Here is a 71,900-nt window from a genome sequence, read left to right on the forward strand (position 1 = left end):
CGGTTAATTTCAGCCAACTACATTCTTTCTCATTTTAGTAAGTATGCATCCATCCAATTCATTCTATTTTCTGAAAAATATTTATCATTTTCTGCCAAAAAATTTTTAGGTAAATTTTTCAACGAAATATTTGGAGAGAACGGAAAACTTTGATGAGAAAAAAATTGAAAGATAAGATCTTGAGAAAAAATAAAAAACTTTGAAGGAAAAGGTTTTGCATCTAATATAAAAAAAGTTTCGGAAAAAAGTTTTATAAAAGAATGCTCAGTGAAACTTTTACAGAAAAATAATACAAAAAACTTTTGCAAAATGTTTTGTAAAAAGCTTTTCTCGCCAAAATAGAAAAATCTTTTACAAATATTTCGTGAAAAACTTTTGTATAAAAAGATAAAATAAAAAAAATCCAAAACGCTGCTGGGGCTGCCGTTGCTCCACCTTGGGGATGGAGCCACTGCCGCCGGCGGGAGCTCACCCATCGCTGCTCCCTTGAGGAGCGCACCGTCGCCGTCGCCGAGCTCGTCCGGAGGAGGGCCGCCACCGCTCCTCCTAGAGAGAGCGCTGCCGCTACTGCGGGCGAGCGCGCTGCCATCGCCAGGAAGCTCTCCCCCTGCTCCGCTGCATCCATAGGCTCGGGCGAACACCTCCAGAAAAAGAAAAAAGGAAAGACAATGGGCTCTGCCACTCTGGATCTAGGAGACCGAGAATGGGAGAACCAGTTGGTGGGTAGTGGACCCTACCATGTGACACGGGGTTCGGTGAATTGACTGCTGGGAAGGAAGGTTACAGGCGATGGTAGAATTAGCATCGGGTACAAGCTTCGTTGATCGCAACGGAGAGTACACCAAGGTCAAAATCATCTTGGCTTCGCCACTGCTCGGGGCAAGATATGGAAGAAAAATCAACCAATTCCTCATTGCACTGGTCCACAAATTCCTCATTCTCCTCCAATGAGAGTCACCAACAGTACAATAGACTGCACGTTTAGTCCAGGATTATTGCGACTAGTCTTTCGCTAGAAAACTCCCATGTATATCATGCCTAATCCCGCCGGGTAAACGGCCGGCCGGCGTCGCCGTTGAGTTCGTTCTGGCCTAACTTACCTCCACCGGCCTGTTACCTGCCGTTTTAACTCGCAGGAGAGGGGATCGGATCGATCTCTGGCCGCTCCAGAAGATTGATGATTCCAGCTTGGCGCCGTTAATTCAGTGCAGAGACGTGAAGCAACGACGGGTCGACGGCCGGTGGTCTCTCCCCCAGTCCCGGTGTTCCTTGGCGAGGACCACCACCGGGCCGGGTTTTCAAATAACTCCGCGCGCTACGGAACTTCCTGCCGGACGAAGCTCGATCGCTCGACGACTTTGACCGCGCCACGCACACAGCGTCTGCTTGTTCCTCGCCAGTCGCCTCCTCTGTCCGCCTGCCCAGCTACCGACACGCGGCTCCCCCGTCGCCACAGCCACGGCCACGGCGGCCGGGTTGAAGTTTTCTCGCCCCGGCCGGACGGTCACTCCGTGCCGGCACGAAACGACGAAATTGTAATGTGTATACCACATGCGTCGACGACAGATTGGGTAGCCTCCCACGGCACGGGCTGCGCGTCGCTGTATGGCTGCAGAATTTCGCGGCAGTGTCGCCACGGCCACGCGGTTCAGCGCTCGCGGGCGCCGACGGCGACCGCCCTCGGCGCGGCGCTCGGGGCACCGCAAGTCCTCGTCAGTGAAACGGCAGGCCCCGTGCCCCAGGGGGCAGCTACTAGTCGGCAGTCGCCTGTCTACTGGTACGGCGCTTTCTCCTTTAGGCTTTAGCCATCGTCAGTGAATCGAGCAAGGGGCCCCCATGAAAGCTGGAGCGGCTCATCACCAGCTGGTACTGGTAGCGGGTGCCCGCTCGTCGTCGTCCGGTCGGGCCGCGGCACTCCCTCCGTCTCGGCTTCTCCTCGCCGTCCTCCTCGTCTGCCTCGCCGGGGCCGAGCGGGGCGAGGGGCAGGCGGCGGGGGAGAGCGGCAGGCGGGCGGTGGACGTCGGGGTGATCCTGGACCGGACGACATGGCTGGGGAACGTCAGCTGGGCGTGCATGGAGCTGGCGCTCGAGGACTTCTACGCCGACGCGGCGCGCGCGAGCTACCGCACAAGGCTCAGGCTGCACCTCAGGGACACCGGCCCCAGCGCCGTCGACGCCGCGTCGGCAGGCAAGTCCGGCGACCCAGCTCACTTGCGCGATCACACACACACACACATCTTGTTGTTACCATACTCATTTCGTCCCTTGTGCCAACCTCTCCACGGCACGCTTGGCAATTTATTAAGCGCGTGCGTCCCGAACTTGCATGTGTTTGTTGGCAATGCGAGCGATTCACGGATCGAGAGTAGTTTTTTTTTTCTTTTTTGCTCCGATATACTATGAAGTATGAACCCTCTAAACCGCATGGATCTGACCTATATCGGTTCTGCTTCTTCAACACAGCAGGGCGAATCCGAGGTCGGTTCGGCTAGTAAAGCGAGCAGAGCAAGCTTGAGCCTGATCTGGAGCTTGTAGAACTTTTTTCTTTTTGCAAGTATAAAGAGAGAGACCTTTATTAGTTACTTCTGCAATCTTGAGCAACCAAGTGCTCCACACACCTGCACGGCTGCACGTGCTCTCGCAATCTCGCCATACAGCACACTGAACCAAGTGTTTGACTAGGTTTTCTTGGGCAATTCACGAGAGCTTACATGGATATGGCAGCAGGGTTATAGTCTTTGGCGTATGCGTCCTCCATTAGGCCAGTCTCAGTGGGAGTGTCATCGACACAGTTACCAAGACTGGAAACTTGAGAACTATGCCAGTGAAGTGCCATGGTGATGACACTTCTCTCATATTTCATGACACTCCTCTCTCTTCTCTCCTCATACTATTAGTAAATGTTAGCATATTTAATATGCATGACACTTCTATGACACTCCCACTGAGATTGACCTTAGTTGAGCAAGCTTATGCATGTTTGATTACTACAGTCTCCAAGGCCTCGCTGGCCATGAAACCTGGTGAGGACCTTGTTGACCACTTGACCTTCACCAGCTGAGCCTGAGGACAGTCTTGTCAGGCTGTATTGGGTTTGGACGTATGTTTAGTGTCATTTATAGTGCGGCCCATTGGACACAATCCATTTAGCCATCTATAGCTGTTATATATATATATATATATATATATATATATATATATATATATTAAGAGGTTTTTTTTTGAGATTACTCAGTACCTTTATGAATACATGTATGCAAACCCTACCTCTATGAGCATTTTCGAAGACTGAACTGGCAAATCCTCGAAATTGACGAAGTCACCATAGGCGCCTCATGTCGACGGGACGTCGTCTACCACTAAAAGCACAATACCGTTAAATCCTAGAATATTCGCTCTCACAGAGAGTCGAACCTAGGACATGAAGTGTCCTAAGGCCATTTTGAATGAGGGCATTTCATATTGAGTTTCCAAAATTACATATATAAATAAGAAAAAACATTTGATTCTTAGTTGAAATAGTTTCGAACAATGTAGTGTTTCAGTTTTTATTGTTTCCTAAACTATGTAAAAAAACCAACTATCTTGGTGACATGGTAACAGTGTATACAGAATTTCACCCATGCAACTTATTTCACATTTCTCTTCATTGATTCTTTACCACGTTATAAATATAAAAACGCTAACATGACCCTCTATTGAATTGAAACTTTGTAAGTGAAAATATCCTAACGACACCCGAAGAATAAAAAAAAAAATCTTGTGGTGCGAGCCCAAGGCGGGAAGCCCCAAAAGGGGCACCAGCTCGGCCCAATCCGACGGCCCAGCAATTTGAGCCCATATCGCAGCAACATGCCAGCATCGCACCACGGCGTCTGCGTTCCCACTTCTCCCTTTCCCTTCCGGATTCCTGAACCCTGCGTGCAGCGGCGGACCTCTCCTCCGGTGGCTGCATTTCCGCAGTCTCCTGCGCCGTTGGGGCCCTACAGACCGCTGCCTTCCTCGCCGGTTCCTTTCCTCCCGGTTGCCGCGGCACCAAGCTCCTCTCCGCTGTATAAGGAGAAGGTACCCCGTGTCCCCGGTTGTGTTTGTAACTTTGTATATAGCGATAAATGAATCACCGAAACCTTGCAATGCCAAATCCATCCATGTCGCGAAGATGTCACGAGTGTAATATGCAAGTTATAGCTTTCCAATGGTTCCGTGGACGCCTGAAACCTACAATGGCCAATACATAGGGTCCGAACCCTGTTCGTCCCTGCTTTCAATTAGGATAAGACCGAAGTTGTGTGCTTTGAACCTTGTTTTTCTGCCCCCAAAACAAGAACCCACTTGGTATTTTGTTTTATATGAAGTTTCACTTTTGCTTCCTAGTCTCAGAATCCCTGGATCTGCTGCTGGATTGAAACCAAATTTTGTGCCTGTGAACGTAGAATGAATGAGGGCCACCGAACTATTCAGTACTGTTTACTTACATATATTTGGTAAACACTGCAGGTGTTGATCTACTAAAAAATGTTCGTGTGCAAGCAATTGTGGGGCCACAGACATCAACTCAAGCCAAATTTCTTGCAGAGCTTGGGAACAAGGCATCGGTTCCAATCATATCATTTTCTGCAAATAGCCCATGCAGTTCGTCTAGTCAGACCCCATACTTCATCCGGACAGCATGGAATGATTTTTCTCAAGCAAAAGCTATCGCCTCACTTGTCCAGAAATTCAACTGGAGGGAAGTCGTACCTGTCATTGAGAATGATGATTCCAACACTAGATTCATCCCTGATCTTGTTGATGCCCTGGGACATGTTGGTACTCGTGTTTCGCACAAGTGCAAGATCCATTCTTCGGCTGGAGATGATGAGATAAAGAGTGCTATCTCAAGTTTAAAAGGCAATTGGACCAGTGTATTTGTTGTGCGCATGTCATACCAGTTAGCCCTTAAGTTTTTCCGGCTTGCCAAGGATGAGGGGATGATGGGCCAGGGCTTTGTATGGATTACGGCATATGGTTTGACAGATATTTTTGATGTAGTTGGTTCTCCTGCACTTGATGTGATGAATGGTGTTGTTGGGGTTGAACCTTATGTTGAAGACACTGAGAGACTACAAGATTTTAAACAGAGATGGCAGGAGAAATACAAAAGGGAAAATCCAGGCACGCAACTGAATGGGCCCATACTTTCTGGTCTGTATGCATATGATACTGTATGGGCATTAGCATTAGCTGCAGAGAAGGCCGGATATGTGAATTCAGACTTTATGCCATCTGAAACAAACAATGGATCCACTGACTTTGACAAAATTAATACTTCCAAGGCTACCAAGAAACTGCATGATGCATTCTTGAAAACTAGTTTCTATGGCATGACTGGGAAATTCCACATTCAGGACTGGAAATTGGTATCAACAACTTACAAGATAATAAATGTAGTTGGCCAGGACAGAAAAGTAGTTGGTTTTTGGACTCCAGGGTTCAACATATCCAGAAATCTAAACAACAAGGCTGATCTTTACACCATTGTATGGCCAGGTGGCAGTGACAAGGCACCTAGAGGATGGCTATTGCCTGCTAATAAAATACTCAAAATAGGAGTACCTTTTAAACCTGGGTTTAGCAATTTTATTCAATTTGAAAATGGAAATGCCACAGGGTTCTGTGCCCGCGTATTTGAGGAAATTATTGATGCATTACCTTACGAAGTACCCATTCACTATGAGGAGTTTGGAGATGGCAAAGGAGAAAGCAATGGAACCTACGACTCACTTATCTACAAAGTTTATCTTAATGTATGTTTGGACTTTGCTTTGTTCCATTTTGCTATTTGTCATGTGTAAGAGAGAGGATATGAGAGAATAATGGCTTGTATTCCTTCAAACCCTAGAAGAGTGGGATATATAGATCCTATACATGGGCCTCTAGATGGGCCTCTATACATGTGCTCACATATACACCAACACCCCCCGTAGTCTGAACTACCGGCGCAGCGGTGTTCAAGACTGGACAACAAGAAAGCCAACACCTCCCCGCAGTCTGAACTACCGGCGCAACGGTATTCAAGACTGGACAAGAAGAGAGTACAAATAGAGTACAAAGGGAAAATACCCCCCCGCAGCCACAACTAGCCACCGGCTACGTTGAGACTGGAGCGAAACTCCGAGAAGGTCGAGGAGGGCAATCCCTTGGTGAAGATGTCAGCAAACTGGGAGGTAGTCGGGACATGGAGTACCCGAACATCGCCGATGGCGACTCTATTGCGCACGAAGTGTAGGTCGATCTCCACATGCCTCGTCCACTGATGCTGGACGGGGTTGGTGGAGAGATACACAGCGCTGACGTTGTCGCAGTAGACGAGCGTGCTCTTGGCGAGCGGGCTGTGGAGCTCCGCCACGCCGTTAGCGACAGCCCGGTACTCCGCCTCAGCACTGGAGCAGGAGACAACCGGCTGCCGCTTGGACGACCAGGAGACTAGGTTGCTGCCTAGGAAGACGGCGTAGCCGGAAGTGGAGCGACGAGTGTCCGGGCAGCCAGCCCAGTCAGCGTCGGTGTAGACCACCAGCTCAGCAGAGGACGAGCGGTGAAGCACCAGGCCGAGGTCTACAGTGCCACGGACGTAGCGGAGGAGACGCTTCAGCGCAGCAAGGTGTGACTCCCGGGGATCATGCATATGGAGACAGACCTGCTGAACAGCGTAGGTGAGGTCCGGCCTGGTAAAGGTGAGGTACTGCAAAGCGCCAGCCAGACTCCGGTAGGCAGTAGGATCAGCCACCGGATCACCCAGATCAGCAGACAGCTTCGCCTGAGTGTCGACAGGAGTGGAGCAGGGCTTGCAATCAGTCATCCCAGCCCGCTCCAGAATATCGAGTACGTACTGCCGCTGGTGAAGGAGAAGACCAGACGAGCGAGGCTCAATAGTGACGCCCAAGAAGTGGTGGAGCTGACCCAGATCCTTTATAGCAAACTCCTGCTGCAGAGAGGAGATGACACTCTGAAGTAACTGCTGATTGGAGGCTGTGAGCACAATGTCATCGATATAGAGCAGCAGATATGCAGTCTCATCCCCATGGCGGTAGATGAAGAGAGACGTGTCAGAGTTGGCCTCGGTGAACCCCAATGTCAGCAAGAACGTGGCGAACCGAGAGTACTAAGCCCGAGGAGCCTGTTTCAGACCATAGAGAGATTTGTTGAGCCGGCAGACCATATCCGGACGACTCGAGTCCACAAATCCCGCCGGCTGAGAGCAGTAGACAGTCTTCGACAGAGTGCCGTGAAGAAACGCATTCTTCACGTCCAGCTGGTGCACAGGCCAAGAGCGCGAGAGCGCCAGCGGGAGGACCGTGCGCACAGTAGTAGGCTTCACCACTGGACTGAAGGTTTCATCATAGTCCACACCAGGCCGCTGTGTGAACCCTCGGAGAACCCATCGAGCCTTGTAGCGCTCCAGTGTGCCGTCAGTCCGATGCTTATGCGTCCAGATCCACTTGCTAGTCACCACATTGCAACCAGACGGACGAGGCACGAGGTCCCACGTCTGGTTGGCAAGGAGAGCCGCGTACTCCTCTTCCATCGCGCGACGCCAGTGAGGATCCGCCAGGGCGTCGCAGACAGAGGAGGGTACCGGAGAGACCCGCGGCTCTCTGTCGGTAGCGGAGAGAGCCGCGGCCTGAGACGCCATCCGCCGAGTCACCATGGAATATATGTGCCGAGGATCCCGGTGGACGACTGGCGGGTGGTACACCGCCGGCTCAACTCGAGAGCGAGTCGGCGGAGGCGGTGGCGGCGACGGCTCTGGTGTAGAAGGCGATGGCGACGGCTCCGGTGTAGGTGCCGCAGGAGCCTCCGGCGCCGGTGTCGGCGCCGAACGACGCCGGTACACCTGCACCGGCTGAGCGTACCGCGGCGGTGTCGGTATCGGCGCCGAGCGACGCCGGTACACCTGCACCGGCTGAGCGTATCACGCAGGTGCAGGGAGAGGCACCGGGGCCGCGCGTGGCGCAGCGGGAGACACCGGGTCCGCACGTGGCACGACCAGAGGTTCGGGGGCCGCGCGTGGCGCGACCACAGGCACCGGGGCCGCGCGTGGCGCAGCAGGGATCACCGGAAGCGGCGCCGGTGTGCCGGGATAACTTGCAGGGAAAGGACAGACAGGGAAAGGTGGCTGAACCACCGGGTCTGTCGGAAACAGAGACTCCAACTCGGGGCCAGGAGAAGGTGTGGAGGAGGTGGAGTAGGGGAAATCCGACTCGTCAAAGACGCCGTGTGGGGAGATCAGGACGCGGCGAGAGGTGAGGTCAAAGCATCGGTACCCCTTGTGGTCAGGGGAGTAACCAAGAAACACACAACGAGTCGAGCGGGACGCCAGCTTGAGAGGAGCAGTGGCGGAGGTGTTAGGGTAACACGCACACCCGAAGACCCGAAGGTGGTCGTAGTTAGGAGGGGTACCGAAAAGAGCGTGGTGTGGAGTGGGAGCAGGAGAAGCAGTGGACGGAAGACGGTTGAGCAAGTAGGTGGCGGTGTGGAGGCTCTCAGCCCAGAAGCGCAGGGGCAGAGAGGCCTGGATCAGAAGGGTGCGCACGACGTCGTTCGTCGTGCGAATCATCCGCTCAGCCTTGCTGTTCTGAGGAGAGGTATACGGACAAGACATACGCAGCTGAACACTCCGAGAGACGAAGAAAGAACGGGAGGTGGAGTTGTCGAACTCCCGCCCGTGTCACACTGGACGGCCTTAACGGTGAGGCCGAACTGAGTGGACACCCAGGCAAAGAAGTGGAGGAGGGTGGGGAAGGTCTCAAACTTGGCGCGCAAAGGAAACGTCCAAGAGTAGTGCGAGAAATCATCGACCACCACCAGATAGCACTTATAGCCAGAAAGGCTAAGAACATGAGAGGTCCACAGGTCACAGTAAACGAGATCAAATGCATGCGTCGCATGCGAAGAAGAAAAAGAGAGCCGAACATGACGACCGAGCTGGCATGCATGGTAGAGGGGCTCAGCAGGAGCCTTAGTACCAGGAACATCGGTACTATGACTGAGCCGAGCCAGAACGTCGCGGCCAGGGTGACCAAGACGGCGGTGCCAGGTGGTGGAAGACGGCGTCGCGGCAAAAGTGGCAGACCAAGACGGCCAGAGCGAAGAAGAAGGCGAGAGTGGTGCAGCGGAAGAAGGAAGGCGAATGGTGTAAAGGGGCCCCGTGCTGTCACACCGGAGTAGCGGACGCCGGGAGGCCGAATCCTTTACAGTGAGGCCAGAAGAATCAAACTCGATGGAACAAGAATTGTCAGCTGTAAACTGGCGAATGGAAAGAAGGTTATGAACTATCTGAGGAGCAACAAACACATTGGGAAGACGAAAAGAGTTAGGAGCAGAACCCACGGCGGTGACAGGAAGGCAAGACCCATTACCAACCATGATGGAAGAAGGACAAGAAGGGTGTGGGGGTCGGACAGAAGAGAGGATACCGGCATCTGGGGTTGTGTGGAAGGAGGCACCCGAGTCGGCAATCCACTCAGTGCTGACCGGCGGCGTCCGCCCCAGGGCGCTGAAGGACTGCGCCAGTGCGGTCTGGTCCCACCCCCCAGGCCAGGTCGGCTGCTGGCTGGGTGGAGCTGGCGGGGTCCAGAACGGCGCGAACATGAGAGCAGCAGCGACGAGCATGGCCGCCGGCTGGGGCTGAGGACGAGGGCCCCCTCCCTGACCCTGAAACGGCCACATCGGGATGCGCCCTGGCCATGGGGCGCTGAAGGATGGCCAGGGCGTACCTCCAGGGCCAGGAGCAGGAGTGGGAGCCGGAGCCATGTTCGGTGAAGGGGACGACGGGCGGGACAAGGAAGTAGGGCGTCTCTGTGGCGACCCGATGAGTGAGAGTGTCGTCCGCGGAGCGCTCGCGCTCCCAAGCGAGGGTAGCTGCGCGGGCCCGCTCCTGAGCCGCCGAAGCCTCGGACTTGGCAGCTAGGAGGGCCGCGGCGAGAGCGGCGTCGGCCGTAGCAGCGTCGGCGGCGGCCTGCTGCTTGCGGAAGGCGGCGGCGGCAAACGACGCGTCCGCGGGGGGCATACGGAACGCCATGGCCAGCGCGGCCGTCGCGAGCGCGGGCAGGGGCGCGGCCGTCGCGGGAAGAGGCGCCGCGGGCGCGGCCACGGGCGCAGGGGGCATCGCCAGTCTGCGCCAAGGAGGAGGTGGGCTGCGCAGCTACTGCTGGAGTGCGCGCGCGGCGCGCGCGACAGCAATCGCGCGCGACAGCTCGGCGGCGACCGCACCTGCGGGGGTAGCAGCAGCTGCGTCAATGGCAGCAGAGGCAGCAGCGGCTCCAGCAGTGGCAGCCTGGCCCGCGCCGGCCGCGGCAACAAGGGCTGCGGGGGCAGCAGGGCAGGCCGCGGGGGGCGCGCTCGTGTCCGCAAGCCCAGGGGCGGCTGCGGCGGCCCAGGGGGAGGGGGCAGCGGCCCAGGAGGCGGCCCTGGCGGCGGCAGAGGACGCGGGCACAGGCAAGGGCGCGTGCAGGGCACATGCCGCGGCTGCAGGGGCGACAGCCAGCGCGTGCAGCAGCTCCGAGTCGGAGCCGCGCCCAGGATGGCCGCGCCCGGGCCTGCGCCGGCCGCGCCCGCGGCGGGGCGGCGACAGCAGCGGCGGGGGTTGGCGGATCGGGCAGCACGCGAGCAGGGGCGTCTGCGCCCGGGATGGCCGCGCGCGGGCCCGCGCCGGCCATGCCCGCGGGGGGTGGGGGGGAGGGGTGGCGGCAGCGTTGGAGGCGGGCGGATCGGGCAAGGCGGCGCGAGCAGGGGACGCGGCACCCGCTGCGGCGGCTGCAGAACCGAGCGGCCGAGGCCACACGCCCGCGGCCGGAACAGAGGAGCTGGGGAAGGAAGAAAGGGGAGGGAAGGAGGAGAAGGAAGGGAAGGGCGGCGGCGGCGGCCATGGAGGCGGCGGCGGCGGCAGCCATGAGCTAGGCTGATACCATGTAAGAGAGAGGATAGGAGAGAATAATGGCTTGTATTCCTCCAAACCATAGAAGGGTGGGATATATAGATCCTATACATGAGCCTCTATACATGGGCTCACATATACACCAACATCATGATCAAGCTAGAGGAGTTAAACTTAGTGTCCAAACTAGCTAATGCAACAAATCTATTACTTTATTAGAACTGATTCGGACTTATCTTCTTGAGTACATAAAACTGGTAATATGTTATTATTTTTTACTGATCATCAGTCATGCAAACGTGTAAGATTATGAACTTAATTAATGTCTATGCACCTTTTCATTCTATATTTCTGTACTATGAATATGCATAGTCCACACAAAAGATCAGTATTCATTGGCACTTACAATGTTTGTTTTGCGCTGGGTCGTATTCCTGCTTTTGTGCAATTATCTGGTTTTTAAGTTTTCTACATGCATATTTTATATTTAGGAATGCAGTGGTGATTTATCTGAATACTCCAACTGGAAGGCAGTATCTCTATTATTAATCAAATCAACTTTAGTAACTTGTTTACAGAGACTCCTGTCATCAAAATAACAGAATTCCTCCTTTATTCAATTCCCAAAAAGAATTGTTACCCCCTCTTAAGTCAGTCAAATTCTTTTGTGTAACTATTATTCCTAGTAGCCTGTTCAACTTGTAGAAATATGTGGTAAACATTCTGTAGCCTCTACTCTTAAGTTTCTCAACCAGATTTATGTGATTTGCTGGCAGGAATTCGATGCAGTAGTAGGTGATGTGACAATTCTGGCCAACCGTTCTTTATATGTGGATTTCACACTTCCTTATACCGAGTCAGGGGTACGCATGCTAGTTCCTGTTAGGGACAAGAGACAGAAGACTGCATGGACATTCCTAAAGCCTTTGTCAGCTGATCTATGGTTAGGAACAGGAGCCTTCTTTGTCTTCACAGGTTTTATAGTTTGGTTTATAGAGCACAGAACAAATCAGGAATTCAGAGGACCGCCAGCCAGTCAAATTGGATCTATCTTCTATTTCTCTTTCTCAACCCTTGTATTTGCTCATAGGGAGAAGATTGTGAACAACTTGTCAAGAATTGCAGTAGTAGTTTGGCTTTTTGTGGTGCTAATATTGCAGCAGAGTTATACTGCAAGCTTAAGCTCAATTCTCACGGTAGAACAGCTTCAGCCAACAGTCACCAATTTAGATGAAGTTATCAGGCGAGGGGATTATGTTGGCTACCTCAATGATTCTTTCTTGCCTGGGCTTCTGAAACGGTTGAAAATTAATGAATCAAAAATGATCCCATTCAACTCTCCTGAGGAGTACAATGATGCCTTATCAACTGGAAGAGTTGCTGTCATTGTTGATGAAATACCATACCTCAAATTGTTCCTTTCCAAGTATTGCCACAACTACACTATGGTTGGGCCAACTTACAAATTCGATGGATTTGGTTATGTAAGTGATTTCTATAGTTTTTTTTCCAGTACAGCTATATGATTAATCAACATTTGCATCTACTTTGTTGCAGAACCTGCTCTATTACTATATAATTTTTTTTGTAAATTTGGTGCCATGAGCAATTATTTGGTCTTTAGATTCCTGTATCTTTTTAGATGTAAAAATAAAAATGCCCAAGGACGCATGGTCAGATTTATCTTCTGGTGGACTGAAAAAACTCAAGAACATGTTTATGGATAGGTGGTTCCATATTATTGGTTCACAGTTTAGAGTTTAGACACAAAAGATCTAATGCTTCTATAAGTATTAAATAACACAAATAAATTTAGTTTAACAAATTAAATAACTCTGCATTTGTTGTTTCCGCATAGCCTCCCAAGCCCAGATAAAGGAGGGGTCCCTTCCCCATGATGGGGATGGTTGTGATTGGCTTGGCGAACCAACGTAAAAAAGATTGTCATGCAGTTAGCTCGTAATTTTGTGCAATGTTCATTCAACACGATTATAGTTGGATTTCTAACCATTGCGATGTGAAAATTATGGTCAACATAATTTTTCCCACTTCATCATGCATGGTTTGCGCAAATGGTCACTATAACTAGCTCACTGTCACACAGGGCTTCGGCAAATGATTAATAAGTTACTCTGTTTTTTGTAGCACTTGTGCTCTAATTAATTGACATGTTTTACGTTTCTTGTTTCTGTACTATTCTGCAGGCATTCCCTCGAGGTTCTCCACTCACAACTGAAATTTCAAGGGGAATACTGGAATTGGCATCCAACGGCAGAATGGCGGAACTGGAGAAAGAGTTTTTATATGTTGATACAATGTGCCCGGACAAAGATTCCCAGACTTCAAGTAGCCTTACATTGCACAGCTTCATTGGGCTGTTCATGATCACAGGGGCATCTTCATTGCTGGCTCTGGTTCTGCATGTTGGCATAACCCTTTATAATAATTGGACTCATTTCATTAGTGCCTGCAGTCAGGGTCCATGGCGTGGACCGGTGGTCATTCTCTTCAAGATTTTTCACGAGCATGATGATAGCTCCAATACTCCAGATAAAGATGAGACCGGAGTTGCTAATGTCGATCCTACAGTTGAGAGCCCATGGAGCAGGTCTAATCACATCATCGAGAATTTTGATTCAGACACTGAGACAGCAGGAGAAGGAACCCCAGGTAGGGAAGTTTCGAATCAGGATCCTGGTCCACCATCATTTGCGTACATGCATTCTGAGAGGTAGTGGAGTAGCATTCTTTTATCTCTTGCCGCTGCGAAGCACCAAATACTCTATGGTCATCGCATACTGTTCAGTATAATTGATTCATTTGATGTACAGATGTAGTCTGCTTTTAGTTTCATCATTAATACATGTGTGTCAACCTGTAGTGCTGATTGCTTTTGCGACTAGTCCTGTAGTGCTGATTGTTTTTACGACTAGTTAACTATAAATTTCAGCATAGCAAAATCTTTGGAAAGAGGAGCATGTGCATCTCAGCATCTGAGAGAATCCTGTCTGATCAGTTATTCTGAAAAAAAAACAGTAAATTCGTCTTACTTTTTTTTTCTGATCTCCTGAACTCCCTACCAAAATTCCTAATTACTTCCAAGTGCGAACTACCATTTACTGCTGCTGTTTCCAAGTGCTGTTAGTCTGTTACAAATCATCAATCATGGAAATTACCTGAACAATAGATTCAGCACCCATCGATATTCCAGATGGTTAATAAGATGCATCTGATAAATGCCTAACCAAACATAGCTTTCATATACAAGTAGACAACCAGGTTTTTGTTCACTGCAGAACTACTGCATACAAAGTTGATCACTTGATCCTGAATTTGTGGTTGAAATCAGTGTATGCCCTTAGCCAGATTCATATATATATGTATCACACCAGCACTGCAACATACATATTTTGATATTTTAAATATTCCGAAAAGAAAACTATTGAACTGTACGTAACATACATATTCACATACCCGAATGATGCACCAGATATGTATTCAGACTGAAACTATCTACTCGCAATACCATATCACACTCACACGTTCACAAAACTAAGCATTTCATCAATCTACTAATAAATCTATCACGTGCTACTACCGTACCGCCTGTCTGCAAGGTTTCTAGCACTGGTTGTTGTACCCTTGCACGTAGTCATGGAACACTGAATCCACTCCAGGAGTCGAGCAGGAGCTCCAAGAACCAACGCTGCCGTCCAACGCCTCATGATCCATTGCTCTGAAGCATCCGCCTATGCCGCCCACCGCCTCGTCGCCGATTTGGCCGCTCTCCCCGAAGCACTGAATCTGCCGGAGCAGCATGTCGATCTCATCGTCCATACTGCCAAATGTTGCTGAGGCGAAGCTTGCTGTGGGTGTCGAGCTCGAGCTGTCCACGCCCGCCGCCGTGCTCGTCGACAGCGGCGGCATGCAGGTGCCGTCCATGTTCTCTTGCACTCCAGCGCATGCATAACTGAAACTGCTCGGCATGTGAGACCAGAGGCCGGAGTAACCGGTGGAAGTTGCACCGGGGAGCTGCCGCGGCCGCATCTCCGAGCCCTCACTCGCCGTCGGTGAAGGAGAAGGCGACGGGGACGGGCTCGGCCACAGCGGCGCACTGATGTTGCCGTAGTTGTACAAGGTGAAGGCCGCTGGGCTGTCGAGGCGAGGGCGCCGGAGCAGACGCATGCTCGCCTGCATCCTCTCGAGCGCCGACGAGGCGAAGGAGTTGTACTGCCAGGTTGGGCTCGTGAGGAGCTGGAGGCGCGTTTCCGCCCTCGGGCGCCGGCCGCCGCCGAGCAGGCGCCGCTTGAGCTTGGTGTTCCAGTGGTTCTTGACGTCGTTGTCCGTCCTCCCCGGAAGCTGCGCGGCGATGGTTGCCCACCTGCCGAGAGCCCAAATCATGAGGATCAATGGAAGGCCGGATCCCTCAGCTAGCTGGCTAGGCAGCTGATTATTGACGATCTACTAACTCTGAGTTGCAGTTGTTGAAAAGGAGCTTGAATAGTTGATGTCTGAATTCTACGCATACACTTACTGACTCACCTGCTCCCGATGCTGATGTAGAGGCTGCAGATCAGCTTGTCCTCGTCCTCCGTGAAGCCGCCGTGCCGGATGTTGGGCCGAAGGTAGTTGAGCCACCGGAGCCGGCAGCTCTTGCCGCACCTGTTCAGCCCTACAAACCAGCAAAAGGGTTAACGATCCCATCCAGCGTTCATAACCTGATGATCGAGTCTCTTCTGCAGCTAACGTTAGGCAGATGATGATCGATGTACAGGTGTTTGCACCTACCGATCTTGTGGGGGAGCTGTATCCAGTTGCCACCGGCGCCGTGCTCATCGATGTAGGCCTTGAGCACGGCGTCCTCCTCCGGCGCCCACGGCCCCTTCTTCACCGTCTCCTTGTCGCAGCACGGCGCCCTGCCCATCTCCTTCGCCGCTCTCCCTTTGCTGCTCGCGCCTCCCGGCGGTCGAGTCTGTTGAGCTCTCTGGAGTGGCTCGGCCGCTCTCGGAGATGGCGAGTGCCGTGGCGCAGCACTGGAGGCTAGCTTGCGCCAGGCGGCGTGACTGATGCCTTGAGGTTGAGGCCAGGGCTGGCTGGATTCGTTTAATTTATATGAAGGGAGCTTGATGTACAACGACTTAGTTTTTTTCTCTCGCAATGAACAGTCGGTCGACACGACATATATTTCTACTTATTTTTTGTTGAATTAATTAGCCTTTGCAGCAGTTTAAAATTTCTAGGCTGTGCTTGTGCATATAGGAGTATGAAATACGGTAAACTAGAGGGTATTGTAATTTTATATATACCACAGGGTCTACTTAATTTTGTACCACTTGCATAAGTACGTCGACTAGATATTTTAATTTTAAATGATTGGAGCTAGTTTATAGCTAAAGTCCTTACATCACACACTAACGCACTGTTCTAGGTTGCCTCAGTTTAATTCTTAGTCTTCTTTTTTCCTCTTGAGACATAGTAGTAACGTAATACAGACATTCAATAAACATAGGAATGCATACTTAATCCTATATACAATTGTAACCAACCAGATTGGCATAAATATCTGATTATCGGCAAACATATTGTAAACCGCTAAAAAAATAATTAGCAATAATGTTAACACTATAGGATGGTAACGGATGAGGACCCTAATGCTCACTTCATAATTCAACTTGGTCCATATATTTTTAATTTAAAATTGTATATGATACTGCTCTTAAATTATCTAGAATAAAATATGAGGCTCTTTACCACCCCTAATGAGGGACCGAAACTGGCGACCAGATGGGGGTGAATGGAGCCGATCAAAATTTCTCTCGAAATCGATTCGTCGGCCTATATCCCAAAATCACCGCAACCCCTCGCACCTAAGAAAAGAGAAAACAGCTATGGACTAGCTATCTCCAAGCGAAAAGCCCTAGGAAGCGAAGCGGAAGCTATACAAGAAAACTCCACAAACTGCAGCTCTGCAGAGTCAGACCGGTCTGATCGCTTGCTCAGACCGGTCTTGCTGGAATTCGAAAATTCAGACCGGTCAGACCGGTTGCGCCCAGACAGATCGCAAATAAAGCTTCAAATGACGAATCTTGAGCAAACGAAGTCCAAATCCAACGAAACTTGGAGGATAGCTTCGCATCTACCCCGTGAACATATCCCCAAAAGAACTTTCCCAAAAGATTAACAGATCGTGAGTAATCAAGGGAATATCAAAGAGGATTGGGGTTTTCTCAAGAACCCAAAAACTCCAATTCGTGAGAACTCTCGATTCCAATAGATTTAGCACTAAGCTAGAAGGTTTAGAATCATCAGAAAGAGTCCATCAAACCACGAATTCAAAGGTTTGTCTCCTCCGAACACAAAACACACCAAAAGAGGAGAATTGAACCCAAAACGCAAGAGAGTAGGGAGAGGACGAGGAATCAGCACACAAAGGTGAATCTCAAACGAATTTCATTCCTTAATCTCAGAGGAATTCACCTATACAAAGGCTAGAGCCATCCGCCCATCATCCACCCTCTAGATTTGAGTGATTAGCTATAACCTAACCCTCTTTTGCGTTGGAGACCTTGGCCCTGACCTAGAGCACGAGGAAGGAGAAGGAGTAAACAGAAAAGGACTCAAGAGACTCAACCCCCACGAACAGGTGAGGGGGACTTAAATACACAGCTGCTGCGGCTAGACCGGTCAGACCGGTCCAAGGGACCGGTCAGACCGGTCGGGTCTGCAGCAGCCCTGTACATGTCCTCAATCAACGGTGGAGTTTCTTTCTTGGACCCGAAGTCTTCCCTGCGATGCCTCCACGTTGACGAAGATCCGGTCCGCGGTTTTGGAGGGTCCGCGAAACCCGGGTAGGTAGCCGGTTTTGAGAAAACCGCCAAAACTTCAAGCGCGGGAAGATTCCCGCCTCCACGCCGTGGCCCTAGATGCCGTTCCTGCCTCGGCCTTTGACGGCCCTAGACGCCGCCCGACGCCCGTCACCTCCTCTCCCGCAGCGAGGCCCTAGATGCCGTCGACGCCCATTGCCTCCGTCAGTCCCGAGACCGACGCCCGTGCCTCCACGACTTGGCGTCTTCAACCGCCGTCCGCCTCCTTGGTTTTGTGGCGCAAACCAAGAAACCCGCCTTCCGTCGCCGCTTGCGCTCTCGATCCAGGAATGGACGCCACAGCTGCCGCTCGGCCTGAGCTCCTCCACGGCAACTCTCCGTCGACACTCGACGTCCGTGTACCTGCAATCCAAAGACCAAGCGCACGATCACACCGCATGGTTGACAATTCACTCATCACAGGCAGGATAGAGTACTCTCGTTCCTCAATCTCCCCCTTGATGAGTGCATTGTCAACACACCACCTTAAACCAGAGAAGTGATAAAATAGAAGCAAGAAAGAGAAGAACTCAAGCAAGTGACAAAAGCTCAGAAAGGCAAGACCAGTCACTTACTCAAGCACAGATCGATCCCCTAAGACAAGGGCAACGGCTCGACGCAATCGATCAAAAGCCAAAACATGACTCCTCAAAGACAGAGGTAATGCTCGACGCAGTCATGCAAGAAGCAGAGGGAAAACGAGGAAACCAGGAGCCACAACCAAAACAGAAACTCCCCCTGAAATGCATTTCCCCTCACACGTGCAATTCTCCCAAAATGATGCACTCTCAAAGCCAAAATCAAACAAGTCTCCCCGAAATGCATTCCCCCTCACACGTGCAATTCTCCCAAAATGATGCACTCTCAAAGGCAAAATCAAACAAGTCTCCCCCTTGTTCGATCACTTCTCCAAAAAATTCTCCCCCTTGTTGGCACATGCACACATCAAGCCTAAACAAACCTAAAGCTCCCCCTGAAGCTGAGACTCCCCCTGAACAGATGCTATGCAATGAATGCAATGCAGGAGGTGTAAGTGAAAGCATTCAGGGATACAAGGATATGAGCAACATCTAGTCACAAGCACGTGTGCATCCATAAACAAGACCTGCATCTAGCTCAACATGGTATATCAAATCAGTCTAGAGCTAGGCAAGATCAGTTTAGGAAAAATAAAAGCATCACCCAAGATCTAGCACTAACAAGTAGGGAATGGAAAGCAGTGCTAATCATACTCATACAGGTGAGCCAAACCAGCCAAAAGCATGTTGTAAACATTCATTTTTCGATCACATTTATATCAAGCAATTCTTAATGCCAGGGGTTGAAAGCTTGTCATGCTTTACTTAGCAACGAGGCCAAGCCTATGCCAAAGACAATCAGAAGCTTAAGGCACTCGTTTCAGTCATGCACAGCCTTGCCCAGGTTCTCACAAGTGCAAAGTAAACCGTCCCGAAAGCTTGATTAGTGCGACAGGCAATCCCACCTAGATCTTTTCAATCCATTTCAAGAACAGTTCAAGCAAATTTATCAGATTTAGATCATTTCAAGTATGAATTGCTGAACGAAAAGCTACATTAGCATGAATAAGATAGCAAAGCATATCAACACGCCCTAACATGCTAGTAGCCAAGACAGGGTGATCATGTTTTTAGATTTTCAAATCAAAATAGTTTAACTCAGATGATGTCATATACATAGTGGAGCAAGCTATACATGATCAAATTTATCAACTCACACTAGCAGGCACTAGAAGATCATAGCAATGTATACAAGAATGCTAGTGCAAGTGAGGCAATGCAAAATGCAAACATGTACAATGCATATGCACAATGCAACTACCAAACCTAGAAAACAAAAGAAGAGCAAACAAGACCTACAAAGCTAACCAAAGAAAAGTCAGCGATCAAAAGGGGTAACAAACCCCAAGCTCCCCTCGCAAGCGAGCAAAGGTGTACTGCTCAAGCGGTTTGGTTAGGATATCTGCGGTTTGCCTCTCTGAAGGGACATGGATCAAGTCTATGTGGCCTCTCTCATGATTGTCTCGCAGGAAATGGAATCTGATATCTATGTGTTTGGTTCTGGAGTGTAGGACAGGGTTCTTTGCAATGCTAATGGCTGACATGTTGTCTACAAAGATGGGAACCCTACCGAAACTCAAACCATAATCCTGCAAGGTTTGCTTCATCCAAAGGATCTGGGAGCAGCAGCTAGCAGCGGCAACATACTCAGCTTCTGTGGAAGAAAGCGCTACGCTAACCTGCTTGCGAGAGGACCAAAACACCAAAGATGTACCGAGAAATTGACAAGTGCCGGATGTCAACTTGCGATCCAACCGACACCCACCGAAATCGGCATCAGAAAATCCCACCAAAACCAGAGAAGAATTCGCAGAGTACCAAAGACCAAATTCAGGGGTGAATTTCAGATACCTGAAGATGCGTTTCACCACCTGCCTGTTGGAAGTACGTGGAGAAGTCTGGTACCGCGCACAAAGGCCGACGCCGAACGGAATGTCCAGCCGCGTCGCCGTCAGGTACAGGAGAGAGCCGATCATGCTCCTGTACTCCTTCTGGTCCACCGCCTCACCGTCCAAGTCCTCATCAAGCGCCGTCGAAGTGCTGATCGGAGTCGGATGAGGTGACAAGTCACTCATGTCGAACTTCCGCAGCAAGTCCCTGGTGTACTTGGCTTGATGGACGAACGTGCCCTGAGGAGTTTGCTTGATCTGCAGCCCGAGGAAGAACTGCAGCTCACCCATCATGCTCATCTCGAACTCCCTGGACATCTGCTCAGAAAACATGGAGACAAGAGCGTGAGAAGAGCCACCAAAGATAATATCATCCACGTATATCTGAACTAATACAAAGTCATTGCCAGACCGCATGAGGAACAAAGTTTTATCCACACATCCCATTTTAAAGCCCTGAGCTAGCAAAAATATTTTCAATCTATCATACCAAGCTCTGGGTGCCTGTTTCAAACTGTAAAGAGCTTTTCGAAGTTTATAAACACGGTTTGGAAACTTGGGATTTTCGAAACCAGGGGGTTGTTTCACATAAACCTCTAATTCGATAAAACCATTTAAGAAGGCAGATTTAACATTCATTTGGAAAACTTTAAAACCCTTGGAAGCAGCAAATGCAAGAAAGATTCGAATAGCTTCCAAACGAGCAAAAGGGGCAAAAGTTTCCTCAAAATCAATCCCTTCCTTCTGGCAAAACCCCTGGGCAACAAGTCGAGCTTTGTTTCGAACAACCAACCAATCCTCTCCCTGCTTGTTTTTGAAAACCCACTTCGTTCCGATGGGATTACAAGCAGGCGGAGGCTCGACTAAAACCCAAACTTGGTTTCTCTCAAAATTTTCAAGTTCCTCATGCATGGCATTGACCCAATTAGAATCAGAAAGAGCGTGTCCAATATCCTTGGGCTCAAAAGAGGCAACAAACGCTGAATGAGCAAAGCCAGCAATACTCGTTACCTTGGACCTGGTGACTCGCTCGTTGAGATCACCTAGCATCTGTTAAGGTGGATGGCGACGCTGAATGTGTCGAGGTGCTTCCCGCGTCGAAGTCGCCTCCTCCTCAACCAAGTCTAGTGTCTCCTCAGGTGCAGCTGGTGAAGCCTGAGTCACCTCCTCGACCGGCCCCCGTGAAGTAGACGTAGTTGGATCGGGGCCGTCATCATCGTCCGAGCTCGTGGCGGAGGCAACTGGGTCCACAACACGCGTGGTAGCCTCAGCCTCGCCCTTCGCAGCTTCTTCCTCCTCATCTTCAAAGATGGAAGTGCCAAGCTCATCATCTCCTGCAACTTCAAAGACAGAAGAATTGCACGGTGCAGTCTCGTCGAAAGTGACTTCACAAGTCTCTCTGACGATGTTAGTATCAATAATTAGCACACGGTACGCTCTAGAGTGAGAAGCATAACCGAGAAAAATACCGTCAGACAAACGAGACTCAAACTTATTAAGATTTCCATCTTTCAGCACAAAGCACCGGCAACCAAAAACTCTGAGATGGTCAACACGGGGCTGGAGTCCAAATCGCAACTCATAAGAAGTCCTGTGCATGAAAGCACGCAAGAAAATACGGTTGGACACGTAACAAGTGGTGTTAACCGCCTCAGCCCAGTATTTGCGAGCAGTCCTGTGCTCATCGAGCATCGTCCTCGCCATCTCAACCAGCGTCCGATTCTTTCGCTCTACAACTCCATTCTGCTGTGGAGTGTAGGGTGAAGAATACTAGTGTTTAAGCCCTTGATCACTGCAAAAGGCGTCAAAATGAGCATTTTTGAATTCTGTGCCATTATCACTGCGAATCGCTCGCATGGCCTGGGGTAGCTCATTTTTCAACCTCAAGATCAAGTCTTGAACAACCTCGAAAGCCTCATCCTTGGTTCTCATGAAAAAGACCCAAGAATAGCGAGAAAAATCGTCCACGATCACAAGAACGTACCACTTCCCACAAACAGACATCACCCTAGAAGGACCAACTGTGTCCATGTGTAGCAACTCTCCAGGGTGAGCGGTCATCACCTAATTAACAGGCAGATGAGAAGCGGCAATCATCTTCCCGTGGCGACATGGATGGCAAACAAGGTCCTTTTCAAACTTCAATTTGGGCAATCCTCGGCTTAGGCCAAGTGAGCTAAGTCTCGACAACAAATCGAAGCTCAAATGTCCAAGTCTCCTATGCCACTTCCACAAATCAGAAGAAGGACCAGCCAACAAGCAACGAGAAGGGCCAAGAGGAGTTCCAGAAAAGTCAACCAAGAAAACCCGATCGCGAGGTGTAATCCGGCAAACCAACTCTCCTCTGGAATCCAAAACACGCGAACAGCCCTCCTTGAAGCGAACCTCAAACCCCTCATCAAGAAGTTGCGAAACAGAGAGCAAATTAAAGCCAAGATTCGAAACCAAAGCAACTTCTCTCAGGGTAAAGCGATCAGAAACTCAAACAGCGCCAAGTCCACGTACCTTTCCTCTTCCATTATCCCCGAACACAATGTACTCCTTTGAGCGCATCGGGGTGAGGCTGGAGAACCATTTGTCATTCCCGGTCATATGACGCGAACAACCGGAGTCCATGATCCACCTGTTCTCCAAACCTCCGACCTGCACATCAGTAGTGAGACAAAGGGTGAGCAAATGTCTCAACACTGGGTTAGCAAAGTGAGAAGCAAACCAGTGTCGAGCCATTTGCTCTACAGAAGGGTTAGCAAAACCAGGCAAAGCGTATCCCCCGTCCCGTCTATCGCGTGACTGATGAACACCACCGCGAGGAAAGCGTGGTGCCTCGAAACCTCCTCCAAAGCCTCGGTCCCGTGGTCCATAGCCATACTGAAAACGACCAGGAGCACGACCGGCAAAACGACCACCCGCTGGAGCACGGTAACCACCACCGTCTCTCTGACCTCCACCTACACGGCGCGCCCTAGCATCTTGCCTACCACCACGCTGAGAAGGACCATGCACCCGAGCAGAGTACAGGTCCGCGTTCCATCTCTCCTGCTCTCGCCTCACAGCCCGCTTCCTCCTGAAGCAAAATTCCTCTAGGTGACCTTCCCTGTCACAGAACTTGCAGTGGTACCTCACCTCACGCTTGGGAGGTGGAGGCCTAGCCTGCGGACGGGGAGGAGCAGCCCCCTTCTTCTAGGCAACCTGGGCTGCGGCAGCAGGGAGCGTGTCGAGGGGATTCCTCAGCTCATTGGGTTTTGGAACCCGAACCTACTTCTGTGGAGGTGCTTTCAGTGGTTCTTTAAGTACACCATCCGCGGGGTCAACAAGCGAAGGCTGCGTGCTCGTACTAGCAGTGTTTCCAGCAGCCTTGCCAATCTTACCATACAACCTGTCAAAGTCTGACTTCGTGTATGTGTAACCGACCCCAAACCCATCACCACGCTTGAACTGCTTAATCATCATGCCCAACTGCGGCTCACTGCTAGAAACCCAACTCAGAATCGCCCTAAGATAGGTATTCTCATTCTCCAAGTTGGCTTTCTCTACCGCAAGACTATCCAGATCAGCAATCAAACTAGGGCAAACAGAGCAGTCAATAGGTGGGCTAGACTCTACGACCTTAGTCTTCCCAAAAGACTTGATCAAAGCATTTTTCTCATCTAGCTCCGACCTAAGCGTGGGACAAAGCTTACAAGCACCAAGCAAAACTGGCCTAGACTTCATCTCCTCTAGCTCGCACACAACAGTAGCAAACTTGGACTGCAACGAAGCTAGATCGGACTTAAAGATAGGACACTCATCGCATTCAAGCACATCACTAACAATTGGAGCGTCCTTAACCAGTTCTAGTTCATGCTTGGCCTTAGCGAGCTCATGAGACACGTCTGAAAGCGAAGTCTTAGCAACATCTAAGTTCGCAACGTTCTCATCATGCTTGGCACGAAGAGCAACAAGATCGTTCATGTGAGATATGAAGCCAGTGCACTCATCCTCACTAGATTTCTTCCTAGCACAAGCCAGCTCAGCCCTAAACTTTCTACGCTCTCTAGCTGCTTCCTTAAGCAGCCTTTTCTGGTTGTCGAGAGCGGCGTACAACTCCCTAACCTCTGTATCTAGCAGGTCAATCATGGAGTTTACCTCTGAACCACTCTCGGATCCAGGAGAAGAGTCGATGTGCGTCGGTGTAGCATGTCCACCCGAAGATGCACGAGCACCATCGGCTTCACCCGCCATGGTGCAGAAGCCCTTGCGCCGACCGGCCACCAAGCAAAGGCCGATGAAGCCGGTGGCTTCCTTGTCCCACTTCTTCTTCTTCTTGTCGTCATCGTCGGAGGTCGGTGAAGAAGAGCAGTCGGTGTCAGAGCTCTTGTCGAGGTCGCTGAGCTGCGCCAGTAAGGCCTTCTCCCATTTCTTGGCCTTGTACTGAAAGCGCTTCTTGAGCGACTCCCTGTCGAAGCGTCCTCCCCGGTCACGACTGTGGTGCTTGTGGCGCCGATGCTCCTTGTTGGAGCCTCCCTCGTCGCGGTTGCGGTGGCGGTAGTAGTCGAAGTGGTTGTTCTGGCCACCGCCGGACTTCTTGGGGCAATCGGCGATGAAGTGGTTCAAATCGCCGCAGTTGTAGCACCCGGGGTTCTTCTTCCTCTGCCTATTGTGGTAGACGCACTGGAACTTGCTGATGAGGAGGCACAAGTCATCGTCGCCCAGCGTCTCCAGCTGCTCATCTGTAACAGAAGGCAAAGAGGCAAGAGAAAAGCCAAGAGCAGAGTTAGCGTTAGAGCTCGATCCACCAGGGCCAGTCACAAGAGCAATGCTCTTGGAAGGAGGGGCACCATTGAGCTTGGCTCGTGTCTGGTTATCCACCTTTGTGGCCTTGGGCTTGCTGAAAAGCTCGTTCACCGTCGGAGTCTCATAGCCAGCAGACTCAATGATGGTGTTCACCTTGAGATCCCACACAGAGCGATCAAGTGCGTAGAGCAACTTGAGAGCCTTCTTGTGCTCTGTGTACTCAAGGGCATCAGCAGATCTGTTCGCATTGACTATGTTCACAATCGACTGAAAACGACTGAACATCAAGTCAATGCACTCACCCGGCTCCTGTGTGAAGTTCTCATATTCACGCCGGTGAGTCTCAAACTGTCTGGCCTTCACCTGAGGTGTGCCCTCATGGTAGTTCTCAAGGCACGTCCAAATCTTGTGGGCTACCTGAAAACCCTGGACGCGTGAGAACTCCGCACGAGAAACGTCAGCGAACAAGGCATTGACAGCCTTGGCGTTAGCCTCGTGCTCAGTCACTTGAAGAGGATTTACCCGAGCGGTAAGCACCGCGTAAGCCTGGTTCTTAGTAATATCCCAGACCTCGGCTCCCATGCTCTGCAAGAAGGCTCTCATGCGAACCTTCCAGTAGGCATAGTCCTCGCCGGAAAACACCAGGATCTTCCCAAGACTCGCCATGGTCGCCAAGTGGTTTTCGAACTGGTTAAGGTACTGAAAACCTCAACCAGGCTCTGATACCAATTGAGGGACCGAAACTGGCGACCAGAAGGGGGGGGGGGGTGAACGGGAGCCGATCAAAATTTCTCTCGAAATTGATCCGTCGGCCTATATCCCAAAATCACCGCAACCCCTCGCACCTAAGAAAAGAGAAAACAGCTATGGACTAGCTATCTCCAAGCGAAAAGCCCTAGGAAGCGAAGCGGAAGCTATACAAGAAAACTCCACAAACTGCAGCACTGCAGAATCAGACCGGTCTGACCGCTTGCTCAGACCGGTCAGACCGGTCTTGCTGGAATTCGAAAATTCAGACCGGTCAGACCGGTTTTAGAGACCGGTCAGACCGGTTGCGCCCAGACAGATCGCAAACAAAGCTTCAAATGACGAATCTTGAGCAAACGAAGTCCAAATCCAACGAAACTTGGAGGATAGCTTCGCATCTACCCCGTGAACATATCCCCAAAAGAACTTTCCCAAAAGATTAACAGATCGTGAGTAATCAAGGGAATATCAAAGAGGATTGGGGTTTTCTCAAGAACCCAAAAACTCCAATTCGTGAGAACTCTCGATTCCAGTAGACTTAGCACTAGGCTAGAAGGTTTAGAATCATCACAAAGAGTCCATCAAACCACGAATTCAAAGGTTTGTCTCCTCCGAACACAAAACACACCAAAAGAGGAGAATTGAACCCAAAACGCAAGAGAGGAGGGAGAGGACGAGGAATCAGCACACAAAGGTGAATCTCAAACGAATTTTATTCCTTAATCTCAGAGGAATTCACCTATACAAAGGCTAGAGCCATCCGCCCATCATCCACCCTCTAGATTTGAGTGATTAGCTATAACCTAACCCTCTTTTGCGTTGGAGACCTTGGCCCTGACCTAGAGCACGAGGAAGGAGAAGGAGTAAATAGAAAAGGACTCAAGAGACTCAACCCTCACGAACAGGTGAGGGGGACTTAAATACCCAGCTGCTGCGGCTAGACCGGTCAGACCGGTCCAAGGGACCGGTCAGACCGGCCGGTTCTGCAGCAGCCCTGTACATGTCCTCAATCAACGGTGGAGTTTCTTTCTTCGACCCGAAGTCTTCCCTGCGATGCCTCCACATTGACGAAGATCCGGTTCGCGGTTTTGGAGGGTCCGCGAAACCCGGGTAGGTGGCCGGTTTTGAGAAAATCGCCAAAACTTCACGCGCGGGAAGATTCCCGCCTCCACGCCGTGGCCCTAGACGCCGTTCCCGCCTTGGCCTTCTGACGGCCCTAGACGCCGCCTGACGCCCGTCACCTCCTCGCCCGTAGCGAGGCCCTAGACGCCATCGACGCCCGTCACCTCCGTCAGTACCGAGACCGACGCCCGTGCCTCCACGACTTGGCGTCTTCAACCGCCGTCTGCCTCCTTGGTTTTGTGGCGCAAACTAAGAAACCCGCCTTCCGTCGCCGCTTGCGCCCTCGATCCAGGAATGGACGCCACAGCTGCCGCTCGGCCTGAGCTTCTCCACGGCAACTCTTCGTCGACACTCGACGCCCGTGTACCTGCAATCCAAAGACCAAGCGCACGATCACACCGCACGGTTGACAATTCACTCATCACAGGCAGGATAGAGTACTCTCGTTCCTCACCTAACACTACTGGAAAATCAGCCAAAGGTCTAGGCCAAAAGTACCAGCTCATATTGTAACCGGTACTGATACTAGGCATTGGTACCAGTTGCAACAACAGCCGGTACTCTTGGCCTGCGCCAAGCACCGGAAAATTGCGCCGCGTTAGAAACCGGTACCAATTGAATATCAAAGACACCGATTAAAATCATGAGCCGGTTCCGATTGGCCCATGCATTAATGGCACCAGATAATGGCACGACCCGATGCCTTTGGAGCAGACATCTTCATCGGGTCATACCACAACCCGAGGCCAATAAAGATGACAAGCCTTAGGTACCGGTTCAAACAACCACCCGGTACCAATCAACTCGCGATATTTTAAAGATATTTTAAAGTCCGGCCCTCGACACCTGAGCTCTCATCTCTCTACCCCTCATTTCTCTCCCTCTCATCTCTCTCTACCTTATCCTCAGCGCCCAACTCGTCGCTGCTCCAGCAGGCTGGCCTGATGATGGGCTGCACCAGCAAGCGGCGGCGGCAGCCGTGCAGCAGCTGGACCAGAGCGGGGAGAACAACTGCGGCGAGGCTGCGGGGAGCAGCGGTGGCAGTGGTACTGTCAAGGAGAAGGCGCGCATCAGCGGCGCCGGGAGGTCGTCGTCATCGTCGGGGAGGAAGAAGGTGAGCAGGCCGCGGTTCGCGTTCCAGACGTGGAGCGCCAACGACATCCTGGACGACGGCTACTGGTGGAGGAAGTACAGCGCCCACCCCAGGTTCGTCGTTCGGTTTCTCGATCCATCTCTTAATTACTACTTAGTTTCGCATCACTCGTTTTCATCCGAAGCGCGGGGACTAATGGGGTTGCAGTACTTGCTTGCTCTGCTCTCTCTCGTGCAACACTAATTGATTTGTGGCTGCAAGGGGCACCGGCCGCCGCCGTGAAGCGCGGGGACTGCCGGGCGCGCAGGTAGCTGCCCGCTTGCCGCCGCTGGTGGAGCGCACGGGCCGCCGACGGCCGCCGTGGGAGCCGTGGAGCGCGTGGGCCGCCGCCGAGGAGCACGGGAGCCAGCCGTGGTGATTTTTTCTTTTTGTCTTTGTTTTCATATGCATGTGGGATTGTATAGCTTGTATCTATCTTGTGATTGATTCTTTGAATGATTTGTGGGATCTATGGATTTCGCATCAATCGATTCATATACTTTCGTTGATTCTTCGAATGATTTGGCATTACTGGTGAGCGATGCGAGGGGAACGAGAGGGGATGGGAGGGAACGGGCTTATTTTTTTTTGTTTGCCGAAAATGCTTTGGTACCGGTTGGTCTTTCCAACCGGTACCAATAGATACTTAAGGCACCGGGTGAAAAACCCGGTGTCCTAGACTGAGGCCAATGGTCTCGGTTTGGGGGTACCGGTTGTAAAACCGGTGCCTAAGCTCATCTTCAACCGGTTCTGAAGGCTCATTTTCTAGTAGTGTAATTAACACGGCATGGGTTTTCCATGTATATATGTTCTCAGTGTATAATTACAAGAATTTATAAAGAATAACCTTGAGCATGTCTACTATATGACTGGCCCTTGCAACTTGCCAGACTCTTGACACGCATTTGTGGGTGCTTCTCTCAAAGTATTATCAAGTTGCGCTCAAATACCTCTAAGAAAACATATATAAAGAATATCAAGACATTTATGGTCTGTGATCTCATGAGAGGGAAGACCCTTTTTTTTCATTGGTAGACTTAACTAAAGCGACTATTCACTAGTCAACTACTAGCAGTGTTACGGTTCAAAAATTCCAGGGTTTTTTTTAGGGAAACAAATTGCAAATTCAAATGTACATTTAAAATGATTAGTTAGAGAAGTCATGCTGAAGCAATAATTATATATGGGATGACGCCACACTAATAAACTAATATATGTTTAGAAAGTGTATTTTTCATTGAGTATAATACCTAGTATAACCATTATAAATTTTACTCTTCTTTTATGTTTGTTATGTTGACGTGCTAAGGACTTCAATTCCGCTAACCAGCATGGGCATATCAACCATCATTTGTTATGGCAATTCAACTAGCAAAGTTAGTTGCATATATATATATATATATATATATATATATATATATATATATATATATATATATATATGCATAGTACAACCCGGCCAGTAGAAATTCTAGTTCCGACCAGGGGTTTCCAAAATCTTCTTATCTTGGTTAGCAACTGATGGTAGTAGCAACTGATGGTAACAAGCACTGCCAATACACATATTACTTCTTAAAAACATTTTATTAGTTTTTTTTACTTTCACCACTGGAACTAAGGCTGAATTTGTATTGGTACAAAATGAGTTCTTAACGACTGGTACATATTTACTGAGCCAGGCTGGTTACCACCGGTTGACAGTGTATTCCCTTCGTTCCAAAAAACAAGTCATCCTAGGATTCAAAATTTGTCCCAAAAAACAAGTCATCCTACTCTATTTAGAAAGTGCATGCGCATGCAAGAATCACTTATTGCCAAATATGGATAATATATAGGGGCAAACGTGGTCATTTTACCTTCTTGTTAAGTTGTCCTAGAATTCTTAGGATGACTTGTTTTCTTGGGACGGAGGGAGTACTACCTTAGTTTTCTGGCAAAATCATTTAGGAGAGAATACTAACCCAATTCATGATAAACAAGGTGTAATGAGTATAGGAAAATTAATAAAAAGCTAAATTTATTCTAGGATTATTCACAACATTACGATTCCCTTGATCCGAGTGTAAAGTAGACATCAGTAACATCTCAACAACAAATTCAGACACGATTATGAAACCAACTTTGTTAGATGACAACTAACGTAGAGGGTACCAAAAAAAAATCAAAATTTAAGTGCACAAATTGCATTGTTTAACTTCGAGACGTATACAAATAGAATCTCAGTATAAAAATCAGTTCCAGTTGTCATACATTATGTTTGATCACTACTACAGAATACATCATCGCAAACACCCCATCACCGCCGGTTTGTTTCGAACCGGCGGTGATAGTCTATCACCGCCGGTTCCAAATGGACCCGGCGGTGATGCTAATATATCACCGCCGGTTCGTAATACGACCCGCCGTTCCCCGCCGACCCTTCCCCTTCCCTCTCTGCTCCTTTCCCCTGCTAGCTCCAACACTGGCTCCCCTTTGTCCCTTCCCGCTGCTTCCCCAAGCTCTCTTACCCTACGGATCCGCAGCGGCAGCGGGAACGGCAAGCTCGCGGAGAGCACGGCGGCATCGGGAGCGGCGAGCACGGCGACGGCGGGAGCGGCGAGATCCGGCGCGGTGCCATGCGAATCGACCTCTGTGAGGTGCGGTGCCCCTTCCCTCCCCTGCTCACGACTACCCCTAACCTCGCCGCCCCTCTCTTCCCCTGCAGGTAGGGACTAGCCGCGGCCGCCCTGGCCTTGCCCTTCTCTGCCGGGGCCGGCTGCAGCAGCGCAGGAAGTGGCGAGCGCGCAGCGGCGGCGGCAGCGGCGAGCTCGCAGCGAGGGCGGTGGCGACGGGAGCGGCAAGCGCGGTGCTGCGACGGCGGCAGCAGCAGCATGGCGAGCAGCGAGCGGCGAGCGGCAGCGACGCGGCGGGGCGAGCGGCAGCAGTAGCAGCAACAGCGCAGCCTATTTTTTTTTGTTTCCAAACGGGGCAACACCGTCGGGTCTCAAACCGGCGGTGATGGTTCGGACTATCACCGTCGGGTCTGAAATCGGCGGTGATAGCTATTTTGAACCGGCGGTGATGGGGGCGCTGGAGTAGTGGATGACGGCCTACGTATAGGTACCAAGCAAAAAAAAAGTCAGCTGTGTGTTTGTACACCAATACCACATCGACAACAGTAGTATTAAGTTATACTGTCAGTTTCACATGTATGTAACCAGATCCTTATCATTTGGAAACATGATGACCACATATAGAAACACATACACTGATAGCTGCAGCAAGTTAACAAACTGTACATGTAAAGTCGGCAACCGTACGACAGCGTGCACTGATCATTATTTGGCCATAGGCTGGATATTTTGATTACCATGCAGGTTGTATGTAGGAAATGTTGCGACTCTGCAAGCACAAATTAAAATTTAGGGGTGCAAATTAGTGAATCTTAGGTGCACCTTCATTTCTCTTTATAGTTTAAAATTTTGTGCTACTTCTCCAAAATAAGATATTATTTTAAAGGAGTAGTATAAAATTTTGAACTAAAGATGATTGGAAGGGCATCTTAGGGTCACCAACTGACACTGCTGAATTAAATAGATGGTGAATCATTTACAGCGAAGATTTCTTTTTGGCAGCAATGAATGGCATATTCTATTTCTATCTATGGTCATTTTTCCCATTTTCATTTTGCGCAATTTGTTTTACCACTTATCTGTGTTAGATATAGTGTGCCTTTGGCCCATTTAATAAATCTAATAAAACTCTATGGTCCAATATTGCACATTAAATGGCTTAAATGTGGGCATAGATATGCATGGTGCCGCTGGGTGCTCTATGGTCCAATATTGCACATTAAATGGCTTAAATATGGGCATGGATGTGCATGGTGCCGCTGGGTGGACAGCCAGCGAGCGGACCGACGGGCGTGGCTTAACTTTTGTCACTTACTCAACTTGAAGTAGGAGTTACCAAAATTATTGGCAATCAAAGGCTTGATTACGGGAGTTTCTGTTTTCTCCACTCCCGTTCCTTCTCGTAGCGCGACCAGAGGCTCGCGGCCTTCCGTCTCCCGCAGCGAGACTCCTCCTTTCCTCCTTTCTTTGATATAAGTCGAAGAGGGCACCTTCAGTCAAATCTCTTGCAATCATCACAATCCAGCAGCACTGTGAGTTCTTCCCGTTTCATCTCCTGCGCGCACACGGGATGGATGAGTAGGCCTTCGAAACGTCTCCGTCCGCTGGGTTCACCTGCTTGGGTGAGGGCAACAATCATGTTTTTGGGGAGTGCGGCTCGGCACGACTACTCGCCTCTCCTTCTCCCTGTTCCCGGCGGAGGCGCGGCACGGGGTTGGCGCTAGGCGACGTCTTCACTACAACATTCCTGCACTGCATCGAGCGGGACGACTGCATCAACAAAGCACCATGTCTCTTTCGGGTGCTTCCGGCTCTGCCGCTGGGTATGCTAATCTTATTGTCAAAATTGCAATCTTTGTGGTTAGTCTAAACAGTATGATCAACATGTGTTATTTGAGAAATTTCACATATCATACTTTGCTGTTTAGCACTAGATTTATATTCACGATAACTTTGATGGTGTATCCTTTTGATAAGCGCATATATGATATCATGTTTTTCTTACTTACATCAATTTTATGGATTAAATCAAACATGAATTTGCCTAAATTTCTAACAATCTGTTGCGTGCATAGTTCTTTTTTTCTCTTTTGCGATCAGTTATGTTAATTGATGCTTGAAGGCAGGTGGCTATTTTATCTATTTTAGTCCCATCTCACCAACCATGCTGTTCTCTTCTGTCCAACAAGTAATCCTCCAGTACATGAAGCAATTGAAGAACTATATATATGCTGCAACCATGATGCTTCCCTTGTCCCTTAGTCTCTAAGAATCTTGGCAAGAAGATTTTGATATACAAGACATGTACCTTTAATTTATCTACATGACATGCATGTACCTTAATTACAATTTACAATCTTGGTTAAACAAATTGTAGTATACCAAAACCGTACCCTATCATAGGCATCTCAAGAAACAACCATTATATTGGTTCACTGTTACTTCACGATAATTAAATATATACTTGATCGCAATCACACGCTTGAAAACCTGCATAATTGCAGTTGGTCGTCCATTCGAAGTTTCTTTCAACACACAAGTGCCCGTCATTTGTGAAAGCGGAAACATTCTTCACCCCTAGTCGCCACTTGTGTTACTGTGAAAAGGAAAGGTCTGCCGAAGCTTTTCAGACCAGGGATTAGCTACAGCCTTTACCAGTAGTCGCTGCGGCCAGCGCGTAAAGTTGCTGCGGCGTCCATTTCTGTCGTGTTTTGACCGTTTTGGAGGAGATGCCACACGGAAATGTCGCAAAGCTTGTGCATAGTGGAGCCGGCCACTAGCGACTTCGCCTGCACGCTATACACCAGTAGCTAGCTTTGATCTTTCCCCTGCTGCATTCTTAATCTGATGGTTCAGATATCACAGGATTCACAGCTATCGAGCTATATTCCGCCGAACCGTGTGTGTTCACACACCCAAACCGTACAACTCACTTTGCTGGTACGGATTTGATACCATTGTTAGTCGATCTGTTCTTGGTCCAACATGTGTCATGTATGAGATTGGTGTGACTCACACACAAGTACATGGCGACTTACGGTAATTTTTGTGAAATGCATACTTGATAAGTAAAATTCTTTGATATATAAAACCAACAAGATCAAATTCTGGATATTTTTTGACTGGCTCCTTTGTTCCTTAACTATTAATTGAACTGTAGTGCTGAGTGACAATATGATGAATTATTCCTTGTCCTATTTGAGGAACTTTTCCAATGGAGCTGAGGTGCAAAAGCTATGTGAAAAGTATTGCTTCTAAATCCACTTTCCAGTGAAGCAAAAACCTTTCACCAGCCAGAAGCAAATCAGCACGACCATTTTGCTTCCACTAGCCTATATCAACCCATGCTTCCGCACGAGCTAATTAGAATTAATATAAAAATAAAATTTATAGCTAATACTAATAATTATTATTTATCTCATACCCTCTTTCATCTATTAAATATTCTGACACATACTCTAAAATACATATTTAGCATTATCTACTTGCAATAGATTTCATTTGGCATCACTGTCATACCCGGGGCAGCGGGACTGCTTATAGGCATAAAATGTTCTAGAGTAAGGGATAGCTCATGGATGTGCCTTACTCCTCTCTTGTAACTACCCGAATAGGTGTAGAACTATATGCAGTACGAAAGAAACTACCCGATCATGTTGTAATAGGACTCCAACTGTACTCAGCTAAGACTTTCCATGTAACCCTATCCCTCCGGATATATAAGGGCGGGCAGGGATCCCCTCGAAGGATCAACACATAAGGCAATACAAACAACCACACAGGACGTAGGGTATTACGCAACTCGCGGCCCGAACCTGTCTAAATCTTTGTGTTCCTTGCACCATCGAGTTCCAGAGCAGTCGATCCCTACCTACAAATCTTACTGCTAAGGGTATCCTAAGCAGGCTTGGCGGTAAACACCGACAGCTGGCGCGCCAGGTAGGGGGCTTGGCGAGTTCATCGGCGAGTTTGATGGCCACTTTCGCTTTCAGCACCATGACGCTTCCTCAAGGCGCCACCTTCGTCTTCGGCTCGTGGGTCTGCATCGCCAATGGTTCGGGCGGCTTTAACAGCCACCTAACCAATCCCCCCATGCTGAAGGCAACCACGTCGGAAAGCTCCAACAAGTTCGCCGGATCAGATGATCATGGCATCATGCTGCTTCCAGACCTCGCCAAGGAGATCGAGATGAAACTCGAAGACAACTCGAGTTCCACTCGGACTCAGATCAATCTCGAACCGAATTCTACTCGGATTGATATTCCTCTTGCGCAACCCATCCTCGGGTTGCGCAACGCATCATCTACTTACAAATAGATGATCGGATCCACCTATGAAAATAGTTTGGATCATCTTCTCTATGTCGAAAACCACTCAGTCACTGCTGACCGAGAGGCACCCTTTTTGACGTATACCCAGATCCAGTCGAGTCATCTCACGACAGCCTGGATTTTATCACCAATGCGCTGGCAAAAATTCAACTCAAGTCCTGCCAGGATCAAACACTCGCAAAACTACTCGATAACCTTCGAGAAGTTGCCAGCATTGATGATCTCCTGTTTCAACACGGTACCCCCTCACAACTGAGAGGGAAACTGGGTCTGGGGAAACTGTACTAGCTGATAGCTAATTATGAATCAGATCTAGAAAGCTTCTCCCCCAAACGCCTGGTTTCAGTGATCAACCAACAAGGTGGAGGTGCTCCTAGTCATCACGACCCTAACGAGGCCTTGGATCAGATTTCAGAAGACAATTTGACCCAAGACGCTCCACAAGATGAGGATGAAGCTATTCACACGGCTCACAGGGCAAGAAATCAACGTAAAGGAGAACGCAGGGCTCGAGCTGTTGAGCGTGCTCTCCTTCCCCCGTGCAACCTCAACAACGAATTCAACAACATCACGGATCCAGTCTTCACTACTCCTATCGCCACGATGACAAAAGCAACCCTGCGACTCATGCAGATGCCTCAAAAACCGGAGATGGAACGTGTCATACACCTCGCAAAAAATGATGTTGAACAACTTGAGAGACAAAACCCGTTGTCTTCGCTTCATGGCACCCGGTCGAGGGCCACTAAAACAGTCATACCTCAAGCAAGCCGTACCCCCGAAGGCCATCACCGTCAACAACAGCTGAGCAACAAAATCAAAGAAACCAAGATGATCAGGAAGTCGCAAGCTTCCATCGCCCCAGGGGCGGCCAACCACCAGCAAACCAAGCTCCTGGGCCTCAACCGAATCGCAACAACAACCACGGCCACAACAGGGTGGAAGTAGCCGATTCCATAGTGGACGCACGGGACATCATCAACACAAGACGCAGATCGCAGCTTGCAGATAATTCCGATCGTTTCCAAGCCCTCAGCAGAGTTTTTGACAACATCGAGTACTTGAAGGATTTCAAGCCAACGAACATCCAGAAGTACGATGGTAAGCAAGATCATGCTCAATGGTTATGTTTATACTCGACCGCTGTTAGTGTTGCAGGAGGAGACACCAACACCATAGTCCTCTACTTCCCGATGGCACTGGAACCCGCACCCCTCACATGGCTCGAGAGTTTAGCGCGCGAGTCCATACACTCGTGGGAGGATCTCAAGAAGGCCTTCATCGACAACTTCCAAGGCTCGCTACATCGAGTAGCTACTCGACACGCCTTGTCTATGTGCAAGCAGGAGCAAGGCGAATCAATCAGATCCTATGTCAAGTGCTTCTTCGACACAAGAGCCACCATCCCCAATGTCGCGGATGATGATGTCATCGACTACTTCCAGAGTGACATTACTGTCCAGTCTCTATACCGTGAATTCGGGCGAAATCGTCCCAAAATGGTAGTAGAGCTGCGCGACATGATGCAGTACTGGGCTGACGAAGAAGAGCAAGAGCGCAGCCACTTCCCATGTCGCAACAACGATAACAATGGGAAGCGTCACAACGACCATGGAGGGCCCAGCAACCAGCGGGATTCTGCGCGCAAGCACAAGCCTGACGATACTGTCGGGACTATGGATCGCACCCCGCGTGGTAAGAAGAATGAAAAGCCGCAGGATCAATTTGACAAGATCCTTCACAACAAGAGGTTCCCAATCCACCCCAAGAGCAACCACTCGATGTGGGAGTGCACGATCCTGCGCAAATCCTTCCAGTCAACACCGCCAGATGCTCCCAAGAAAAAGCAGAACAAGGATGATGAAGATGACAAGAAAGACCCCGATGGGTTCCAACAACAACAAAACGTCGTCAACGTTATATTTGGAGGAGATCCCAGCTTCTCCAAGCGGGCCCAGAAGCTACTACTCAGAGAAATTCTTTCAGTTGAGCCAGCAATTCAGAGACCACTAAAATACAGCGAGGTCCCCATCATCTTCTCCAGGGAGGATCAATGGACCAGTTTCTCCAAACCAGGAAAGTTTCCGCTAGTACTCGATCCAGTTGTCCAAGGATCTAAGCTTACTCGAGAACTCATCGATGGCGGAAGCGGGCTCAACTTGATCTTTGCAAGTAAATTAGCTAAGATGGGTCTCAACTACATGAGTATGCTCACTCCAAACAAGGCCCCTTTCTACGGCATTGTTCCCAGAAACTCTTCTACATCAATTGACTCGGTTACCCTTCCGGTCACATTTGGTACAGAACAAAACTTCCGGACGGAATACATCAAGTTCGAAGTAGCCGACTTCGAATCTTCCTACCACGCTATACTGGGAAGATCTGCGCTGGCTAAGTTCATGGCAATGCCACAATATGTGTACCTGCTCCTCAAGATGCCAGGCAATACAGGAGTACTTTCCCTGCGAGGAGACCTCCTCAAGTCCTTCGAGTGTGACAAGGAAGCAATAGATCATGCTGCCACAATTCGAGTTCCTAGCTCTGTCATCGAAATACTTGCTGCCGCTAAGGAACTCTCACTCAACAAGGACTCAATGCCATCCAAGAAAACAAGCCAGTCGTCGGTTAAGCCAACTGGCGACGTGGGCACCAAGACTATTCAGCTACAAGAAGGGGACGACTCCAAAACCGCCATCATCGGAGCTGGCTTGGTCGACAAATAGGAACTCGAGCTCGTCAACTTCCTTAGGGCCAACCGAGACGTATTTGCGTGGAAACCAGCGGATATGCCAAGGGTGCCCAAGGAGTTGATCGAGCATGCCCTTAAGGTCGATTCCAAAACCATACCAAAGAAGCAACAATTATGGCGTTTCTCCCCGGACAAGCGAGAAGCCATCAAGAAGGAGCTGGCGAAACTACTCGCAGCAGGGTTCATCAAAGAGGTCTACCATCCTGAATGGTTGGCCAACCCTGTACTCGTCCAGAAGAAGAACAACAATGAGTGGAGGATGTGCGTCGACTACACCGATCTAAATAAGCATTGCCCAAAGGATCCTTTCGGGCTACCCCACATTGATCAAGTAATCGACTCCACGGTAGGATACATCCTGTTATCCTTCCTCGACTGCTATTTATGCTATCATCATATCGCCCTGAAAAAATAAGACCAAATCAAGACGGCATTCATCACCCCTTACGGGGCATACGCCTAAAAGACAATGTCCTTTGGGTTGAAGAATGCTGGTGCCACTTACCAGCGAGCGATACAGCTGTGCTTCGCTGATCAGCTACATAGCAATGTTGAAGCCTACGTCGACGATGTGGTCGTCAAAACCAAGACCTAGGATCAATTCATCGCTGACCTGGAAGAAACCTTCAACAGCCTCCGAAAGTTCCACTGGAAACTCAATCCAACTAAGTGTGTCTTCGGCGTACCCTCTGGAAAACTACTCGGACTCATCATCAGCAACCGAGGAACCGAGGCCAATCCAGAGAAAATCAATGCCATTATGGCTATGGACGCCCCAGCTACCATCAAGGACGTCCAGAAGCTTACAGGTTGCATGGCAGCCTTGAACCGGTTCTTGTCCAGGCTTGGCGAATGGGGCCTACCCTTCTTCAAGCTCCTCAAACGACAAGACAAATTTGAGTGGACTACAGAAGCCGCGGAAGCACTCGAGAACCTTAAGCATCATCTCCAGTCACTGCCAATTCTAACAGCACCACTACCAGGCGAGGAACTACTCCTCTACATCGCTGCGACTACTCATGTGGTCAGTACGGCAATAGTAGTCGAACGACCGGAGGTAGGCCACGCTTACGGCGTTCAGAGACCAGTCTATTTCATCAGCGAAGTACTCTCCAAATCAAAGGTTAGATATCCATCAATCCAGAAAGTTCTGTATGGAATTATAATTACCTCTAGGAAGCTTCGACACTATTTCGATGAGTACAAGATCTTAGTAATAACTGATTTCCCATTGGCGGATATACTCCACAATCAGGATGCCACCGGACGAATCTCAAAGTGGGCAGTTGAATTGGGAGCTTTGGAAATCAACTTCAAGCCAAGGACATCAATCAAGTCACAAGCACTAGTCGACTTCTTAGTTGAATGGCGAGAGAATCAAATCCCAGCACCTCACAACGTCCCTGAGCATTGGGTAATGTACTTTGATGGCTCACTCAAGCTCGATGGAGGTGGCGCGAGAGTTCTGTTCATCTCCCCCAAGGAAGAATAGTTGAAGTACGTGTTCCAAATCCTATTTAAAGTCTTCAACAATGAAGCAGAATACGAGGCACTGCTACACGGGCTTCGTCTAGAAGTTTCTCTCGGTATCAAGCGACTACTTGTCTACGGCGATTCTCTACTCGTCGTCCAACAAGTAAATAAAGAATGGGACATCAACAAGGACACAATGGAAGCATACGTTGAAGAAATCAGAAAGCTCGAGAACAAGTTTTTAGGATTGGAAATCCACCACGTAGACCGTGACAATAACGTGGGAGCTAATGTCCTTTCCAAACTTGGATCTACTCGAGCAGCTGTTCCACCTGGAGTCTTTGTTCATGAACTACACCATCCATCAGTCAAGGTACAAAGCCAACAAGCTACTGACGAGGAGGCCCCTGCCACAGTCAGAGAAGTGCTAATGATCGAAGAAGACTGGCGGATTCAGTTCATCGACTTCATCAAGGAGTTCAAGCTTTCATCACATCTTGATGCCAAGAGCGTTGAAGCTGCTCGCATTATCAGGAGAAGCAAGGGTTTCGTTCTCGTTGGCGACAACTGTAACACCTCAGGTGTTAATCACCTGTAGTTAAGGTTAATCATGTCTTTGGTATCGTCATTAACACTAACCGTGCATGCAAAACATTTTTGCTAGCTTGTTAACACATGAAATGATGACTATTTTTCAAATCCAATGAAACATGTTTTAAAAATAACTTTTAAATTCTTGCTTAAATAAACTTTTTCCTAAAAAAACAAACTTGTGGAGTTTGGAGTGATGAAAAATTTTGTGTTTATGTTTTTTTAAGTTTCAGCACAAAATTTGAAGAAAACTTTTAATTTTGCTTTGAATAGAACATTAATGCCTTGGTTTTAACATTTCAAATTTTAAACCATGATTTGATCTTCAAATGAAGTTTTGCCTAAAACAAAAGTTGGAGGAAATCAAATTTTGAACAACTTTTATTCTTGGCATTTTTCGAATTTCTATAGGAAGTTTTGAGTTTTGGACGGTTAAAATTGAGCTGAGTTTCGTTGAACCATTTTTCTCCCTGTGTTACCTGCTCCCGACGCCCATGCCATGACCGGCAGCCCGACAACAACGACCACCACGCGTCGGCAGCTCCGGCGAACCTCGCTCACCACAGTGAGCGCGATCTTATCACTTCACCGGCACCCTATCCTCTCCCGAGCGCCCTCTCTTCTCCTTCCCCTCTTTTCTTCTTCCTCGAGCAGAGCCGACCGAGCTCGAGCAGCTGCGCCTGCCGGCCACATGCGCCCACCACCAGCCACCATCCTCAAATAGCCACTACTCGCGCCTTCCTCGCCTCACCCCGCACCTCCGTTGCTCCTCCCCGAGCCCGGCCGAGCCCTACCCTGATCGGAATCGAAGCCGCACAGCCGGCCACCATGGAAGCTCCGACCGACGCTCTGGGCGCATGTCGATCCCCTCCCTTCGGCCACTTCCCAGGTGATTCGAGCCCGCTGTGAGCTCCGCCGCGTTGCCCTCATCCTCCCCGACCCCTTCCCCGACCTCCCCTGGCCAACCCCTCGCCGGAACAAGCTCGCCATCGCGGCTCGAACTGCTGCACCGCCACCGGCGCCCTACCGACCACCTCCGACACCGGCTCTTGCATCAAACCGGCCCTAGGTGATGCCCTTGTGCTTCCCTACCACTTCCCTACAGCCGGCATGGCCTCCCCTTGCCAAAATCGGGCTCCTGAGCACCTCCTCTGTTCCCAGTTCACGTAAGGGACCTTGTGCAGCAATTCAAACAAGTCCAGGGGCTTTTCTGCATTGTCATAGACTCAGGTGAATAGTTTCTTAGGGACCTAATCGCTTAGAACTTTAAAAATTCATAGAAAATAGTAGAAAAATCTTAAAATAGCAAATGAAGATGTTTTGGAATCCTTACAAATAGATCTATGCAGTAGATGCATAATCTTGTATGATTTAGTAGAAAAATATTGCTTTAGGTATTTATCTATATTTGTTAGAAATAAATTCATATTTGTACTTATGTTGCTCTTTTTGCTATGAAATTTTTATGGTAGGCTATTCTTGTGATGTGTGTGCTGTGGTAAAAATTTCAAGTTCATTGAGTGCAGTATGACCGAGTTATTGATTTAACTTGTTGAATGATAAGTAAATAGTTTATAAATAATATATAAATGCTAAAATAGAAAATATGTTTCCACTACCTTTGTATGATGTTGTGATGTCTTCCCAACATTCAATATGGTCATGTGTTTACAGAAATTGTTGAGTTTTGCTTTTATATTGCTCTCACATGCTTATTTTCAGTAAAAGCTTGTTTTGTTGGCGCTAAATTAATTGTAAATCTAGTCTTTGCATGTGAATTTAATTGTAAAGTTTCATGACCATAAGAGGTGCGCATTCTTGTAGATATTTAATTGGTTAGCTTGTCTTGCTAGTATATGTGTGTTACCAAATCATGGCTGCTTGTCAAGTCTTGCATTTGTTTAGTTTCTAGCTAGAGCTTTTACTTCCAATGGTTGCTAGCTAATGCTTTTCTGCATGTTTAAATGCAGCATCTAACTTTTTGTTCATGTGTGAATAATGTTAACCCTATTAGGACTAGTTGTTATTTACCTTGCCTATGCTTAGTCTCTCTAAACAGGTTAGTGATACTTCTTGTAGGAAACACTTCAGGCTAAAATAAGTTGAACCTGAATTCTCTTATTGCAGCACCAACCCTTTTGCCTTTTGAGTTTGTTTGTTGTGTTTACTCGATAAATGATTGCCCAGTCATGTCTTTCCTTTAATCGCATTGCATTTGCATCGTTGCATATCGTCTAGGTACACTAGATGTGCGACACGTGGAACCGGAGGGCAATGTTGAAGCCGAGCCAGAAGATGGTGCACGGGTGGACCAATCCAGAAGACGGAAGGACCGACTGGAGTGCATGCTTGGACTGGGATGATGTCAAGCCGGTGCAAGACTACAAGCTAACTAACTGACTTTGTGTCAAACCCAGGCAAGCCCCGGAGCATAACCCCTACTTTCAGTATTCAATGTTATTATTAAGTATTGTGCATCAAGTTTTCTAGGAGTTGAATGAAACCCTAGTATGCATGTCTCTCCCTAGGTACCTATGAGTCTCTACTAGTATACAAGTATCGTTAGAAATGTTGTGCTAAGTAGGAACCCGATAGAAGTCGAGTGATTTCTGTCACTCGCGAGATATAGGTCCTTGTTACTTATGAAAGGGTTACTAGAGAATGAATCTTTGGGAAAGAAAGGAAAAATGGAGACCGGGCGGAGATGAATTTAGTTATGGATATGGAAGGTATGGAAAGTGAGTCTCCGCCTGTGTCGATTGAGGACCGTACCGTTGTTGGCACTACTGATCGAGGATTGAACAGTACTAACCACATGCCGAAAGTAGGAGGTAGTCGAAACCGGTAAGCTGTGTACCGCTTTACAACGATACTTTGAATCCCTACCTGCTACGCTGGGTGTGGGAGTTGGCGGGTGTTGGATGGATGCAACCTTCGGGTTCTCTAGGAGTTCACCGTGAGGGGCCCAACACCTGGGTTTTAGCAGGCGCGATTGAGATGTCGTGGTAACGATGGAAACAGTTGATGCGTATGGCCCGACGGGGTTTACATGTGTCATGTTGGTTAGGTCTACCTTGCAAGGTTAAATCGAATCGATTCGCCGTGACTCGCAGATATGAGAACCTTGATCTCTCTGTCACATCGTAGTAAATGATGGATTTGGGAATGAAAAGTTGAGAATATGAGTTATGGCTGTGGTACTCTGAAAGGATAATGTGATCAACCATGCATGCTCTAGATGTTCAGGCAAATCTAGTCGGTATATGTATAATAAACTTGAGCTAAAATACTGAAAGTAAGGATCCACTATTAGTAGTTTTTCAGCAAAATAACTCCAGAGCCAAATAGCTTTGCATGTCTAGGAGTCGGCTAAGTATATACCATAGTCGGGTAAGATTTGCTGACTATTAGTATACTCAGGGTTTGTTGTTACCCTATTTTCAGGTAGCTGCTGCTGGTTGAAGCTAACCAGGATTCAAATCGGTGGGCTCGATGTGACGTTCTCACGACTTCGTAGATAACGTTGTTTTCAAACTAAGCTTTTATCTAAATTCCGTTGCATATTAACTCTGACAATTACTTTAAACTGGTTTTGTGAAGTTCTGTTTTGTAATTTAAATTGGAGAAACTTATGTCTGCTTGTAATCATCTGCGCTCGCCTTCGGGTGAGACTTCCGGTGTTTTCGATCCTTAACCCAACAGGCTGCCGGATTACACCATTTTAAGTGCGTGTTTACTTGATTAACGCTTAAGATGATAGTTAGCGCACTTAAATCGGTTTAATTTAGGCGGTTCTGTGATAGCTGGTATCAGAGCCGAAATGCACTGGGGATGATTACTAGCATGCTTAATTTTGTTTAAAACTAATATTTAACTAGCAAATTTGTGGTTTTGAAAAGTTGACGCTAGTTGCACTAAGGAATAAGATAGATAGCTCGTATGCCCTATCTAGGTTTTATTAGCTATGGTGGCATCTATATATTTATTTTATTCCAGCACTTTACATTCTGTTAAAACTTAATTTCTTGCACAACTGGTATCTAATATTCTGTAACGACGCACCTACACTCAGGTGAGCAAGGTAAGCATTTTTGGTAGTCCTTTAGAATAGCTCACGTGTTTCATACGTGTGCGGGTCCCGTATGATGAGCATACGAGGAGGTGATAAGGTTCAATTCCAACGAGCCTGTCGCTATCTGCCGCCTGATATGGAGTGCGGATTTCCCACCGTGTGATTGTAACCACGGTCATCTCGTAAGGCAATGTTACGAGGTGAAGACCTGTTATGGGGTTAGACATAACCGTGTACCTTGGGACACGTGTACCCTTGGGTGTCCCGTAAGGCGATTTGTACGGGAAGTGAATACGTTGCCCCGGTAACGTATGAAGCGCTGCCCATTCATCGTCGAACGTTTGGGTTCCATCTCTATAGTGGATGGTAATGTATGTGTGAATATGTGAGAAACTGCATATGCGTTACCCGTGTGGCGTAGGACACATGGGGACCGTTCGTGTGTGCTGGCACGAAGGGTCCAGAAATGGAATTGTATATCTCTTTATATCTTGTGTTTGTCTGTAGGTACGCTAACCACGTTACGTAAGCTTTGAACGTAAGAACGACTAGTATATATAGGGAGAGTACGTATTGTGCCACCGGTTGTCCCCGTATGCCTAGTTATTGGCATTTGTTTCGTGAGGAACGATAGAACGTGCATGCATCATAACATATCTTGAGTTTGTGTGAGTGTCATGCTTGTTGCGTCGGTTTACCAAAATGTGTTGCTTGTACCTAATTCTCCACCTAGATTTTGTGTTGTTAGTAGTGAGACATATACAATCTGCTAGCCTGACCTTGGTTGAGAATATCTCCCTCAATGTTACCCTTAAAGAAGGCAAAGACATCCTCAGAGAGATACATGAAGGAGTCTGTAGCAATCACGCCGCATCAAGGACGCTAGTCGGCATGGCTTACAGATCAGGGTTCTTGTGGCCAATAGCTGTATCGGATGCAGAAGACCTTGTTAGACGATGCCCGGACTGCCAATTCTTCGGCAAGAAGACTCACGTCCCAGCACACAATCTGATAACAATCCCTCCGTCATGGCCGTTCGCCTGTTGGAGTCTGGACACGATCGGACCTCTAACCGTAGCTCCAGGAGGATTTAATCATGTGCTGGTAGCAGTCGACAAGTTTACCTAGTGGATCGAGTACAAGCCCATTGTCAAGATCTCATCAGATAGAGCAGTGGATTTCAGCTCCGACATCATACACCGGTTTGGATTTCCTCACACCATCATCACATATCTTGGCTCTAACTTTACATCGCTGTCTTTCTGGGACTTCTGCGATAATTCTTGCATAGAGGTCAAGTATGTTTCAGTGGCTCATCCTTGAGCAAATGGTCAAGTAGAGCATATCAATGGCTTGGTACTCGACGGTTTGAAGAAAAGACTCTACGACACCAACTCCAAGAAAGGTGGCAAGTGGATTCAAGAACTACCCCATGTGGTCTGGGGGCTGTGAACGCAGTCTAGCAAAGCAACTGGATAGTCTCCCTTCTTCCTCACCTATGGGTCAGAGGCTATACTACCTGCAGATATCATGTGGAAATCTCCAAGAGTAGAAGCCTATCAAGAAGGAGAAGCAGATGAAGCTCGACAACTTGAATTGGATTCAGTCGAAGAAGCTAGGATTAATGCTTTGACCCAATCGGCTAGATACCTTCAAGGCGTCAGACGCTACCATGATTGTAATGTCCAGCAAAGATCTTTCAGTATCGGAGATCTAGTCCTACGAAGGATTCAAGATGAAACGGGACTGAACAAGTTAAATTCCAGATGGGAGAGACCTTTTATCGTATCCAAGGTTACAAGACCTGGATCATACAGAATTACTGATGCAGATGGTAATAAAGTACCCAATTCCTGGAACATCGAGCACTTGCATAGATTTAATCCTCGATCCAAGTAACATGGTGGTGTCAGTTGATCTCTTTAATAAATCAAGGGCTTCCATTATCCGATCGACTACATTAGAGGTAGTTTTCAACCTGGCAGCATCATATTGGACTACTATCTAATAGGTTTTTCCAACCAGGGTAATCTCCTCAGATTCATACCGACCTGGATAACCTGATCAGGATAGCTTACACAGTTTTCCATGAGGATAACTATACAAGCCACATCCTCGTCCTCAGTATAAGGACAAAATCTAATCGCTAGCTCGAGAAGGTATATGGATACCTTTACTAGTTTGTCCAACTTGGGTAACTCGACGGAGTTCATCCTAACAAATCAACTATAAATAACTCCAGCCTTGTGTTAACAGCATAACTACTCGCCTGCTCGAGTATGTTTTGGATAGTACTAAAATTAGTTCTACTGGGGTAACTCGACGGGGTTCACCCTAAATGGTCAATCTTGGTAGTTACTCCAGTCTAAATGTAGACACCCTACTCGCTGGCTCGAGTGGGTCTTGGATATTTTTAAGATGGTTTCGTCTTGGATAACCCGACGGGGTTCATCCTAAGAGATCTATCTTAGAAATTACTCCAGTCCTTGGCCAGGACACCCTACTCGCTTGCTCGAGTAGTTAATGAAGATCTCTACAAAGTTTTTCTATCTGGGTAGTCCAACGGGATTCATCCTAACTAATTAACTATGGAGATTACTCCATGTGATCATTCTACTCGACCACTCGAGTAGTTTGTATTTATCCTACGGTATCAGATCATGCTTCCGAAGACACACCAACAGGATAAAACCAATACATACAAAGACAAGTTCTTACAAGATGACAAGAGCTGTTACAAGCAGATTATTCTGCCAAGTTTTTCAAAATCTCCTCAGCAATTACTTCGGACTCTTCACAATAGCCTTGGAATTTTTCATCAGAGCAATCAACGGCTATTCCTTTGGCTATGGGAACTAAGTTATGCTGAGGCCAGTAAGACTTGACAACTCCAATCATATGGGTCAGATAATTCTTGGAGGTGGTTGTCATCACATCGAAGAATCTCTTAGGAGCCTCTTCTAAACGCTCTACTAAAGATTTACTACTCGACGATCCATCTTCAGAATCGACCATATCTACAATGACCTGAGCTGCTGCAACTAGTCGAGTATGATCACCTGAAGAACCTGGTAAAAGGACATCTCAATGATTATTCAATTATTGGCGAAGCACTGTCAAGATAAGGATCAAGTACTTATAGGCTTGAGCAGTCTGTAGTTGTTCCTAGAGTTTGGCTTTCTCCTCCTCAAGGCTCTTGATCTGCTGCTTCATCTCATAAAGTTCCTGATGATGCTTTCGGTTCGCTTCATAAAGCTTGTTCCGTGCAGCAAGGGATTCATCAAGGCGTTTGGCAATTAGTGCATTTTGCTGCGCCAAGATTTTCCGATTGTCAACAGTCTTAAACAAAGCCTGTGACTTCAAGAAGGACCGATTGGCAACTTCCTATAAGTACAAAGCAAGATGGGTCAGATGTCACCAACTACTCGACATAAGCAAACAGCAGTAGAAGAAGGTTTACCTTGGTATATTTAAAGCTCCACTGCATATAATCTGCGAGCTTCTTTACATTGTCTATAGATAACAATGGATCATCAAAGAGCTCCTTTCCCAGTTCCTCTTGGGTAGATTGTGGCAAAGACTGAAAGGGTACCAAATGAACAGCAGGAGTCTTTGATCCTTCAGTTCCACCACTGCCAGTTCCATCAGCATTTGAGGTACCTTTAGTAGCTACACAAGGAGTAAGCTTGTATGCTTCAGAATTTGGCTCATTTGATGTCCCAGATGTGTCTACATTCGGCGAGTTGGCAATTGATTTCTCGATCAACCCAATTATTGGTGATTCGGGGGCTGATCGAGTAGTTGTTTCTGGATCATTCTCCATCCAGTTACGGAAAGTCCTGAATCTGATCCTTCTCATGTGCTGGAAGATATTGGATCGTAGCTAAGCAAGATTCAAAATAAGAAAGCTAAGGCTAATTAGATCTAATTTAAGAAGATCATATTCTTACTGGCCACTATCGATACGGGGTATTTTCCTCTGCAACAAATCTCCAGGAGTTGCCTTCCGCTTTTTATCATCAGAGGGAGCAGCATCTTCTGAAGACGGAGGCATGCAGTACCATGTCTTATAATTTTTCTATGAAAAAACAAGGATTCATCAGAAGATAAAAAATGCTTATTTACAAGTACTCGACAATGTTTCTCAACACTTACCCAGGTCTTTTCGGGAGGATTGACTGCCGAGAAGAGTGCTGGGAGTACCAAAGATTTGTCAAAATTATCGAGTACTTTACAGCATCTTCTGAGTACTTCAGAATGAGCCATCATCTCCGGAGAGATTCTGGTGGGATCTTTTGTACCTTCATATCTAGAGGCAGGATGCTTCCGACGCTGGAGAGGTTGAATCCAACGACTCACAAAGGAAAAAATGACATGGTACCAGTGACTCCTTTGTTTTTGAAATTCGCAATGGCTCTAAGGATACATTCGACTTGCTTGCCACTAGGTCCTGTACTCGACCAGTTTGCTTGAACTTGGGGGAGCGCTAGCAACTCTTTCTGGAAGCGGAGATTCGAAGTTCCCGACATGAAACCAGAAACTTTTCCACTCAGTTCCTTTACCCGCTGGATCATAAGATAAGTACTCATCTCGGGTCTCAGGACGAAGCACTAATTCACATCCGCTGACGACGGCGGGTTTGGTGGCATTTGGAATGGGTATAAGGGTGAAGAAATATTGTAAAAGATGAAAGTGGGGAAGAATACCAAGGAATGCTTCATAGAAATGAGTAAATATAGAAAGATGCAAGATGCATTGAGGAGTCAAATGATGCAATTGAATTCCCTAGAATTGCAGAAGGGCATGGAAGAACTCAGACACAGGAACTGCAAGACCGCGTTCCACAAAGTCACGGAACATAACGGATTCAAGAATACCTTCAAAAGGGTAATCTTCTCCTTTGCCTGCGCGCCATTGAATCACTGTTGTCGGTCGAAACCCACCGGCGAGCAGTGACAGGCAACACGAAGAGCCGGGAGGTCGCCGGGGCGCTGGAAGTCACTGCTCCCTCGTCGACGGCCCGCAATTCCAGCAACACGCCGCGGCTTGTGAAGACGCAGGGCGTGCCACCTGACCTATACCCGATCAGGAAGGTGTGGACGTGCTTGCGACGATTAGCCTGCATACACAAACACGTGGAAACATAAGTCCGAGCCGTGGTCGGCTCCCCGGGATGACTCTTGCATCGGCTTTAAAGAGCCGATCGAGTCCCGGTGTCAGATCGGATCTGTATCTATCCGGATATTGATGAATAAAGCAAATAACTACAAAGTTGGTTCGATTAAATCTAGTTGATCTAATCCACAACGGTAAATGCTTCACTGCTATATCGGAACATCCTACACGTGACTAGGCCTAATAAACATAACAGATAACTAAACCATACCCAAAACAGAGGCCTAAGAACTAGCAAGAGCCGATTCCCGGATCAATTCCCTGTTAAGACTAAAGCAAAGCATCTAATACGCCACCGGATCGTCCAATCCATTTGCAAGGCCTAACCTAGCAGATATTACGCCAACTCTTAAGAACAAGAGCAAACCGTAACATATCAGATCTACTAAACATGAAAGAAGCAGGGTGTCGTCTCTGTGCAACTAATCCTATATGACAAGAACTAGCATAAGATTGAAACGTGACTGCACAGAGACAACATGATATTCGTAGATGATAAACAACAAGGCACGATAGATCTACTAAAAGCCATGCTACGAACATCAAGATAACTAGCATTACTCGCCATCAAAAATGCTTCAGTATGAGTAATACCAAGGTAAAAGCAAGAACAACGCTGCCCTGATCGCGAGAAGCGATCAGGGCAGCATGACGCTTACTTGGATGAAACCCTAGGATTAGGGGTGGCGATGCGCCGAGAGTTGTTGTTTGCGAGACGTGATGACGCTCTTCTTTACGAATAACAAAGGATACATATTTATAGTCCGGAGACTTGGGAAACAATCTAAACTAATCTTATCCCGATCGGACTCTATCTCTAATCTTAAATTAAATCTAAGGATACATGGCCCATGTGGCCCAGATGCTCACGCAGGAGCCGATTTACAAGTCTTCTTAGTCTTCTGCTTTAAGCACATCTTGCTTTCGGCCCATAAATTAATCCTGTTAATTTATGGCGATAACACATGCCCCCTGGTTTTGGCAATGATAGTTCCAAAACCAATCCGTCGCTTCATCTTCCCGTTAATACTCATTAAACACACTGCAACCACCAAGGAAGACGCAACGTCTCTACAACTGGCTCCTCGTAGAACGTGAAAACTGCCGATCCGTCTTCCATCTTTTCACTATTTAATCTCGCCCCGAATCAGCTCTTCTGCACAGCGAACTCCTTCCTCTCAAAGCCAGTAGCACAGAAAACCCCAATCCTTCAGCACCAGCAATGGCCATCTCTTCATCCTCCGGCTCCAACTCCTTTTGAGATTCCTCTTCTTCCTCTTCTCCCTCTTCCTCTTCTCCCTCTTCCTCTTCTTCCCTTTCCGCCTCCTCCATTGATCCTATCTCAGAGAGCCGAGAGCCGACCCCTGAATGGGACCCAACAGCAGCCTATGAGGCGCTGGCTCCTCTGCACTGGGATGCAGAGGAGTTCGACTTCGGGGTCGCCTCCGAGGAGGACGAACCCATGACTGAAGGAGAGGAAGACCTCCAGTTCCTGTTCCAATAGGAAGTGGAGAGCAGCGAAGACGACTCCTTCTCCTGGGAAGGAGACGACTCCTCCGAAGAGATCGGCTCCTCTTCCAACGACGACACGGCGGCAGGAGGAAACCCCCACCAATTCCTCCAAGCCCCCATGGAGGGAAGCGAAGAAGAAAGCAGCGGCAGCGGCGGGCGAAGCAGCAGCAGTGCCGAGGACGACGGCAGCAACAGCAGCGACGACGACGATGATGACGACAACGAAGACGCGCCGTCGCGAAGCCCGAAGCACCGTAGGCATTCAGACACCTATGACTGGTAGATGTAGGTAGCATCGTAGGGGTAGGATCATAAAGCCGAAGGATTAATTCCTTTGTAACAATCGGCTTTCTTTGTAATGAACTTTCCATTAATGAAATCGACTTCCCTAAATTATGTGTGTCTAATATTTACTTTCCAAAAGCCGATGGCAACGCATCAGGCTTCTATAAATATCCAAGAGCCGACGGAATTCAAACTAAAAGCAACCCACACAAGAGTAGAGTATTCCTTCCACCTTGAACTCGACAAACTCTTGAAACCGAGCATAATTCGAAAACCAAGCTCCACAAATTCGAGCAAGAATTCTCCAAGCAGCCGGAATTCGAATCAGAGCCTACAGCAATCAAACCCTAAGACAACGGATCTGAACCATGGCAGATTCTGCAACTCAGACGACAAGCTCTGCAATCGATGATGCGGCAATCTGCGGCCTGAAGGTAATATTCGGCCTAATCCTTTAGTTTTCTTCAGCTTACTAAACTTCTGAATACTGACCCTAGAAACATGACACTATATGCATACTTCTGAATTTCTGAACTTTAGGTGTCAGACATCCTTCTGCCGCATCCCTTCAACCCAAAATCTTTCTGTCTTGGCCCACAAACCCATGAAAATCCTATAGATTTGATCTCTTGTGAAGCAAATAGGATCCCTTTTGTGAGTCAAAACATCGATCTGAACCTCTGGGCCGACTGCTTAAGAGCCTGGCCTAATCCCCCTGAGAGTTGGATTACATGGTACAACAGAGTAGTAAAAGCTCACATGCCCCTATGGCAGGATTTGAACATAGCCGATGCACTTAGTTTATCACTGTCTCCACTTGACAAAGATGAAAATCTTCTGAAAACCATCGGCTATTTCTGGTCTGATACTCTGAATTGTTTCCTCTTTGGTCATGGACCCATGACTCCCACTCTGCTAGATGTTGTCATGATCACTAGCCTAGATATTAGTTCTCCTAATCCTGCTGCTCACAAAATGGCAGAAGTCCCCTTCAAACTTTCTTCCAAAGTTAACTGCACAAACTGGGGCACTTACATGAGTCAGCACATGAAAACAAAAGGTCCAGTGACTGAGAAGGAACACACAGCCTTCTTAAATTTTTGGCTAGAGCACTTCATCTTCTGTGGTCCTTCTTTAGCTCCAACTAAGAATTATCTTCTCTTGGCCTATCACCTGGCCCATGGCAATCACACCGGCCTAGGTAAACTTTTCCTTGGAGAAACTTATAGATATCTCCATTTGATGACATCTAACTTGATTAACCAAAAGAAACTGAGAACTGGAGGCCCTTGGTGGTTTATTCAGTTGTGGGCACAACTGTACTTTCAGCACCATATCCCAAACTTCCAAGGCCTGACCAAGAACTCTTTCCCTGATGAGAGTGGCAAACCAATTAGATGTACTAGCTACGGCCAAGCTTTGTTCAGCCTTCCTGGCAGTAAATTAAACTCAACAGATGCAGCAAATTGGTTCAGAGTCTTCTACAAAGGACTAGATAATCCTCTCTACTTCCCATTTACTGAATCTGAATCCTTTGAGAACCCAACTGCCTTCAGATTAGATAACTTTACCGATGACGACAGCACTCGGCATTTATACTCTTTGATGATTCGACCTGGCTTCCTCCCTGTTGGCATCAGCACCTCTAATAGAATTATCAAGCCAGGTTATGAATCTTATCAACCAGCCATAGCAGCTCGGCAATTTGGCCTAGGGCAGGTCCCTCCCCACTTCCATATTCACCACTTGGTGGAGAGCAGAGCCGATCTGCCTGACGGTCTTACTAGTTCAAGATGCTACAACATGTTCGATGACCTCCACATCCCAATACCAGCCGATCTGTCCTTCACCTCTTCATCAATCGGCTTTGATACTTGGTGGAACATGTGGAAAACTCATGTCTTCAGAAAAGCTTTAGGTCCTCGACTGCAGCAAGTCGATCTTGAATATGTAATCCCCGAGGAAGAGGTACTGAATTTATGCACTTTATTCCTTCTAAGTCCTCTATCCCTTTCTCTTGGCTAATCCTGCTCACCCTGTTAGCAGCAACAAGATGGTCCAGAACCTACGACCAGCACTGGGGAACCATTCCACTTTCTTCCAACTGCTCCTGATGTACTCTTCTGCAAAGAATCATCACCAATGAAGAAAGTGATAATGTCTGTTCAGCCAGACTTACTTCAGTCGGCTTCCAAGCGAAGACAAACTTCTGCAAGCGTTGCCCCCCGAGTCTTGACCAAGAAAAGGAAGATGATCACGAGGCGAGTGATCAAGAAACCAGCACCAGCTTCCCCAAATCCATCAGAGTCTAACACCAACCAGGTAACTCATTTTTCTGAAACTTCTTCTTTATCTCATACATGTGTACTCTGGTTGACTGTAATTCTATTTTCAGGACGCAGCTAAAGAAATCCCCAATGCAAAAAACCTGGATCAACATGAGATGGCTACAACTCCTGATGCACTGATGGATGCAAACGAAGAACAAACCGATACGGTCGATGTTCTCGATGTCAACACAAGCTCTAACAGGACGATTGCTCCTGAATCGCCCAACACCTCTTCAGAACAGGTAACATTACAAAACCAATTCTGAATCAGCCGATAGCTTTATAAATGCATCTTGCTCTAACTCCAGATATGTCCATAGGGCTTTGGCATTTCAGGTTTGCTTTCCTTTGACTCGGCATCAATGGGTCTGACTGTCCCTGGAGCAGAGACATCATCTTTGCAGCAATCGGCTAACTTGGCACATCAGCTTCAACTCATCAAGGATCTACTATCTGCTCCGATCACTGCTCTGGTTGATGATTCCAGCAAGATAAAGAACATCTTTGAGCAAATAGAAACCCAACTTCCGGAGCCGTTGCAAATCAAGCTCTGGCCAGCCAGCAACCTTCCATTCTTTCGGATAGAAGTGAATAAAGCACAACAACGGATGGAAGCACGTCGCTCTCAAACTTCTCTGAAAGCTGACATTACCCAAAAGTGCAAGGCCCTCAACTAGAAGAAGGAAACTCTAGATACCAAAGCTGACGTGTCTGCCAACAAGAAGCGACTCGACCTCCTGAAGAAAGAACTGGCAGAACTCGAAGAAAAGGTCCGTACCACCAAGAAGCTCATCCAGGCCGAAGAAACTTCCATTGCAAACTCCGAACAAGAGACCCAGGAAATAACCGAGCAGATACAAGCAGAGTTTGCAGAGATAAGCACCTTGAGTCGGCAGATAGTAACAGGTGACGACAAGGATGACGAAGCAATCATAGCACGAGCAGACATCGTCCGGACAGAAGCCATCCACGCCATAGAAGAATTCCTGAACCAGTAGATAGGCTCAAGAAACAATTAGTACTGCATGTTAACCTGAAACTTGTACTTGTTTAAAAACATCTTAAGTCGATGGTTACACATCGGCTGTTTCGTTCCTCATATATATTTTACTATTTTCCCTTTTTTTTTACCGGCCAACTCAACGTGTTGGCCTATCTCTTTTTTTTACTGGCCAACTCAGCGTGTTGGCCTGTCATGATTTCATTTTTTTTAACTGGCCAACTCAACGTGTTGGCCTATCATGATTTTTTTTCTTTTTTTTTGCGGCCAACTCAACGTGTTGGCCTACTACACTGCAGCCAGATGGATCTCATCGGCTTTTCGTTACTCGCCTTCCCACATGCTCGGGAAATACTTCTTGAGATGTTGGCCATTGACAGCAACAGGAAACTTGACGCCGTCCAATTCCTTGAGCATGTATGCATTCCCAGGCAAGACCTGATCAATCTTATACGGCCCATGCCAAGTTGGAGACCATTTACCAAACTTTTTATCTTTAGTTCCCAATGGCAATACTGCCTCCCAAACCAAGTCTCCAACCTGGAAATCCTTAGGCCTGACCTTCTTGTTGTACGCTCGAGCAACTTTAACCTTATTTTCTTTGATCTTCTCCAACGACCAAAGCCTTAGTTCTGTCAGGTCCTCCACATTATTGTTCATCAAGGCTGCATACCGTTCAACAGATAGATCATTCTGGAACTCGACACGCTTTGATCCGGCCGTGATCTCCCATGGTAACACAGCGTCTTGGCCGTAGACTAGATGGTACGGCGACGTCTTGGTGGATCCATGACATGAAATACGATATGCCCACAAAGCTTCTGATAACACCTCATGCCAGCGCCTAGGATATTCATCGATCTTTCTCTTTATGAGCTTGATGAGGCTCTGGTTGGATGCTTCAGCCTGTCCATTAGCTTGGGCATAATATGGAGACGATCTGATCAGCTTAATTCCCATGTCATCGGCAAACTTCTTGAATTCCTCTGATATAAAGACCGATCCTCCATCGGTCATAATGGTCTGAGGAATTCCAAATCTATGGATGATGTGCTCTTTGACAAAGCTGATCACATCTCTTGACGCTACTGACCTCATGGGTACTGCCTCCACCCACTTTGTGAAATAATCTGTAGCAGCTAAGACCCATTGGTGACCCTTGCTAGACGACGGGTTGATCTGACCAATCATGTCCATGGCCCAACCTCTGAATGGCCATGGCTTGATGATAGGATTCATTACTGATGCTGGCACTATCTGAATTTTGCCAAACCTCTGACATGCATGACATCCTTTATAATATTTGAAACAATCTTCAAGCATGGTAGGCCAATAATATCCCGATCGCCTAATCAGCCACTTCATCTTATGAGCTGATTGGTGAGTACCGCAAGCTCCTTCATGAACCTCATGCAAGAGCCGATTTGACTCTGAAGGTCTCAGACATTTAAGTAGTAGTCCTTCCAAGGTCCTTAGAACATGTCATCCCCTATCAGAACATACTTCATGGCCTTGAGTCTTATCCTTCTGGGTGCCCCCGAGCTGAATCCTTCAAGTAATTGAAGATATCGGCTCTCCAATCTCCGGGTTCTAGAAACTGAACCTCCACGTCAACTCCATCGGCTGCTTCCCTGTACCCGGAAGCCATCTGTGCCAAATCATTGGCTTCATTGTTCAGAGTCCTGCGTATCCAGTGGAAATTGATGTACCTGAATTGTGACATCAACTCACGGCACTGCATCCATATCGGAAATAGAGCCTCGCTCTCACATCTATATTCTTCCGTGAGCTGAGAAATCACCAGCTTTGAATCTCCAAAAATTTCCACCGCTTCTGCACCAGCTTCAAGGAGCAGTTCCATCCCCTTGCGAACGGCTTCATATTCCACCAAATTATTAGTGCACGGGGCAGTCATCCTGATGGAAAAGGAGTAAGTAGCCCCTCGAGGCGACACCAACAGAATTCCCACACCGCATCCATCATCACAAGCCGATCCGTCGAAGAACATAGCCCAAGCACGAACAAATAGTGCAGCAATATCCGTGCTGATCCTGTCTGCAACAAGATCCACCAGTGCCTGTCCTTTGACTGCTTTTGCAGGCTGATACCGAATATCGAACTCTGACAATGCAAACATCCATTTTCCCAGCCGGCCTTTCAGGACAGGAGCCGACAGCATGTGCGTTATGACATCCGATTTGCATATGACAATTAGTTCCGCCGAGAGCAAAATATGACGAAGCTTTGTACATGTAAAGAATAAGCAAAGGCAAAGCTTCTCAATTTCAGGGTACCTGGTCTCGGCGTCTAACATGCGCCTGCTGAGGTAGAAAACCACCCTCTCCTGGCCGTTGTGCTTCTGGACTAACACCGAAGTAATAGAAGTGTCACCCACGGATAGGTACACGTAGAACGGCCTATCTTGCTGAGGAGGAACCAACACTGGAGGCTTGGACAAATATTCTTTAATTTCATCGAAAGCTTGTTGCTGTTCTGCCCCCCCAGCGAAACTCATCATCGGATTTGATCTTTACTAAACCCATGAACGGCTCAATGCGTCCAGACAGATTAGAAATAAATCGTCTGACAAAGTTAATTTTACCGATAAGCCTCTGTAACTCTTTCTTTGTAGTCGGTGGCTTCATCGTCTTCACAGCTTCCTGATTTTTCAGGCCGATCTCGATTCCCCATTCATGCACCAAGAATCCCAAAAATTGACCGGCCGATACTCCAAAGGCACATTTCTTTGGGTTCATTTTGAGCCCAAACCTTCGAGTCCGTTCCAAAACTTGGCGCAGATCTTCTAGATGCCCCCAGCTGACTTGGACTTTACCACAACATCGTCAATATAAATCTCTACCAATTTGCCGATGAGATCATGAAAAATGTAATTCATGGCACGTTGGTACGTTGCACCGGCATTTTTCAGTCCAAAGGTCATCACCAAATATTCGAACAAGCCGACCGCGCCTGGTACTCTGAACGCGGCCTTGTTGACGTCTTCTGGGGCCATGAAGATCTGGTTGTAACCGGCATTGCCGTCCATAAAACTCATCATTTTGTGGCCGGCAGCTGTGTTGATCAATGTTTCTGCAACATGCATCGAGTATTCGTCTTTTGGCGTCGCTCTGTTGAGATCTCTAAAATCGACGCAGACACGCCATCGGCCATCCTTCTTTTGTACCGGTACCACACTAGAGATCCATTCTGCATACCGGCACGGCCTGATGAACCCAGCATCCAACATCTTCTCCACCTCTTTCTTGACTTCTTCTAGGACTTCGGCCTTCATCTGACGTGCTCGTTGCTGAAACGGCCGAAATCCTTTCTTAAGCGGGAGCTGATGCTCGACGATGCTTCTATCCAGACCGGGCATCTCAGTGTAGTCCCATGCAAAACAGTCCCGGTACTCTTTCAGTAGTGCAATCATCTCCTCTCGCAAGGCCGGATCCAACTTCTTGCTGATAAATGTCGGCCGTGGCTTATCCCCAGGACCGATGTCGACCTCTTCCAAGTCATCAGCTGACGTGAACCCGTATTCGAGTTTACCGTCGTCTGAAAAATCAGCTGCGAACACAAGCGAGTCTTCGTTATCCACAAAATCAGCGGCAAACACAGGGAGATGATAGGAAAAATTATTTGGCCAACCGCACGGGCTGGCCGCCTCTATAATTCCATCATCATTCGAAACCAAATAGTCGATGAGTGGCCAACTGCAAGAGCAGGCCATCGTGTGTACATGATGTAACAATTCCGAACCCACACAGGATTTTTCTATTTTTTGGGGCCGATCGCTGGGACCGGCCTCTCTATTTCTATTACATCCCGTAGCATGCCAGGACGCGTCTACTCTGTGAGGCCAGTGGATAAGACCAGCCTCAGTCCGTTTTTTGTCGCCTCGATCCGATCACAGTCTTCCAGGGCGATCCCTGAGATCGGCTCTTGTCCATCTGCATCCCAGGCATTCATATCTGCAAGCGAGACTTCGCTGGAATCGTCTGCATGGACCACTTATACTTCATCGCCATCCCATTGGACTAGATACTGATGCATTGTGGAAGGGATACAGCAGTTGGCATGAATCCAATCCCTCCCAAGCAGTACTGTGTATGTACTCTTGCTATTGACGATGAAGAACGATGTTGGCACAGTCTTGCGACCCACTTTCAGCTCCACGTTTAGGACACCCATCACCTCTGATGGCTGTCCATTGAAGTCATTAAGCATCACATTGGTCTTGATCAGATCGGCAGAAGAACGACCCAATCGGCGCAGCACAGAGTATGGCATCAGGTTGACTGCGGCACCAGTGTCGACCAACATCCTGTTCACAGGCTTGCCATTGATGAAGCCCTTGAGATACAATCCCTTTAGGTGCTTGTAGTTCTTCTCCTTGGGCTTCTCGAAGATGATCGGCCGTGGGCCCAGATCCAGCTGTGCGATGGCCAATTCTTCCGGTTGGGGTGCCCGAAACTCCGACGGGAGCACGAACACCATGTTCACATCAGCCGATGGCTTCTCATCGACTTTTGTCTGCTTGGGGCGCCACTCTTTTCTGGGAGGGCGCCTTTCCTCTCTTCGCGGTCGCCTGACTTGCTCCGCGAGATCCGGACGCGCCTTCCTTAGCACATCGAGGTACTTTGCTTCTGCCTCTTCCAGATTACGCAAGCGCTGCACTCTGCGCTTCTGCGACTGATTAAGCCCGTCAGGACACCACCGTGGGCGATGGTACCTGTCTTCTTCTTCTTCTTGCTCGGAATCACCCCTGGTTGGCCTCTTCATACGGTCATTATGACGTGTTCCGGGCCCTAAGCGCCGGAACACTGATGTCTTGTCCTGCTGGTGTCCTCGAGGCCTGCACTCCAAGCAATCATCTATAGTAGGCAATCGGCTCATGCCGGAATTCCAACAGTACCTGAAGAACGGGCAATGCCAGTGGTCGCGTATAGCCTGGCGTCTCCCTAATGTCCTTCCTGAGCGGTGCTCATACTCGTCTTCTTCCGATTCATATCGGCGCCGCAACTTGTACTGGTACTGGTACTTTTCCAGAAGCCGATTAGAAGCTGGAAGCTGATTACGGATGTGACGCACTTGTTCTTCGATCACATGCTGCTGTTCCAGTTCGCGTCTATCCTGCGGCCGTTTGCCAGAAGCGGCCTCTCTCCTCTGCCTGTCATGGTGGCGCACGGGCCCCACCATGTTGATCTGGAATGCCAAATCCTGGCCCTTGGATCCGAGATCTGACAGCTCCACCATGTTAGCTTGCGGGAAAGGCTTTGTGTCAACCTTCATCGTGTGTTGAGCCAGGATTAATCGGCCTTGCTTAATAGCCGATTGTATCTGACGACGTAGCTCCTTGCATTCACCCGTGGAATGAGTGAACGAGTGGTGCCATTTACAGTAAAGTCTTCCCTGCAGCTCTTGTGCCGTCGGCAACTTGTGATTCTCTGGGAGCTTCAGCTGTTTTTCTTTGAGGAGCAGATCAAATATCTGATCCGCCTTGGCCACGTCGAAGTCGAAGCCCTTCAGAAGCCCCTGCTGTTTGACCCACTTGCACGGGACAGGGTTTGCCCCCCGAGTCCATTCTGCCACGACTACTTCTTGCTCCTCGCCAGATTCATCAGATTCTTCCGCCTGGGCCATGTTTACATGGCGCTTGAACTTGTCCTGGTACAGCTCAGGATGGTAATGTTCGTATGCTGTAAGCTTCTGCACCAGGTGCGCCAGAGATGTGAACTCCAACTGAAAAGCTGCATCCTTGATCGGCTTAGCGAGTCCCAGGACAGCCAGATCGACTGCCTCCTTCTCTGTGATGCGCGACGAGTAGCATCGGTTCTTGACCTCCCTGAAGCGTTGTATGTATTCTGACACAGTCTCTCCTCGCTTCTGCCTAACTTGGGCGAGGTTGGCAATTCCAGCTTCAGCAGCCTCCGAGTGGTACTGGGTATGGAACTGATCTTCAAGCTGCCTCCAAGTCCGAATCGAATCTGGAGCCAGTGATGCATACCATCCAAAAGCTGGGCCTGTAAGGGATTGGCCGAAGAACCGGACCCTCAACGGATCCGACACTGAGATCATCTCAAGCTACGTTAAGTATCGGCTCACATGCTCGATGGAGCTGGCTCCTTCTGACCCGTTGAACTTGGTGAACTCAGGAAGCCGATACTTGGGTGGCAGTGGGATCAAGTCATAGTCACTTGGATACGACTTTGGAATAGCCGATCGCTTTTCTCTTGGGCAGGATGCCGAACTGGTCTCTCAGTATTGCACTGACCTGCTCCACACTGAGAACTCCTGGGGCCGATGGCTCAGCACTCGGCCCAGTAGCATACTTTGCCAGACACGCTTGTTTCTCCGCGTCTGCTCCAGAAGCTCCTGAGTTTACCATCTGCACCGAGCGTGCTGGATTGACGCTGGTAGGGATGTAGGCGCACGTGTAGCCGTGCGGAATCTCCTTGGGTGGCTCAGTGAGGAACTGGCCTTCTCCAGGATCACCGCCGATCTTGTGGACGACGTAGATCGGCGAGCTCTGTGGTCTTGGGGCCGCAAATGAGAATGGCAATTGCGGCCTAGAATGCAGTGCAGCTTCCTCTGTGTGACTCCCCAGAGTTGGTCCCGATGGAGAGTACTGGTTCTTGATTATCTCCTGGATGACGCGGTGCGCCATGCGCTCGAGCTCGTTCATCAGGCTTTGAGAGTGCCGATGGAGCGAATGGGCCACCATGTAGTTCATCTCCTGACGCAGGGCTCTGGTGCGCTCTTCTGATGGTACATACAGATCTACATTGTCAAGAGCGCCTTCTGGTGAGAAGCCCTTCCACCTGATGCCATGGTTGCAAGTCTTCTCAAAAGAGCCGATGAGATCGGCTTCCAGCAGAGCTTTGATCTCATCATACTTCTTCTTGTGTTCAGGAGGGAGCTCTTCATACATGACGGGCTTGGGAGCGGGTTCTTGATCTTGAGCTCCAGTCATTGTTGCAGTGGACGTTGTTGCCGAGAGTGGTCCCACCGGGCGTGCCAGAATGTGTTGTCGGTCGAAACCCACCGGCGAGCAGTGACAGGCAACACGAAGAGTCGGGAGGTCGCTGGGGCGCTGGCAGGCACTGCTCCCTCGTCGACGCCCCGCAATTCCAGCAACGCGCCGCGGCTTGTGAAGACGCAGGGCGTGCCACCTGACCTATACCCGATCAGGAAGGTGTGGACGTGCTTGCGACGATTAGCCTGCATACACAAACACGTGGAAACATAAGTCCGAGCCGTGGTCGGCTCCCCGAGACGACTCTTGCATCGGCTTTAAAGAGCCGATCGAGTCCCGGTGTCAGATCGGATCTGTATCTATTCGGATATTGATGAATAAAGCAAATAACTATAAAGCTGCTTCGATTAAATCTAGTTGATCTAATCCACAACGGTAAAGGCTTCACTGCTAGATCGGAACATCCTACACGTGACTAGGCCTAATAAACGTAACAGATAACTAAACCATACCCAAAACAGAGGCCTAAGAACTAGCAAGAGCCGATTCCCGGATCAATTCCCTGTTAAGACTAAAGCAAAGCATCTAATACGCCACCGGATCGTCCAATCCGTTTGCAAGGCCTAACCTAGCAGATATTACGCCAACTCTTAAGAACCAGAGCAAACCGTAACATATCAGATCTACTAAACATGAAAGAAGCAGGGTGTCGTCTCTGTGCAACTAATCCTATATGACAAGAACTAGCATAAGATTGAAACGTGACTGCACAGAGACAACATGATATTCATAGATGATAAACAACAAGGCACGATAAATCTACTAAAAGCCATGCAACGAACATCAAGATAACTAGCAGTACTCGCCATCAAAAACGCTTCCGTACGAGTAATACCAAGGTAAAAGCAAGAACAACGCTGCCCTGATCGCGAGAAGCGATCAGGGCAGCATGGCGCTTACTTGGATGAAACCCTAGGATTAGGGGTGGCGATGCGCCGAGAGTTGTTGTTTGCGAGACGTGATGACACTCTTCTTTACGAATAACAAAGGATACATATTTATAGTCCGGAGACTTGGGAAACAATCTAAACTAATCTTGTCCCGATCGGACTCTATCTCTAATCTTAAACTAAATCTAAGGATACATGGCCCATGTGGCCCAGATGCTCACGCAGGAGCCGATTTACAAGTCTTCTTAGTCTTCTGCTTTAAGCCCATCTTGCTTTAAGCCCATCTTGCTTTCGGCCCATAAATTAATCATGTTAATTTATGGCGATAACAATCACAGCTTGACTTTGGAGAAGACCCATATTCTCCAGTTCTTGTACAGCTGCTTGAGACAGTTTGCTCTTACGCCAGCTCGTCGAAAAATTTGCAACTGCTTCATCTTCAATCTTGAATTTGTTCTTCTTGGGAGCCATCTCAGTGTCACGAGTTTAGGCTCGGGGGCTACGAGAGAGGTTAATGGATGCCATAGGCAGTTGGGAAGTTTAAATCTGAAATCGACCGCGACCAGGAGTCAAGAGGATAAAAACCCTAGAAGTTACCAAATGGGTTTATATGGTCTCTGATGGCAATTTTGTGAATACTTGGAAGATCAACATATTGTTTACTTTTTAGGGAAGTTTCATCACATATTTTGTCATGAGTTTTTTATTCTTAAAACTAAATTAAGAGATTTAAATTCAAGACTCGGGGGCCACGGGATATGTGCATCAGAGATTTATTTTTCAATTTTTTGGAAAATAATGAAGGAAAAAGACTGAAGTGACCCTCAGCCTGATTCTGCGATTCAACCTAAGGCTCGGGGGCTACTCCATATGGAGCGCGAGTACTTCGCGCACCATATATGATCAAGATTTCGGGGTTTGAGCACCTCACAGTCTCGAAGCAATCGAAAGTACTTGCAGGACTACTCGACGTATCTGAAGGAAGCCCAAGAAGCAACCAGAAGGACGTTCTGACTACTTGAAGTACTCGAAGACGCCCAGCCAAGTACTCGACGCCTGCAGGACTCGGCTACGAAGAGCTCGGAGGCTTGTCAGACCCGGGGCAGCGGGACTGCTTATAGGCATAGAATGTTCTAAAGTAAGGGATAGCTCATGGATGTGCCTTACTCCTCTCTTGTAACTACCCGAATAGGTGTAGAACTCTGCAGTACGAAGAAAACTACCCGATCATGTTGTAGTAGGACTCTAACTGTACTCAGCTAAGACTTTCCATGTAACCCTATCCCTCAGGATATATAAGGGCGGGCAGGAATCCCCTCGAAAGATCAACACATAAGGCAATACAAACAACCACATATGACGTAGGGTACTACGCAACTCGAGACCCGAACCTGTCTAAATCTTTGTGTTCCTTGCACCATCGAGTTACAGAGCAGTCGATCCCTACATACAAATCTTACTGCTAAGGGTATCCCTAAGCAGACTTGGCGGTAAACACCGACAATCACACCTCCACTGTGTTTGATATATATTTAATTGAACTATTTGTTGATGAATTGATATTCTTATTTCTTCCATCAAAATGAATACATGGTGACACATATCGTGGGTAGTATTTTATTTTAAAATAATATATTAATAATAATAGAAATAGTAATTTAGAATTTTATATTAGTGCACTTTAATATTTTATTATAATTATATAATATAGATTAGGATTTAGGGGTTAATTTAACTTTCAATAATGGCATAATTGGATAATTTATATGCACATTTAGGGAGATTATTTGCATTATTTTTATAATGGCATAAGTGGTTAATTTACACGAAGACTAGGGGGTTACTTAGATTTTTATATAATGGCAGAGGTGGGTAATTTAGATATATGTTTGGGGGTTACTTTAGTATATTTTCATAATAGTAGATATGAGTAATTTATTAGGAAAGATATCAGATCCAATGATTTTATTATAATTATAATTGTCGGATTGATGGCTGGATATTTCTAATTTTTGTGTGAATTTCTAGAATCTCTCTATTTTTTTAGAGTGTCCATATAGGATCATAGGTGGCTTCACGTGAAGACTTAAAAGAAGCCCCCAATTAATAATAGTTGTTGGATCGAAGGCCCGATGTTTCTAATTTTTTTTGTAAATTTCTAGAATCTTTCTATTCTTTTAAGTGACCATATAGGATCTATTTGGGAAAATTCACTATATAGCACATAAAAAACATGCTTCCCTATCTAGCACGGAAAAAGTTTGTCTTCGCTAACTGACATCCAGAATTTTATTTTATTTTGTTCTTTTCTTAGCACTTCCGTAAGATCTGTTATCTCATTCCGTTAAAATAAAAAATGAGGACCAAAATACCCCTAACATGGGTAAAAGCCTCGCCCGACCCAGATTGTCCCCGTCTCCCTCGTTCCTGACCCTTTCTCTCCTCAGTTCCCTCCCCAAACCCAAGAAACGGAGGATTGGAGCCATGGGCGGCCCTGGAGCCACGGAGGCGGCACCTATGGGCGGCGCTGGCCTGAAGGTGCCTCGAGGCTTGACCCGATTGCCCCCTCCCCGTCGACATGGGGAGCAGCATGCAAGGGGCGCAGGGGCAGGCGCAAGGCGCGCATATGCTGGCGCTGCAACTGCAAGGGGCGCATGCGCAGGGGCTGCCGCAGTAAGCGGTGCAGGCGCAGGGGTTGGCGGGCATGGCGAGCGCAGGTCCAGAAGGTTAAGTGAAAATCCGACCGCAGGAAAATCCGCGGGATTGAGAAAAATCCGCCCGCAAGCAGACTCGCGGGTGCATTTCTGCGTTTGCACCTGCACCCACGGGTTTTGGGTATCCGCGCGGGTGTGACAACAGATATAATAAAATGTACAAATTCATCAATTTAAATAGTCAAACAACATATTTTTATTAGTAATAAGGATAAACTAACAACAAATCTATAAGTTCAAAATAATAAGAACAAAATAATAACAAATTCATAAATTTTTGTGCTCATTTTATAATCTGGATAGTTAGGTTAGGCCTTATCTAAGCAGGCTGGGCTAGGGTGTTTTTTTTGGATGAGTGCGGGTCCACCCGCGGGTGGAATTTCAAATCCGCACCCGCAATATACGGGTGCAGGTGCGCTCCACCACAGGTGGAATATCAGACCTGCACCCGCACCCGCACCCGTCGAGTCTAAAATCTGCGAATACTTGCATCCGCGGGTGGAATTGTCATCCCTAGAGGCGGCAGGCTTACCTCTGGATGCTGTGGCGCCGGGCAATAATCTTTATTTTTTGGCTATTGATCTGAATATCTATTCACCGTTCATGTGTTGTCAGTGTAATAAAATGTGAAACACTTTAGCTCCTATGGGATCTGATAATACTTTAGTAGACAAAATGAGGGGTAAAAATGTCTTTTCAGGTTGGGTGTAACAGCCCATTTAATGAAAGTGCTAAGAAAGTTAACGGGGGCGCTAACAAAGGAACTGAATAAAAATTTCAGTGTTAGTTATGGAAGATAAACTTTTCCAGTGCTAAATAGGGAAGCATGTTTTTTTTCGATGTTATATAGGGAATTTGCTCTATAAGATCCTAAGTAGCTTCACGTGAAGATTTAAAAGGAGCCCAATTAGTAATAGTTAGATGGAAAGATGTTTTTGGAGAAGAAAAAAAAGACAAGGCAGCAGCCACTCGCGGACAACTTGTTCTGATACATGCGTAGTGCAGCCGACGTACACACTCCGGCCATGTGCGCGTGACAATTCTTTCAAGCTGTTTCACCTTTAGAACGAGAAGGTCGGACAAGATCACTGTCACTTTCTTCAAATAGGTGACGAACCTAGCTGGGGATGCCGATCCGTATAACGTGACAAATTTGTCATCAGAGTTAGTGCTGTGAATAAGTAATCGCTGTCATTGATCGGCAACTTAGCTTTCAATTTATAACATTCAAATTCAAGTCAACTTGGCCGAAGGTACTGTAGCATCTGCTTATTGTCACCCAACTATGCTTGGGTAAACAGTCAAACACTCTTAACAGTTCCCCTAATTATGGCCAGAGTCTATTGTTCTCTAGTTTTAGAAAAAAGGGTTATGTTTAGTGTTTTATTGTTCTTATATACCAAACTTGCGTCAACCTGCAGGTTTAGGTTGGGCGTTTAAATTTTTGGGTATTGGGGACCGTTTGGGGTTCGAGGGTTTTGTGAAGAAACTTTGGAATACAATTGCTTCCTGTAACAATTCACAAATCTTATTAATGGCAAAATTCATGTAGGTCCTAGCCCCTACAGTAGCGTTCATTAAAAAATATTGCAAAATTCCTACGGCTCCATATCCCAAATGGGACTGAACTAGTCACTTGTTCTCTGTTCTATGACCCCCACATGGCTCGACCCAAAATTTGCAGAAGGTAAAAATGAAAGTATCAAGACAATGTTCAGTAATGATTGGACTAAGCTTCACCAGCCTATAGTACATCTAGACCTGATAATCGTCGGGTCGGATTGGGTTCGGGTCGGATCACTTCGGGTTTCGGGTCAAAAAATATTGACCCACGTTGGGTCGGGTTGGTCCACATTTTTGTGTGTAATAAATTTTTAGGTTGGATCAGTTTTTTTGAATTTCGGGTCAAATATTTCCGCCTGTACCCGACCCGTCACTTGGTCAGGCCGGGTCGGGTCGGGGTTTTTTTTTCGGGGGGTTGGGTCGGGTTTATCATGTCAGGTGGCCCGTGATCAGATCTAAGTACATCACAAGTGGATGTGAATGGAGATTCACACCAATTTAGCCAACCAGCTGAGGAACCCCCAAATGAGAACACCATGCAGCTCTGGGCACTTTCTTGGATACCATACCATATATACCAGCCGGCACAAAAAGAGGCTCGCATTGACCTGGTTTGTGCTTGAAACGAGCAGAAATGACAGGCAGAGAGAGACGACACCGATCAAAAAGGCAGTATCATTGCCATCTTTTCCAAAAGGAATGTGAGACCGGAATGATCCATTGATCGATTGTGTTTTTCACTCAAAAGTGATCAAAGTGGTGGAGGACTTTGTGTTTTCCTGAGCCTTTTCTCCTTGTCTTCGCCTGACCTAGCGTTTGGATTTAGGAATCCCATGGAGCTTTGTGACTCCTTCCAAACAGTGATCAGCCATCAGCATGGTGTCATGCGTAATCTTGTCAATAATGGCAGCATAAAAGTATTGACATTGTGCTGTTAGGATAAGCTCGGATTAATCTATGTTCTTATTTCTTGCCGTTGTGAACTCGTAGTACCAGCTGTGCTGCCAGCCTGAACCATGTAGAGACTGCACCGTACCTGCTGATCCAGCCTCATGCATGACTTCATTTCATACAGTCATGTCATGCTCTTAGTCTCTTACAGGTCTGAGTAGTAGATGGTGAATGGGAATTCAAAAGATTGGCGAAGAATGATAGCACGGGAAAGTCAAAAGCTCTTGTTTTTACCTTTTTTACCATTGCATGATTTGACCTGTCGTCGATGAGCAACAGCGTTAGAACAGCTTGTATATAAATAAAGCTGGGAAGCGGTTGCTTCACTCCCTTCAGCGTTGTAGAAATAATGAATATATATACTCGCTGAGATAAGAGAGCATTATACCTTTCATTGAACATGCACAATAATAAATAAATTGAAAGCGACCAAGTGAACAATTTGAGACTTCTTTTTGTGAGGCAATTCAACAACATGATTATTTCTGCACCAGAGTTAGATATCCAAGTTACCCACTTGACCTATGACATTCTAGTTTATCCATGGATAGAAGTAAATTGTTACTTATTATTTTCATCTCATTAATGTCATCATGACAGTCACTTACGAGATTAACTATGCAGTTTCACTCATTAGGATGTGACAGACGAGTTAAAAGAGCCCAACTTGACGAAGTTCCTTTTTGTCCTCTGCGCGAAATCAGCTTGGCGTACGTAGTACTGAAAAACAGTTAAGTAGTTAACCAATGATACCGGTAAATCCTAGAAGGATATTCGGGGTGTGCAACTTTTCTACTGCACTCATCCAGTGATTTTCATTTTCACATTAGATCAATTACTGTCTGATTTGTTAAAGCATATCATTGCGCCGGCCATGATTTTGTTAATCTCTCCTAGATCGTAAGCAGAAAATGGCCGTGACTTGTGACGAAGTCAAAGCTTTCTCTCCTTTTGTTTTGTCACTTTATGCAAGTGAAAACACTGAGATAGACCTGAGAAACTTGTGATTATAAATTAAATGTCTATGTCGATGGTCGTACATATAGAAATTGGAGAGTGACCAGACTAGGCAAAGTTTAAACCCCTGCCCTGATGGTGGGTTGGTGGCCTAAATATGATACTAGGGCTGGTCCCTTTCAGAGATCCAACTGCATTGAAAAAATGAAATGTGTAAAGTTTTTAAATTCGTTTCATAAAAAATGCGGCTAGAAATTTGATTCATGTGTTGACAAATCATAACAAAACAAAGTCAAGCGTGCATGGTACATCGGTACGGTTGATGGTAGCATGAGCCGACCTTTTCCATGCCTCTGTGTAGGTTTTCTAGTGTTGTGCTATATATATAGACAAAAGCACGGGCACAACCAATCAGTGTAATCATGTGAAAGTACACACTAATCAGTCGATCAATGATGGTTGAATAAGGGATCTAGAATCGTCCAAAGACCCCTAGGGCCAGGGGTAACTTACCAATTTGCCACCCTGAGAAGGGCCGCCTCAAGGGTTCGTGCTACAATTGTTTTTGCTAGCAAAATATTCCCTAAATTTATAAGTAGAAAATTATGTTCTTTTTCCTTCAAATATTCATGATATTTGGTCAATCATACCTGAGACCATGTAGGACTGTAGGTTACGAAGGCTGATTTTATCAATAATAACAGATAACTAAGTCAACGACATGATATGCAATTATGCCTATGCACTGTTCCATTCTGTTGATGCATTCTGTGAAGTTTATTGTCATACTTTCACTTAACTCAGTTCGTGTTAAGCGCATCAACAAATTGACTTGAGTTCCAGCATGCAATTCAGACAGTGGATAAACATAAACTAGACCAATCTTGTCTCCAAATAATCTTAACCGAGAGAGACTAATCAGCATTGATAACACAATCTTAGTAAGTAGAAATCACACCCTAATGGTCAATACTAATACAGCACGAATAGCAATGGAGTCCACACTTTGGAGGCTATGCTAGTACACCATTACATCGAATTGGGCAAGAATGTGGACAGGCTACTCATTGACATGATCCCAGTATACCCAGTTCCACTTAGACACTTGGTACAGGTTGGCTCAATCCAATCTATTCCTCCCTTGTTGCAGGAGCCATTCCTGCAGAAGGGCTGTCTGCGAAGTACTCCGCGTGTTTCAAGTTCACACCATGCTGCAAGAAAAGTTTGCTCGGAGTATAAGATCACACATGAATCAAGTGCTAATGTGGCGGACAGTGGTCCAGCAACTATTATCGGTATTTACTATGAAACAATATGACTTTAGCCTAAAAATTGACCATGTTCACTGCAATTTTATTAGATGCTATTAGCGTTTGCCATGGGAGTACAAAATGCTATAACCATCTTCAAATTGCATGATACCTAAATTAGAAGGATGTGCTGTTCGTAGACTAGGGGATCCTCTGAGTACCTAAGCCTAAATAGGATAGATATTTTAAGAATTAAGATTGCGGTTAGCAGTAACTCTATTCTTCCAACAATGATGCCATGAGATGTTCAGGAATGCGGAAACTTCAAAGTTAGAGGTATGCAGTACGCTAAAGAAGCATGCGTTGTAAAAAATTCAGGATTTTATCAAATCTAAGTTCTATGGATGTCTCAACGGTGGATACTGAAGAAACCCTCTACAAACATTATGAACTATGTATGATATAGAGCATGAAAAGGGTGCCCTTTGTGCTTGCTTTCAATGGAAGGTAGACTTATTCAGAACATAAGAAAGAACAGAAACAAAACCATCATGCCTAACAGCACTGGCATGGTACTAAATATACCTTTATTGATTACTAAAGTTCAACCAGAAAAGACGCATTAGTGTGGAAAGATGCACTGTGGCTTCGAGATAGCCTTACGGATAGTGCTAATCGAAATGACAGATTAAGGCCAAATTGGAAAAGTGGAAATTCCATTATATTCGCGGAAGTGCTTACTTCTATGAATAATGGTATTCATGTCAATGGTTTTGCATAACCATTGTTATTCGGGAAAGGGTAGGTGTGGCACCAATTGAGGAGAAACTTACCCAACGGAGGCCTCCGGAGGCGCCGGTGCGTAGTGGGGTGCTAAAGCGTGCTGATAAGGTAAAGAGGGGTAGAGGTAGACCTAAACTGACTTGGGACGAGTCGGTTAAGAGAGACCTTAAAGATTGGGATATCTTTGAGGAGTTAGCTTTGGATAGGAGCGCTTGGAGACTAGCTATCAACGTGCCTGAACCATGACCTTTGTGTCTTTTGGGTTTCATCTCTAGCCTACCCCAACTCGCTTGGGACAAAAGGCTATATTGTTGTTGTTGTTGTTGTTGTTGTTGTTGGTTTTGCATAACCATTATATTGACATGGATATTGTCACTAAGGTGGTCAGCAAGTGCAAGGTTAGATTGGCAATTTAAAGTTTGACTGGCAGCTCCATTGTTTCACTGATTTCACCATGCACATATGACACATTTACATGGGGAATGGACTGTGATTTAAAAATCTTTAGTAACATCAACAACCCAGTTTTCTTCCTTACAATGGCAGTTATGTTGATAATTTTGGTTTAATAAGTACAGGCTAAGAAAACCAGTATATTCTGATCTCTGATGTCCATACTCCATATGGCCTACTGGCTTTGTATAGGTGCATGAGAAGTGAGAATTTTTTTTTTTGGAGCAAAGAGAAGTGAGAACTGAGAAGTATCAATAGAAGAAGATGGTGTGGAGCTCACTCTTGCAAAAGATAAAGGTCATCTGGGACTTGATTTAGCCACTGGGTTGCTGGAATCAATCATATCTACTCTAACATTCTTGAATGGAAGGAAATCAATCATCATTAAGATCTGCAAGTGTGCAGCCCAAGGTATGTCCTCATGCCGATTTCATGTATCGTTAAGTCTTTGTTCATGTACTCTTTTAACTGCTGCTAACAGTTGTTTCTTCCTCATGAATTTAGGTAATTCGTGAGTATCATGGAGCATATCAAACCGAGTCTACACTACATAACCTGTTTAAGTTTGAGGAAACAGTGAGGAGATTTCAGTCCTGAGGAAACTAATTGCCATAGTATCTGAACTAAATAATGTGCTCCTGACTCATTTTTTACTATACTGGATTCAAGATAAGAAAAAGAGGTAGTAAACGGTCAGCTGCTGCCTACAAAAGCAAAATTACAGAAATGCACAATTAAATGGAAACTTGTTACCTCACGCAAGGCTTTCGAAAGATCATCCATAGTTAGTACAAGACGTCTATCCTGTAAGTTATATATAATTTTTTTTAGAAAATGGGGTAAGTACAAGGATACTAAAGAAAATTAATGCTAGGATTTGAAAAGTTCAACTAGAGAGTAAATTCACCTTAGGCTGTTTGCTCTTATTGTCTTTGATTGGTGCTACTACCCTGGCCTTGCAGTGCCTAGTTGAAGGGAAAGAATAATGTAATAATCAAATTAGTGCATAAATTATGACACACCAACAGTGTATATCGCACATACTGCTAATGATATCCTTACAGTGGTTTGCTATATAGTAAAGAGTAGAGAATGTCATACAGTGACGAAAAAGAAACAATAAAACAAGACCCAGATAAATTTACAACATAAGA

At 47.4% G+C, this 71,900-nt stretch overlaps 3 protein-coding genes across 4 annotated transcripts in view; 1 reads left to right on the top strand and 2 right to left on the bottom strand.

Annotated features, from left to right (window-relative positions):
• The first annotated feature begins 1,746 nt into the window (after positions 1 to 1,746).
• Positions 1,747 to 13,904, top strand: LOC120660725 (glutamate receptor 2.9-like). The gene is made up of 4 exons (XM_039939354.1): positions 1,747 to 2,188; positions 4,498 to 5,786; positions 11,692 to 12,399; positions 13,120 to 13,904. The coding sequence occupies exons 1-4, from the start codon at positions 1,837 to 1,839 to the stop codon at positions 13,648 to 13,650; spliced, it is 2,880 nt and encodes a 959-aa protein (XP_039795288.1). The 5' UTR covers positions 1,747 to 1,836; the 3' UTR covers positions 13,651 to 13,904.
• Positions 13,905 to 14,323: 419 nt separating this feature from the next.
• Positions 14,324 to 15,978, bottom strand: LOC120660726 (transcription factor MYB36-like). The gene is made up of 3 exons (XM_039939355.1): positions 15,704 to 15,978; positions 15,458 to 15,587; positions 14,324 to 15,296 (listed from the first exon to the last, which is right to left on the bottom strand). Exons 1-3 carry the CDS (start codon positions 15,837 to 15,839, stop codon positions 14,537 to 14,539), a joined length of 1,026 nt encoding a protein of 341 aa, XP_039795289.1. The 5' UTR covers positions 15,840 to 15,978; the 3' UTR covers positions 14,324 to 14,536.
• Positions 15,979 to 69,123: 53,145 nt separating this feature from the next.
• Positions 69,124 to 71,900, bottom strand: part of LOC120660729 (transcription initiation factor TFIID subunit 10-like) — a 5,186-nt gene continuing 2,409 nt past the window's right edge. For both annotated transcript variants that reach the window (XM_039939359.1, XM_039939360.1), the window contains exons 5-7: positions 71,654 to 71,711; positions 71,500 to 71,550; positions 69,124 to 69,471 (exon numbers count right to left, since the gene is read on the bottom strand). In XM_039939359.1, the coding sequence (XP_039795293.1) occupies positions 69,391 to 69,471; positions 71,500 to 71,550; positions 71,654 to 71,711 (190 nt within the window). In that variant the 3' untranslated portion in view covers positions 69,124 to 69,390. The remainder of the gene's footprint in view (positions 69,472 to 71,499; positions 71,551 to 71,653; positions 71,712 to 71,900) is intronic.

Source organism: Panicum virgatum, chromosome 2N (assembly GCF_016808335.1).
Source record: "Panicum virgatum strain AP13 chromosome 2N, P.virgatum_v5, whole genome shotgun sequence".
NCBI lineage: Eukaryota > Viridiplantae > Streptophyta > Magnoliopsida > Poales > Poaceae > Panicum > Panicum virgatum.

Bases quoted from the DNA above. Each gene is read 5' to 3' on its own strand.
- LOC120660726 (XM_039939355.1), bottom strand. From the start codon at position 15,839: ATGGGCAGGGCGCCGTGCTGCGACAAGGAGACGGTGAAGAAGGGGCCG. The intron at 15,588-15,703 runs GTAGGTGCAAAC...GCTGGTTTGTAG, and splicing joins ACAGCTCCCCCACAAGATCG to GGCTGAACAGGTGCGGCAAG. The intron at 15,297-15,457 runs GTGAGTCAGTAA...GGCTCTCGGCAG, and splicing joins TACATCAGCATCGGGAGCAG to GTGGGCAACCATCGCCGCGC.
- LOC120660725 (XM_039939354.1), top strand. From the start codon at position 1,837: ATGAAAGCTGGAGCGGCTCATCACCAGCTGGTACTGGTAGCGGGTGCC. The intron at 2,189-4,497 runs GCAAGTCCGGCG...TAAACACTGCAG, and splicing joins CGTCGACGCCGCGTCGGCAG to GTGTTGATCTACTAAAAAAT. The intron at 5,787-11,691 runs GTATGTTTGGAC...ATTTGCTGGCAG, and splicing joins TCTACAAAGTTTATCTTAAT to GAATTCGATGCAGTAGTAGG.